The sequence below is a fragment of the Arachis ipaensis genome, chromosome B5 (assembly GCF_059453495.1).
Source record: "Arachis ipaensis isolate K30076 ecotype BB chromosome B5, ASM5945349v1, whole genome shotgun sequence".
Lineage (NCBI taxonomy): Eukaryota > Viridiplantae > Streptophyta > Magnoliopsida > Fabales > Fabaceae > Arachis > Arachis ipaensis.
Window position 1 is genome coordinate 36243571 of NC_142440.1, and position 72089 is coordinate 36315659.

Here is a 72089-nt window from a genome sequence, read left to right on the forward strand (position 1 = left end):
TTGTCAGCGTTGAAGATATAAACATGTGATAATCTTCATTGAGTCCATCAATAGTCGATCTAATCTTCTTCAAGTACTCAGTAGCAGAAGTACCACACATCTTTACATTTTTAAGTTAAGTTTTCAATTGTTTAACTTTTATCTTGGAAATCTTGGCAATATAATCTTGGATAGTAAACCAAACCTGATGAGCAAATTGACACTCTAACATCCTATTTTTGAAAGAAACATCGATGGAGTTTAAGAGCCATGTCATTAATTGATCGTCCTTCACCTTCCAATTTGTGTATGCTTTTGATTCAGTGCCTTCTAATCTTGTTTCATCAGAATCATACTGCTATGGAATCTTTTTTGTAAGAAGATTATTCCCCCCATTTGTTTTCATTGGTGACATGCAAAGCAACTTATTATCAAGTACGGAATGAATTTTCATCAAGTTTATCCAAAAGAGGAGCTGTGAAACCATAGCTGCTATTGAGATTGTTATTAAGATTAGACTGATGAGGGATGAAAGCACCATCTATGGATTTTCAACCTGAAGCTCTTGATAACAGAAAGGAAAACTGATAAAAATGATAAGAAAATATAGTAAAAGTGTAAAGAAACAGAGATGTTGAGTTTGAAAGACAAATCCAAGTGATGAACAAACATTATTATGCAATAACCAATTGTTTATTTAATGTATTTGGTTTAGTGTGCTAAAAAGGAATTAATTTTCAATTTGGCCCAAGGAACAGATGATTAAGCCCATACTAACACATACTTTGGTTAACCATAACTAAGCCAAGCCCCATCTCAAATCTGAACCAAATGAGAGAAAAGATAGATGGTCCACACACTTCAAGCCCATTCGGTAACCTACACTTCACACTTTCAGATACTTGAACCCCTAATTCATTTCAATTAATTTTCTTGAAGCTTCCACCAAAAGCCAAATTCTCTCTTCTATCTCCTCTCTCTTTCAGTCACGTCATTCAAAGAAGAGGAAAGAAGAAAATGAAAACAGCAGAAGCTAGGTTAAGAAGAAAGGCAAAAAGAATGTTCCCAAATCCAAGCAAGAAGAAAGGGTTACAACCAAGTAGCTAGTTTTTTACGGTTAGACCATATCAAAAAGTATATTCCCGCATCTGTGCTACACCGAGGAATCAAGAAGAAATCCACAAAGTCTCAAGCACAAATCAAGCAACCATGGAGAAAGTAAAGTCAACAATGGTCAGAAGCTCATCCACGGAACAAATCCAAACTTGGAGCGTAAAGAAGGCTCTACGGTCAAGATTGAAGAAACTTGAAGAAAAAGGATGAGAGAGAATGAGTAAATTGCATGTAACATATTTGAATTTCTCTCTCATCACTGACGAAGCCGCTACAATCTCTGGTGAATGAAGAAGAAGACAACATTAGGGTTGAACTTGATTCAACCTTGGAAGCTTCACTTTTCTATAATAAGGGTGAACGGGCAAGGGTTGAAGGTAAGAAAGTAAGAACTAAGCACAGAGTTCGGTTCTCACAGCTTCCTAATCTTGTTGAGTTCTTCTCCTTCATGTTGTTCATTTAGTACATCTTTTTCTCAGTTTAGTCTGTCTAAGTCTCATTGAAAAAGGCAAACATGGTGAGGTTTATAAGAAAAATTCAATGAGAGGTAAAAGGCAGTGAGTTAAACTTGGAGAAAAAGCCAAAAGATGTTTCAGATTTTCTTTGTACATCTTTCTGTTTTGTATCATGATCCTGTGGAGATTTCCTTGCAAGTTAGGTAGCACTTGGCTTAGGGGTGGCAACGGGGCGGGTAGGGGCGGGTTTTTCTCTACCCAACCCCGCCTCGCCCTACAATAACCCACATAAAACCCGCCCCGCTCCTATCGACGGGTAGTAAAAAGTTGAACCCTAATATGCCCCTGCGGGTACCCGCCCCACCCTTACCCGCCCCTATAATTATTAAAATCTAATAAATAAAATTAAATTTCAAAATTAATATAACCATCATCACATACATAATATAAACAAAAGTAAAATTTTAAATATGATACAATATTATCAATCATTTTACTAATTATTTTACATATATTACACATATTATATATTAAAATTATATATTATATATATACCGGGGCGGGAAGGAGCGGGTAGTACCTAAACCCGGCCCTGCCCCGCCCAAGAACCTGCCCTACTAAAAACCTGCCCCGCTCCTACCCACCCCAAGTGGGTAAGGGCAGGGTGGGTACCCGCAGGTTCGGGTAGTGTTGTCATCCCTGTCTTGGCTGTTGAAAGCTAGATAGAGGTCTAGTCAAATTCATATTGGGTTAGAATCTGGATTTGTCCCAGATAGGATTGGGTAGATCCTAGGGAAAGATTGGTGTTTGTACCTTGAGAAAAATAGTAAAATTCCATCATAATTGTGATGGAGACTGGATGTAGGCTACATTGCACTAAGTAGCTGAACTAGGATACTTCTGGGTGTCACTCTCTCTTCTCTGCTCTTTTACTATTTCTGTATTTCAGGAGACGAAAAGAAAAGTATCTTTTAACTCGACAGGAGACAAAAGCAAAATATCTCCTAAAGTTTTCTTGATAAAAGCCAAAGTTAAAATCAGCAGAAAAGAAGGCCAGATTCACCCCCTCTCTTATCCACTGATAACCATTAATTGGTATCAGGTATTGGTCTCAAAGAGATCAAGCTTTGCAGCTTGGAGGAAAGATCCTTATGGCAAACAACAATGGTTCCAATGTGGTGGCTTATACTCTAACAGAAGGGAAATCCAACAATTGACCTCCATTCTTTAATAGAAAAAACTACAGTTATTGAAAGGAAAGGATGAAGATCTTCGCTCAATTAGTAGATTACAACATATGGAAGATCATCATGAATGGACCTTAAATTCCAACCAAAACAGGAGCAAATGCTGCAGTTATTCCCAAGATAGAGGCCGAATGGACTGAAGACGACAAGAAGAAGATAGAGCTCAATGCTAAAGCTATCAACATGCTCAACTGTGCAATCAGCTTCGAAGAATACTGCAAGGTATCTAGATGCAAAAAGTAAAGGAGATCTGGGATAAGCTCTAAGTCACACACGAAGGCACCGTTCAAGTGAAACAGACCCAGATAGACATGTTGTGCAAAGAGTACAAAATAATCTCCATGAAAGAAGGAGAATCTATTGATGAAATGTTCGAAAGATTCACCGTCATTATCAACAGCTTAGATGCTATGGGGATGATCCACGCTGAACCTGTGTTAGTGAGAAAAGTTCTGAGAAGTCTCACGAAAGAGTGGGAAACAAAAGCTATTATCGTAGCTGAGAGTAGTTGTATTAGTCAAATGACTTACAATGAATTGAGGGGAAAACTTCTTGCTTTTGAAAACACTTACTTGAAAAATGACACAAAAGAGAAAGAAATTACTCTCAAATCATTCACTGAGTCTCTGGATGATGAATCTAGTGATAATTTATCTAATGATGAGTTTGTTCTTTTTGCCAAGAAATTCAAAAAAATGATGAAGCTCAAAGAAAGAGGCAAGGCTGGCGGTTCAAGGAGACCAAAGAAGGACTTAAGCAAAATAATCTGCCACAACTGCAAAAAAGTTGGACATTACAAGTTTGACTATCCAAAGCTGAAAAAAGAATATAAGACCAAGAAAGAAAAGAAAAAGGGGCTCATGGCCTCTTAAAAAGATCTGGAGAATGATTCGGACGAGGATGAAGAATCAAAAAGTAAATCTATAACCTGTTTCATGGCCGACTAAACTGATGAGGTAATTTTCATTGAACCTTCCACTGAAGATCTTCATCTTATGATCGATCATCTCACTGAGAAACTAAGATGCTTCTTAAATGAAAATCATGAACTTGAATCTCAAAGATAAATTAAGGGAAGCCGAAACTGATGTTGATCTTGTTGAAGAAAACAAGTGGCTTAAGAGAACTTAAGAGCTGTGAGAAATAGCATTCTGTAATTGCATATTTAAATTGTTTGAAGAAAATGATAGGTTGCACAAAGAGGTCAAAAGTTTAAAAGAAGATCTAGCTAAATTTGTTCATAGTTCTGAAAATCTAAATAAACTCTTGACTAGTCAAAAACCTCTTTATGAAAAGGCTGGATTGGATTTTCATAAAAAATCAAAAACTACTTTTGAAATATCACTTTTTTGCAAATATAGCTTCTACTTCTGATGACATAAAGTTCAAAAACCCAACCAATCTGAAAAAATAGAAACCGAAAAAATTTTGTCGTCTATGCAATCAAGATGGCCATTTTCCCATTCAATGTTTCATAAGTGAGAAAATCATTGGAGACAAAGTGTACAAAATAATTGATAACTACAATGGTCTTGGTCAAAAGAGATGGTTTAATATCAAAGGATCCAAAATGATTTGGATACCTAAGGTCACTTGAGAATTTTTGTAGGTTTGCTTAGCATCCAAGAGAAAGAACAACATGTGGTACTTGGACAGCGGATGCTCTAGGCATATGACCAGAAAGTCTACATTCTTCATCAAGCTAGACGAGTATGATGGAGGCTGATGAGCGGATATTTTATACGCTTTTTGGGGTTAATTTCATATAGTTTTTAGTGTGTTTTAGTTAGTTTTTAGTTTATTTTCAGTAGTTTCTAGGCAAAATTCATATTTCTGGACTTTACTATGAGTTTGTGTATTTTTCTATAATTTCAGGTATTTTCTGGCTGAAATTGAGGGAGCTGAGCAGAAATCTGATTCAGGCTGAAAAAGGACCGCTGATGTTGTTGGATTCTGACCTCCCTGCACTCGGAATAGATTTTCTGGAGCTACAGAATTTCAAATGGTGCGCTTCCAATTGCGTTGGAAAGTAGACATCCAGGGCTTTCCAGCAATATATAATAGTCTATACTTTGCTCAAGGATAGACGATGTAAACTGGCATTCAACGCCAGTTCCATGTTGCAGTCTGGCGTCCAGCGCCAGAAACAAGTTACAAGTTGGAGTTCAACGCCAGAAAAGGATCCAAAGCTGGCGTTGAATGCCCAAAAACAGCCGATGCACGTGAGAAGCTTAAGTCTCAGCCCCAGCACATACCAAGTGGGCCCCAGAAGTGGATTTCTGCACCATCTATAATAATTTACTCATTTTCTGTAAACCTAGGTTACTAGTTTAGTATTTAAACAACTTTTAGAGATTTATTTTGTATCTCATGACATTTTAGATCTGAACTTTGTATCTTTTGACGGCATGAGTCTCTAAACTCCATTGTTGGGGGTGAGGAGCTCTGCTGTGTCTCAATGAATTAATGCAAGTATTTCTGTTTTCCATTCAAACATGCGTGTTCCTATCTAAGATATCCATTCGCACTTCAATATGAATGTGATGAACGTGACAATCATCATCATTCCTCCACGAACGCGTGCCTGACAACCACTTACGTTCCACCGTAGAATGAATGAATATCTCTTAGATCTCTTAATCAGAATCTTCGTGGTATAAGCTAGATTGATGGCAGCATTCAAGAGAATCCGAAAAGTCTAAACATTGTCTGTGGTATTCCGAGTAGGATTCAGGGATTGAATAACTGTGACGAGCTTCAAACTCGCGAGTGCTGGGCGTAGTGACAGACACAAAAGGATAGTAAATCCTATTCCGGTATGATTGAGAACCTGCAGATGATTAGCCGTGCGGTGACAGCGCATCTGGACCCTTTTCACTGGAAGGATGGATGGTAGCCATTGACAACGGTGATCCACCAACACACAGCTTGCCATAGGAGGACGTGCGTGCGTGAATTAGAAAACAGAGGAAAGCAGAATTTCAGAAGACAAAGCATCTCCAAAACTCCAACATATTCTCCATCATTGCATACAAGTATAATTTGTGTTCTGCCCTTTTAATCCTTGCAATCAAATTTGATAAGTGAATTATTTTATTGTTTTCCTGACTAAGAGATACAAGATAACCATAAATTGCTTCAAACCAACAATCTCCGTGGGATCGACCCTTACTCACGTAAGGTATTACTTGGACGACCCAGTGCACTTGCTGGTTAGTGGTACGAGTTGTAAAAAGTGTGATTTACAATTTCGTGCACCATGTTTTTGGCGCCGTTGCCGGGGATTGTTTGAGTTTGAACAACTGACGGTGAATCTTGTTGCTTAGATTAGAAAATTTTTGTCTTTTGGGTCAGAGTCTTTTATTTTCTTTTCAAAAATTTTTCAAAAATAATTTTTCTATTAAATCTCGTGCCAAACTTTAAGTTTGGTGTTTTCTTGTTGATTTTCCTTTGTTTTTCGAAAATTTTATTTTGGTTTTCTAAAAATTTTAAGTTTGGTGTTCTTTCTTCATGTTCTTGTGTTCTTGTGAGTCTTCAAAGTGTTCTTGAGTTTTCCTTGTGTCTTGATCTAAAAATTTTTAAGTTTGGTGTTCCTTGGTGTTTTCCCTCCAAAATTTTCGAAAACAAGGAGCATTAGATCTAAAAATTTTAAATCTTGTGATATCTTATTGTTTCTCTCTTTCCTCTTTAAATTCAAAAATATCTTTTCTCTCTATTTGTAAAACAAATTTTCGAAATTTATTTTTAAAATTCAGATTTTTTTTTTCGAAATTTAAAATCTTTTTCAAATCATATCTTTTTCAAAACTTCCTGACCACTTTCTCCCTCCTCATTTTTTCGAAAATCTTCACCTATTTTTATTTATTTTATTTTAATTTATTTTATTTTCGAAATAATTAAATAAATAAATAAATAAATAAATAAATAAAATTTTTTTATTTTACATCATCTCCCTTTCTCCATCATGGATCTAAGTGGAAATAAACAGTCCAGGAGGACTCTGGGGTCATATGCTAACCCCTCTACTGCTTCATATGGGAGTAGTATCTGCATACCCTCCATTGGAGTCAGTAGCTTTGAGTTGAATCCTCAGCTAATTATCATGGTGCAGCAAAGCTGCCAGTATTCCGGTCTTCCACAGGAAGAACCTACAGAGTTTCTGGCACAGTTTTTACAAATTGCTGACACAGTACATGATAAGGAAGTAGATCAGGATGTCTACAGATTATTACTATTTCCATTTGCTGTAAAAGACCAAGCCAAGAGGTGGTTAAATAACCAACCTAAGGCTAGCATAAGGACATGGAAACAGCTGACAGAAAAATTCCTGAATCAATACTTTCCTCCAAAATGGATGACACAGCTAAGGCTGGACATCCAAGGCTTTAAACAAGGAGATAATGAATCTCTTTATGATGCCTGGGAGAGATACAGGGAGATGCTACGAAAATGCCCCTCTGAAATGTTTTCAGAGTAGGTTCAGTTAGACATCTTTTATTATGGGCTTACAAAAAGAGCTCAGATCTCTCTAGATTACTCAGCTGGTGGATCTATCCACATGAGAAAGACAATTGAAGAAGCTCAAGAGCTCATTGATACAGTTGCTAGAAATCAGCATCTGTACCTAAGCAGTGACCCTTCCATGAAAGAAGAGGCTAAAACAGTAACTGCTGAGCTCAGTCCTGCAGAGCAAGCTGCTGAATTCAATCAACAATTGGATTTTCTAACAAAGCAGTTAGCTGAATTCAAGAATAAACTACAAGAGACAAGGATGGCTAATATAAACATGGAAGTACAATTAAAGCAAACAAAGCAGCAGCTGTCAAAACAAATAACAGAAGAATGCCAAGCAGTTCAATTAAGAAGTGGGAAAGCACTAAATACCCCACTTCAAGGTAGCAGGAAACCAAGAAATGAGCAAACCACCCAAAATCCATCTGAGGACAGTAAGAGCCCAGGGAAAAATAATTCTGGCGCTAAAACACCAGAAGTTGGGTGGAAGGCTGGCGTTGAACGCCCAGACCATGCTCAGGACTGGCGCTCAACGCCAGAAACAAGCAAGGATCTGGCGTTGAATGCCCAAAAGAAGCACAGTTCTGGCGTTCAAACGCCAGGAACAGATGAGGAGCTGGCGTCTAACGTCACTCCAGCTTCTAACTCTGGCACTCAATTGCTAGTGAGGGATCAGACACACACAAGTGCTGATGACAACCCATCTAAAAAGGCTTCTTCAACCACTTCTGTAGGAAATAAACTTACAGCAACTAAGGTTGAGGAATATAAAGCTAAGATACCTTATCCTCAAAAACTCTGCCAAGAGGAGTAGGATAAGCAATTTGCTCGCTTTGCAGATTATCTCAGGACTCTTGAAATAAAGATTCCATTTACAGAGGCACTTGAGCAAATACCTTCTTATGCCAAGTTCATGAAAGAGATCTTGAGTCATAAGAAGGATTGGAGAGAAACTGAAAGAGTTCTCCTCACTGAAGAATGCAGTGCAGTCATTTTGAAAAGCTTTCCTGAAAAGCTTAAAGACCCTAGGAGTTTTCTGATACCATGCACATTAGAAGGTAATTGCACCAAGATAGCTTTATGTGATCTTGGGGCAAGCATCAACCTAATACCTGCATCCACTATCAGAAAGCTTGGTTTAACTGAAGAAGTTAAACCAACCCGGATATGTCTCCAACTTGCTGATGGCTCCATTAAATACCCATCAGGCGTGATTGAAGACATGATTGTCAGAGTTGGGCCATTCACCTTTCCCACTGACTTTGTAGTGCTGGAAATGGAGGAGCACAAGAGTGCTACTCTCATTCTAGGAAGACCCTTCCTAGCAACTGGACGAACTCTCATTGATGTCCAACAAGGGGAAATAACCCTGAGAGTCAATGAGGATGAGTTTAAGTTGAATGCTGTCAAATCCATGCAGCATCCAGACACATCAAAAGACTGCATGAAAGTTGATCTTATTGACTCTATGGTAGAAGATATCAACATGGCTGAGAGTCTCGAATCAGAGTTGGAAGACATCTTTAAAGATGTTCAGCCTGATTTGGAGGATTCAGAGGAAATGAAAGAGCCTCTGAAATTTCCTCTGGAAGAGGAAAAACCTCCTAAACCCGAGCTCAAACCATTACCACCATCCCTGAAATATGCATTTCTGGGAGAAGGTGACACTTTTCCAGTGATCATAAGCTCTGCTTTAAATCCACAGGAAGAGGAAGCACTTATTCAAGTGCTAAGGACACACAAGACAGCTCTTGGGTGGTCCATAGGTGACCTTAAGGGCATAAGCCCAGCTAGATGCATGCACAAAATCTTATTGGAGGATAATGCTAAACCAGTGGTTCAACCACAGAGGCGGCTAAATCCAGCCATGAAGGAAGTGGTGCAGAAAGAGGTCACCAAATTACTGGAGACTGGGATTATTTATCCTATTTCTGATAGCCACTGGGTGAGCCCTGTTCAAGTTGTCCCCAAAAAGGAAGTTATGACAGTGGTTCATAATGAAAAGAATGAACTGGTTCCTACAAGAACAGTTACAGGGTGGCGCATGTGTATTGACTACAGAAGGCTCAATACAGCCACCAGAAAGGATGATTTTCCTTTACCATTCATAGACCAGATGCTAGAAAGATTGACAGGTCATGATTATTACTGCTTTTTGGATGGCTACTCAGGCTATAACCAGATTGCAATAGATCCCCAAGATCAAGAGAAAATAGCATTCACATGTCCATCTGGAGTGTTTGCTTATAGAAGGATGCCATTTGGGCTGTGTAATGCGCCTGCAACCTTCCAGAGATGCATGCTCTCTATTTTCTCTAATATGGTGGAAAAATTTCTGGAAGTCTTCATGGATGACTTCTCAGTATATGGAGACTTATTCAGCTCCTGTCTTGATCACCTAAAACTAGTTCTGAAAAGATGCCAAGAGACCAACCTAGTTTTAAACTGGGAAAAATGTCACTTTATGGTGACTGAAGGGATTGTCCTTGGGCATAAAATTTCAAACAAGGGAATAGAGGTGGATCAAGCAAAAATAGAGGTAATTGAAAAATTACCACCACCTGCCAATGTTAAGGCAATTAGAAGCTTTCTGGGGCATGCAGGATTCTATAGGAGGTTTATAAAGGATTTTTCAAAAATCGGAAAACCTCTGAGCAATCATCTAGCTGCTGACACGCCATTTGTGTTTGACACAGAGTGTCTGCAGGCGTTTGAAACGCTGAAAGCCAAGCTGGTCACAACACCAGTTATTTCTACACCAGACTGGACATTACCATTTGAGCTAATGTGTGATGCCAGTGATCACGCCATTGGTGCAGTACTGGGGCAGAGGCATGACAAGCTTCTGCATGTCATTTATTATGCTAGCCGTGTTTTGAATGATGCCCAGAAAAATTACACAACCACAGAAAAAGAATTGCTTGCAGTGGTTTATGCCATTGACAAGTTTAGATCATACTTAGTAGGATCAAAAGTGATTGTATACACAGATCATGCTGCTCTTAAATATCTACTCACAAAGCAGGATTCAAAACCCGGACTCATAAGATGGGTGTTGCTTCTGCAAGAGTTTGATATAGAAATAAGAGACAGAAAAGGGATAGAGAACCAAGTGACTGACCATCTGTCCCGGATAGAGCCAATAGAAGGGACGTCATTCCCCTCTCTTGAAATCTCTGAGACCTTTCCTGATGAGCATTTATTTGCCATTCAGGAAACACCATGGTTTGCAGACATTGCAAACTACAAAGCTGCAAGGTTCATTCCCAAGGAGTACAGCAGGCAACAAAAGAAAAAATTAATTACTGATGCAAAGTACTACTTGTGGGATGAACCCTATCTCTTTAAGAGATGTGCAGATGGCATAATCCGTAGGTGTGTGCCTAAAGAAGAAGCACAAAGGATCTTATGGCATTGCCATGGGTCATAATATGGAGGTCATTTCGGAGGTGAGCGAACAGCCACCAAGGTCCTCCAATGTGGCTTCTACTGGCCTACACTCTACAGAGATTTCCAAGAGTTTGTACGTAACTGTGACAGTTGCCAGAGAGCTGGTAAATTGCCTCACAGTTACGCCATGCCTCAACAAGGAATCTTGGAGATTGAGTTGTTTGATGTATGGGGTATTGATTTCATGGGGCCTTTCCCACCATCATACTCAAACACTTATATTCTGGTGGCAGTTGACTATGTATCAAAATGGGTTGAGGCCATTGCCACACCCACCAATGATACTGAAACAGTGCTGAAGTTCCTCCAGAAATATATTTTCAGCAGGTTTGGGGTCCCTAGAGTACTAATCAGTGATGGAGGCACTCACTTCTGCAACAAATAGCTTTACTCTGCCATGGTCCGGTATGGGATTCGCCACAAGGTGGCAACTCCATATCATCCACAAACTAATGGGCAAGCTGAAGTCTCTAACAGAGAGCTAAAAAGAATCCTAGAACAGACTGTAAATACCCGTAGAAAGGATTGGGCAAGAAGCTTGGATGATGCTCTGTGGGCATACAGAACAGCATTCAAGACTCCTATAGGGACCTCTCCATACCAACTTGTATATGGTAAGGCATGTCACCTGCCCGTGGAACTGGAACATAAAGCCTACTGGGCAACCAGATTCCTGAACTTTGATGCCAAATTAGCTGGAGAAAAAAGATTGCTCCAGCTAAATGAGCTAGAGGAATTCAGATTCACTGCTTTCGAAAATGCCAAGCTTTATAAAGAGAAATAAAAAAAGTGGCATGACAGAAAGCTGTCATCTAGAATCTTTGAACCAGGACAAAAGGTTCTGTTGTTTAACTCTAGGCTCAGGCTATTCCCTGGGAAACTGAAGTCCCGGTGGAGGGGGACCTTATGTGATTACAAGTGTATCACCATATGGTTATGTGGAACTTCAAGATATTGATTCTGATAAGAAGTTCATTGTTAATGGACAGAGAATCAAGCACTATCTTGAAGGCAATGTTGAGCAAGAGTGCTCAAGGCTGAGGCTAGATTAAAAACTCAGCAAGGTCCAGCTAAAGACAATAAAGAAGCGCTTGCTGGGAGGCAACCCAGCCATAGGGCATCACTTCCTCTAAGCATTTTGCCCTATTCTTGATTTTATTTGTTTATATAAAGTTCATTGATACTAAGGTAAAGTGTCAATTGTATAAGTTTACAGGGTTACAGAAGGATTCTGCACACAAAATAGAGAAAAAGAGCTCACTGGCAAGAAAACGCCAGTAAGGATAGCCATCTGGGCGTTAAACGCCAGAAAGAAGCATCTTCTGGGCGTTGAACGCCAGAAAGAAGCTCCTTCTGGGCGTTTAACGCCAGATTTACAGCGTCCTGGGCGTTCAGAAAAACGCCCAGTGACAAAGGAGTTCCTGGCGTTCAATGCCAGAAAGAAGCAACAGCTGGGCGTTGAACGCCAGGATGGTGGGGAGGAGGTAAATTCGTTTTTTCTTCATATTTTTCATTTTAATCTTAATTTTCATGTTTCAATTCATGATTTCTTGCATAAACATGTTACAAACCCTGATTTCTAAAATCCCTAATTTCTAAAAACCCTTCTTTAAAAATATTAAATGTATCTTAATCCATAAGTACAAATCCTTTTTTTCAATCCAATTCAACTCTTTTTCAAAATTTTCAAAACAAATCTATCTCTTTTCATTCAAAAATCTTTTCAACTAATCAATATCTTTTTCAAATCTCCATATTATCTTTTTCAAAAATCCAATTTTATCTTTTTCAAATATCTTTCATATCTTTTCAATTTTAAATTATATCTTTTCTTATCATACTTATTTTTTTTAAAATCATATCTTCTATCTTATCTTTCTCCCTATTTTCGAAACCCCCCCTCCCTTTTAAAAACCCATTCGGCCTCCTTCCTCTCATCCACCATCCTACACTAGCTCTCCTTCTATCCCTCTTCTTTCTTTTCTTTTGCTTGAGGACAAGCAAACCTCTAAGTTTGGTGTGTTTATCCGTGATCACTAAACCATACCCACTAAGATCATGGCTCCTAAAGGAAAACAACCCACTCCAAGAGGCAAGAAAGAGAGTGTTCCAAAACCACTTTGGAATCAAGGGAATTTCTTAACTAAAGAACATTCAGACCATTATTACAAAATAATGGGTCTAAGATCAGTGATCCCGGAAGTTAGATTCGATTTGAAAGAAGATGAATATCCGGAGATCCAGGAGCAAATTCGAATCAGGAACTGGGAGGTCCTAGCTAATCCTGAAACGAAAGTGGGAAGGAATATGGTCCAGGAGTTCTATGCTAATATGTGGCAAACAGACAAGCAAAGACTATCTGGATCTTCTCTCTATGACTATCGAACCTTGGTCAGAGGAAAGATTGTTCATACCCACCCTGACAAGATCAGGGAGATCTTAAAGCTACCTCAGCTGAAAGATGATCCAGACTCCTTCAATAGGAGAATGATGAGAACAGACAATGGCCTGGATAAGATTCTAGAAGATATATGTATCCCTAGAGTCAGGTGGACCACCAGTACGAAAGGTGTCCCAATTCAACTCAAAAGAGAAGATCTCAAACCAGTCGCCAGAGGATGGCTGGACTTCATTGGGAATTCTCTGCTGCCCACTAGCAACCGTTCTGAAGTCACTATTAGAAGAGCAGTGATGATCCATTACATCATGATGGGAAAAGAAGTGGAAGTTCATCAACTGATTTCAATTGAATTTTACAAAATTGCAAACAAAAATTCCAAAGATGCCAGGTTGGCTTATCCAAGCTTGATTTCTGTGCTCTGCAAGGACGCTGGAGTAAGGATGGGAATAGCTAAGTATATCTCAGTTGAGCGGCCAATCACCAAAGCATCAATGGAAAAACAACAAGTACAGGATGACCCCATCAAGAAGAGAACACAGGAAATTCTCCCAGAAATCTCTCAATCTGAATACTGGGAGTATCTTGAAACATCTATTACCAAGATGCAAGAAGCTATGGAACAAATACAGAAAGAACAGAAGGAACAAAGTAGCATTCTTTGCTATTTGCTTAAAGAACAGGAGGAGCAAGGGCGTGATTTAAGGGAATTGAAGCGCCAGAAATTATCTCTTGAAGGACCAAGCACCCCGCAGATTAGAGGAACATCCACTTCCCAGAACAAAGGTTGTTAAATTCCAATCTTAGCCTTAATTCTGTGATAACTGTTTTTATTTTAGTTTTACCTTAGGAGTCATATAGTAGTAATTAGTATCCATATTTTTTATTTTATCTCCAATTAAGCTATAATTTAATTTTATCATCATCATTAAACATGAATAAAATAGAAGAATTTCTTTAGAATAAGAGGCAATATTTTTTGAGTTTTTTATAAGATAAATTCTAATTATTTACATGTGGTGGCAATGCTTTCTGTCTTCTGAATGAATGCTTGAACAGTGCATATGTCTTTTGAATTTGATGTTTAAGACTGTTAAATATGTTGGCTCTTGAAAGAATGATGAACATGAGACATGTTATTGATAATCTGAAAAATCATAAAAATGATTCTTGAAGCAAGAAAAAGCAGTGAATACAAAAGCTTGCAGAAAAAAAATAGAGAAAGAAAAAGAAAAAGCAAGCAGAAAAAGCCAAAACCCTTAAAACCAAAAGGCAAGGGTAATAAAAAGGACCCCAAGGCTTTGAGCATCAGTGGATAGAAGGGCCTAAAGGAATAAAATCATGGCCTAAGCGGCTAAACCAAGCTGTCCCTAACCATGTGCTTGTGGCGTGAAGGTGTCAATTGAAAACTTGAGACTAAGCGGTTAAAGTCAAGGTCCAAAGCAAAAAGAAGAGTGTGCTTAAGAACCCTGGACACCTCTAATTGGGGACTTTAGCAAAGCTGAGTCACAATCTGAAAAGGTTCACCCAATTATGTGTCTGTGGCATTTATGTATCCGGTGGTAATACTGGAAAATAAAGTGTTTAGGGCCATGGCCAAGACTCATAAAGTAGCTGTGTTCAAGAATCAACATACTGAACTAGGTGAATCAATATCACTATCTGAATTCTGAGCTCCTATAGATTCCAATCACTCTGAGCTTCAATGAATAAAGTGAGATGCCAAAACTATTCAAAAGCAAAAAGCTACTAGTCCCGCTCATCTAATTAGAATCTGAGCTTCACTCAAAAACTCTGAGATATTATTGCTTCTTAAATTATTTGTATTCTATTTTATTTATCTAGTTTCTTGAGGACAAGCAACAGTTTAAGTTTGGTGTTGTGATGAGCGGATATTTTATACACTTTTTGGGGTTAATTTCATATAGTTTTTAGTGTGTTTTAGTTAGTTTTTAGTTTATTTTCAGTAGTTTCTAGGCAAAATTCATATTTCTGGACTTTACTATGAGTTTGTGTGTTTTTCTATAATTTCAGGTATTTTCTGGCTGAAATTGAGGGAGCTGAGCAGAAATCTGATTCAGGCTGAAAAAGGACCGCTGATGTTGTTGGATTCTGACCTCCCTGCACTCGGAATGGATTTTCTGGAGCTACATGACTCCAAATGGCGCACTTCCAATTGCGTTGGAAAGTAGACATCCAGAGCTTTCCAGCAATATATAATAGTCCATACTTTGCTCAAGGATAGATGACGTAAACTGGTGTTCAACGCCAGTTCCATGTTGCAGTCTGGCGTCCAGCGCCAGAAACAAGTTACAAGTTGGAGTTCAACGCCAGAAAAGGATCCAAAGCTGGCGTTGAACGCCCAAAAACAGCCCATGAACATGAGAAGCTTAAGTCTCAGCCCCATCACACACCAAGTGGGCCCCAGAAGTGAATTTCTGCACCATCTATCATAGTTTACTCATTTTCTGTAAACCTAGGTTACTAGTTTAGTATTTAAACAACTTTTAGAGATTTATTTTGTATCTCATGACATTTTAGATCTGAACTTTGTACCTTTTGATGGCATGAGTCTTTAAACTCCATTGTTGGGGGTGAGGAGCTCTGCTGTGTCTCGATGAATTAATGCAAGTATTTCTGTTTTCCATTCAAACATGCGTGTTCCTATCTAAGATATCCATTCGCACTTCAATATGAATGTGATGAACGTGACAATCATCATCATTCCTCCACGAACGCGTACCTGACAACCACTTACGTTCTACCGTAGAATGAATGAATATCTCTTAGATCTCTTAATCAGAATCTTCGTGGTATAAGCTAGATTGATGGCAGCATTCAAGAGAATCCGGAAAGTCTAAACCTTGTCTGTGGTATTCCGAGTAGGATTCAGGGATTGAATGACTGTGACGAGCTTCAAACTCGCGAGTGCTGGGCGTAGTGATAGACGCAAAAGGATAGTAAATCCTATTCCGGTACGATTGAGAACCTACAGATGATTAGCCGTGCGGTGACAGCGCATCTGGACCCTTTTCACTGGAAGGATGGATGGTAGCCATTGACAACGGTGATCCACCAACACACATCTTGCCATAGGAGGACGTGCGTGTGTGAATCAGAAAACATAGGAAAGCAGAATTTCAGAAGACAAAGCATCTCCAAAACTCCAACATATTCTCCATCATTGCATACAAGTATAATTTGTGTTCTGCCCTTTTAATCCTTGCAATCAAATTTGATAAGTGAATTATTTTATTGTTTTCCTGACTAAGAGTTACAAGATAACCATAAATTACTTCAAACCAACAATCTCCGTGGGATCGACCCTTACTCACGTAAGGTATTACTTGGACGACCCAGTGCACTTGCTGGTTAGTGGTACGAGTTGTAAAAAGTGTGATTTACAATTTCGTGCACCAGAGGCTTTGTGACTCTCGGTGATAATGGTAAAGGAAAGATAGTGGCCATAGGTAAAGTAGGTAAAAAGTTCTCATCTTTCATAAATGATGTCTTTCTTGTTGACAGATTGAAACACAACTTACTAAGCATTAGTCAATTATGTGATCTTAGTTATTTTGTTATATTTAGAAAATTGGATTGCTTAGTTATTTGTGAAAAATCTGGTGTAGTTTTGTTTGAGGCAAAAAGGATGTAACAATGTGTATGGACTCACTCTAGAGGATATAAAAGATCAAAATCTGACTTGTTTTACCTCAATAGAATCCAAAAAATGACTTTGGCATAAGAAATTGGGACATGCTAGCATGTACCAAATTTCTAAGCTTGTTAAGAAAAATCTGGTTTAAGGCATCCCTAACATAAAGTTTGACAAGGACATCACTTGTGATGCTTGTCAATTGGGCAAACAAACAAAATCTTCTTTTAAACCCAAGGATAGAATCTCTACCAAAAGGCCATCAGAACTGTTACACATTGATCTTTTTGGTCCTACTAGAATTCAAAGTTTGGGAGAAAAATATTATGGCTTGCTAGTGGTTGATGACTACTCAAGATTCGGATGGGTTCTCTTCCTAGCTCAGGAAAATGATGCATTCTATGCCTTTTCTTCTCTTTGTAAAAAGATTCAAAATGAAAAGGATTTGAAAGTTGCCCATATAAGAAGTAATCATGGAAAGGAATTTAAAAATCAAGATTTTGAAAATTTTTGTGATGAATTTGGAATTTCTCATAATTTTTCATGTTCTAGAACACCTCAACATGGGGTTGTTGAAAGGAGAAATAGAAGTCTCTAAGAAATGACTAGGGTAATGCTTTGTAAGAAAGAAGTTTCAAAATTTTTATGGGCTGAAGCTATAAACATAGCTTGCTATATCCTAAATAGAACCATCATTAGAAAAGGATTAAAGAAAACCCCTTATGAGATATGGAAAGGAACTCCTCCAAATCTTAAGTACTTTTATATATTTGGATGCAAATGTTTTGTATTAAATAACAAAGATAATCTTGAAAAGTTTGATCCAAAATCATATAAAGGTTTATTTGTTGGATACTCAACCAATAACAAAGCTTATAGAGTTTACCTCTAAGAACATAGAACTATTGAGGAATACATACATGTATCTTTTTGCGATACTAACTTTATACCAAGTGTTGTCTTAGATGATGATGTAGGAAATGAAGCATAAGGGAGTCCACAAGTGAATCAAGAAGATGTCTAACATGTTCCTCCTATGGAGAATGCTAGTTCTAAACCTGCTCCTCAAAATGAAGGAGACTTTTCAATTTTGTCTCCTGATGAAGTCAGAAAATCCAGAACTGTGAATGCTATAGAACCAAGTCAAAGTCAAGCTGAAAGCTCATCTCAAAGGCCTCATGAGTGGAAGTTTTTGAAAAACTACCCACACGAGTTCATCATTGGAGATCCATCCCTTGGAGTCACTACTAGATCCTCAAGCAAGAAGAAAGCCAAAATCAACAATGTTGCTTTCTTATCCCAATTAGAGCCTCACAATGTGAAACAAGCACTTAAAGATCTCTCTTGGGTAAAGGCTATGGAAGAAGAGTTGAGACAATTCAAAAAGAATGAGGTTTGGACTCTTGAACCCTACCCAAATAGTAAGAAAGTAACCGATACCAAGTGGATTTTTAGAAATAAATTGGGTGAGAATGGTAGTGTGGTTCGTAACAAGGCTAGATTAGTGGCCCAAGGTTACGATCAAGAAGAGGGCATTGATTTTGATGAGTCATTTAATCTGGTAGCAAGAATGGAAGCAATTCGATTGCTACTTGCTTATACTTCCTACAAGGGTTTAAACATGTTTCAAATGGATGTCAAATGTGCCTTTTTGAATGAATTTATTGATAGAGAAGTATTTGTAGCTCAACCCCCCGGTTTTGAAAACAAAGATTTTTCTAATCATGTTTTAAAACTATCAAAGACTCTCTATGGCCTTAGGCAAGCTCCAAGAGCTTGGTACGAAAGGTTTAGTGCCTTCTTATTGCAAAATGATTTTCTAAGGGGTACTACTGATACTACTTTATTCACTAAAGAATCTAATGATGATTTCTTGCTTGTCCAAGTGTATGTGGATAATATTGTGTTTGGACAAATGAATCCTTGTGTAAAGAGTTTGGAAATCTAATGACTAGCGAGTTTGAAATGAGTTTGATAGGAGAACTAACATTCTTCCTTGGATTTCAAATCAAACAAACTCTTAGTGGCCTGGCATTTTTGTTCACCAAGAAAAATATGCCAAAGAGTTAATAAAAAAATTTGGTTTAGAAAACTCCAAACCAATGGGTACTCCTATGCATCCAAATACAAAATTTGACAAAGATGAAAATGGGAAAGATGTTGATGAAACCCCGTATAGAGGTATGATTAAAAGCGGATGGAGACTGGATGTAGGCTACATTGCACTGAGTACCTGAACCAAGATACTTCTAGGTGTCACTCTCTCTTCTCTGCTCTTTTACTATTTCTGTATTTCAGGAGACAAAAATAAAAGTATCTCCTAACTCGACAGGAGACAAAAGCAAAATATCTCCTAAAGTTCTCTTGATAAAAGCCAAAGTTAAAATCAGTAGAAAAGAAGGCCAAAATTCAACCCCCTTCTCTTAGCCACTGATAACCATCATGAGAAAATGTGTATTGAATTGTGAGCAACGTTTTACAAGTCAAAACTATCCCATGGTTTACACTCTGATGCTATATGTAACAAGTGGATGAGTAATAGAAACAGAAAATAACTGCATCTGTTATTAGTGTTAACTTCTTACAGTAAAAAATATTTTTTGAGACAGTAAAATAATCTTGTATTAATCTTAATCAATTTGTCTATTTACTCTATTAAGATTTTATAATATGATGTTTTGTGACAATTTACAAAAGAATGACATTTAGTTTTTTTTTCTATTTTTTCTATTTTAATCTTTGTATTATATATATATATATATATATATATATATATATATATATATATATATATATATATATATATATATATATATATTATAGAGAGAAAAAGAGAGATATCATATATTTTAATAATTGAATAAAAAAAATAAAAATATTAATTTTTTCTGCCAACATCAACTAGTTTTTTTTTTAATTATTTTAGTTATTTTAAATTTCAAATCATAATTTTTTAAGATTAAATTTTAAATTATAAATTTTAAATTTTTTAAAAAATAAATATTTTTAAAATAACAAATTAGTTAATATTAACTAATTAAAAAATTGTTTTTTTATATTTTAATAAATATATTTACAAGAAAATAAACAGAGGTAGAGGCGCATCAAATCTTGCCAACAAAATCTAATGGAGGGTGAGATCGCAACATATAAAGCTAGTAGTGTGCAGTGCTGCATTGTTTGACCATAGACCCAATATTAAATGTACAGGGAGTTAATCCTTCACCTTTCTATTTATAGCATGCTATCTTTTACATATAAAATATTAAAATCAACGATGCAAAGAGTTGCGCCCTCTGCTCTGTTCGCTTTATTCCTAGATTTGGTACAGTTTCCATTAACATAATTATTATTGTAATTAATCAATCCTACGTTAATAATAACAAAACCGATCCATGATATCTCTAGAAGCTAGCACACGCGTGGCAGCAGCATCACCCATCTAAACCTAAAGTTGCCCTACTCATCAGGGAATTGATAGGTTGAATAACATATAAGGTTACTTCACTCAAGACAAAACAGTTTTCAGAACATTTACACATGCCAGTATCTCATATTATGTCACTATAGTTTATTGCTGCATGTTTATTAACACTTTCGTGGTGTAGATACTGATAGCTCCTTATTTGGTCTCCTAATTAAAATATTAGATTTTTAAATTTCACTGTGTACTTTGGGTAAAAAAAGAAAAAAAAATTCAATAGTTAGTGTTTGCCTTCGGGGCAATGACTCTAAAAGAATTTTATAAAAAAAAAAATTGGTTCATGTATATTATTATTTTAGTTTAACAAGTCTTACAAAGCAATTGGTGGCAAAGTTTGAGGATCTAGCTACGAAAACAATGTGGCCACATATATATATGCGGAAATCAGATACGATATTTAATTACACATTTATTATATTTAATATTATGTAATTATTTCATCAGGAATTAAACCATATAAAATAAAATATTTTTTATTATTTTAAACCGATTTTTTATTATTTCTCAAACATTATATATAAAATTTTTGAGAAAACTAAAAATAAAATAATTTGAATGAAGTAAAAAAACTGAAGATGATAAAATAAACAAAACATGTTTAATTAATTTTATTTTAACATACATTAAAAAGTTATTTTATCTCTAACAAATTTTTCCATGCAAGATCTTTTTTAAGCATAAATTATATGTAAGGTTTTTTTTGTCTTATACCAAAATTTTTTTATTTAAAAGAATATAGGAAACAAATATTTAACTTTAAATATTTTTGCCATAAAAAATCTAATATCTTTGGATAAAATTAACAATTAATAATTATTATATAACAATTTAATTAAATATATTAAATTATTTAAGATTATTAATTATAAACTTCACATAAAAATAACTAAATACTAATCTTCGTTAACAGTATGTGTGCTCTCTTTGAGGGCCATGAACCTCTAAAAGTGAGTCACCATGTTGTCTTGTCATCAGGACATACCTAACCGTTGCCACAGTTTAGTGCATAACATTCACAAGCTAGCTAGTGACACCGCAAAGAGCCACAAATAATAAAAATCATTATTCAATCTGAAAAGCCAAAGATTTTTCATCACGATAACCTGATATTCATTTGATCCTATCCTTACTCATTGATTAGCAATTTTAAAATTCATTTAGATATATATAATATAATAACCTTTTAGGTTTATATTTCATTATCATTCAAACCTTAATTCGTGACCTTCAGTTTATTTTTAAGGTTGAAATTAAACAAATAATTAAATCCCACCCCCTATGCCGTGTTCATTCCTGCTATGCTACATTATTATATTATTATAGGTCACTATTTTACGTAATCTGTTTTCAGAAGTAACCTTCATTTAACGCCTAACAGTAGCATCGGTGGAAAAATTAAAATTTAATTATTTTATTAATCTATATAATTTTATTAAATTTTTAATTAAATTTTTATATTTTTTATTCAATTAAATTTTTATACTACTTTTAATTTTATATTTAAATCTTTTTTAGTATAAAAAATATTAAAATCAACTGAATATTTTTTCGTAAATTAAAAATATTCATAATTAAAAATTGAAGTAGATCTTTAATCGTATATATTTTGGGAGAAATATTCTACTAAAAATGATGTAATTAATTATAAAATTAAAAACAGTATAGAGATTGTTGAGTTAAGAAATTAATTAATAGAATTGATGATGACAAACATTTAATTAGTGGGTTAATCACCAAATTAGTTTTGATTATTTTTGATAAATGATGCAGGCTAAAAACAAGTGTTGCAGCAGCCCAACATCAAACAAAAGAAATATGCTATTGGGCTGAATGGTAAGTGAAAAATTAAGACAAGCCCAAGTCATTCATCCCAAGCAAAATTCTTCAAAGAAGCAAGGCAAGACACTAACGGGTTGCAAAATGGAAAACCAATCCAAGCCCGTATCCATCCCACAAAGCTTCTCTTGTAAGATTGAAGTCTTCACTCTTTCAATGTGCAACGTTCATCTCTCTCTGACCAAGTCAAATCAGCTTTAGAAAAGCAAGAAAGAGAAAGAGAGAAAGAGCTTCTTCACCAAAATAGTCACAAAAGAAGCAAGAAAGAGAAACTAAGCTTGAAAGGCAGAAGTCATCTCAACAAATTCAAACCAAATCAAGCTTAGATTATAGGTAAATCTTTTCCTCATACATGCAACTCGCTTACATCTCTTCTTCCCAACTCTCTGCTCTATCCGAAATGGGATACAAAGGAAAGAGGATTTCTGTTCTTCCCTGCTGTGTATCTACGGTGTTAAACAAGACTTGGGAACCAAGTTGGTTTTCAAGGGCTCAGATCAAGTTGACCTTGGAAGATTTCTATGGTTGTTGTTTTATGGCTTTCGGTCAAGATGAGGAAGTCAGAGGGAAAGTTTCTTCTCTAAGGATTAAGGTGAAAAAGTGAATCTGTGGGTTGGTGAAGCTCAAGGCTCAAGGTGTTGACCTTGGAAGAAGAACCCTGCAACATGCAAGGAGATAAAAAGAGGTTTGCTGTTCATTCAGAAACCAAGGAGAGAAAACCAGAGTGTGAGAACAGTGTTCTGTAAAGAAGTTCCTCTACTTGGATAATGCTTTCTTTCAAAGAAGCATTCGGCCAATACTGAAGAACTCAAACTGAGGTTTATGAATCTGGTTTTGAACATAGCAAAGAGGCTGCTGATGAAGTCAATCTCCTTCATGTTTTACTGATTGTAATGTGCTTTTCTAAGTTTATCTTTCTGTAATTTCTTGTGAGAAAAGGCATTGTGAGAAAGATTATGAAAAAGCCATGAGTGGAAAAAGGCTGAGAGAAACACTTGAGAGAGAAGCCTAGAGTTTATTTCAGATTTCTATAGGTTGATTAAGTGTCTTATATCTTGTACATGTTGGGTATCCCTTTCTTAGTTAGGTTAGCACTAAGAGTGAATAGTTAGGTATTAGCATAGCCAATGTCAAGTTAGGTTAGAACTTGAGTGTGGAAGGATTGGGTCAATCCTGTGAAATTGGTGTATGTAATACTGTTAACTATAGTGAAATTCTTCCATAGTTGTGGAGGAGACTGGACGTAGGTTGCATAGCACAAGGCAACCGAACCAGGATACATGCTGGTGTTAGCTTTTTTCTTCTCTGCTGTGTTCTGTTTTCTGATATTCATAAGACAAAAATAAATTGTCTCATAAATTTTTGCTGCTGAGTACAAATAGAATCAGAATTGAAAGTTTGTTTTAAAAGGATAAAAACAGCAACTTAAAAGGAAGGCATAGATTCAACCCCCCTTCTCTAAGCCTACCACAACCTTCAATTGGTATCAAGAGCTAAGGTCTCAAGAATCAAGCTTAACCGCTTGGAGCAAAGATCCAATGGCGAACAACTTGGGCACAACCACAGTTGCCTACACCCTCACTGAAGGCCAGTCAAACAACCGGCCACCTTTCTTCAACGGGGAGAACTACTCCTACTGGAAAGAAAGGATAAGGATTTTCATCCAATCCATTGACTACAACATATGGAAGATTGTTGTGAGCGGTCCCAAGATCCCAACAAAAACAAGTGTTGATGGAGTGGTGACTCCAAAAGAAGAAGCTAAATGGAATGAAGATGATAAGAAGAAGATAGAGATGAATGCCAAAGCAATCAACCTTCTTCACTGTGCTATCAGATTTGAAGAGTACCGGAAGGTGTCTAGATGCAAGACAGCCAAAGAAATCTAGGAAAAACTCCAGGTTACACACGAAGGCACCAAACAAGTAAAAGAAACGAGGATTGATATGCTGCGAAAAGAGTACGAGATGTTTAGCATGAAGGATGGAGAAAGCATTGATGAAGCGTTTGAGAGATTCTCAATCATAATCAACAACCTTGATGCTATGGGTACAAACTATGCAGAACAAAACTTGGTGAGAAAACTCCTTAGAAGCCTCACAAAAGAATGGAAAACCACTGCCACTGTCCTAACCGAAAGTAACAACCTAAGTCCCATAACCTATGATGAGCTGAGAGAAAAACTCCTTGCCTATGAAGCCACACACACAAACACAGACTCAAAGAAAAAGGGAATAGCCCTCAAGTCACAAATAGAACCGAAAGAGAGTGAGTCTAGTGATGGTATTTCAGATGACGAGCTTTTGTTTTTTGCTAGGAGATTTAGAAGGATGATGAAGAACAAGGGAAAATACAAAGGTTCAAGTTCAAAGAAGCACAAGATCGACTTGAGCAAAGTGACATGCCATCACTGCAAGGAGGTTGGACACTTCAAGCTAAACTGTCCAAAGCTCAAAAAGGAGGACAAAGGAAAGAAGGAAAGGAAGAGAGTACTCATGGCAGCTTGGGAGGATCTTGAGAATGACTCAAATGAAGAAGAAGAATCTGAAGGAGATGACAAAGACTGCTTCATGGTTGGAAACAACAATCTTGATGAGGTAAACTATTATGATTTGACCATTGAGGATTTGCATGCTATTATTGATGATCTCACTTTAAACACATCAAAACTGCTTGATAAATACAATGAATGCAGATCTGAAAGAGATGTGTTAAGAGCTGAAAATGATTTTTTAAAAGAAAAAGTGAAGGAAACTGAATGTTCTTTGGACATCATTGAAGAAAACAGATTTCTAAAATCTGAACTTGAAAAATTAAAAGGAAAGCACATTATGGATCCTTCTCATGAGTTAATCGCTGAAAATGAAAGATTAAATGATATGATTAAAAGACTGAATGGTGACTTAGCAAAATTTGCTCAAGGTTCTAGCAACTTGGACAAATTACTTGCAAGTCAAAGACCATTGTTTGAAAAATCTGGTTTAGGCTACATAGCTAAGGAAGATGCATTTTCTAATACTTCCTCTATAAAATTTGTGGCTTCTTCATCAAATACCAAATCCATACCAAGCAAATCAAGTATCGGATATGTTTCAACTTGTGAAGAAAAATTTGATGAAGCATACACAAGTGAAACTGAGCCTTCACCAAGAATTGGTCCGAGTTCAAACCGGCCAGGTTTGTGTTACATTTCGAAAAATGAGGCTGTTTTCAAGAAACCACCATTTTACAACAAAACCTCATATTCGAAAGGTAAAAATGTTCAAAGAAATTCTGGTGAAAATGCTTTTGCAAAGAGGAACAACTTTAATAAAAATCAGTTTGTCAAAAGAAATGCATTTCCTCCAAAAACTAGAAAATTTCAACACTTTAATCATTTCAAGCAATATAACTCACCTCAATTTCAGCGACACACATATGAAAATCATTGTGTCAATTGCAAGAAATTTGGTCACTCATATGAATAATGTTTCATTGAAAAAAGAGTTGTTGGAAACAAAGTTTACAATGTTGTTTGTGATTTCAATGCACTTGGGCAACCAAGATGGATTAACTTCAAAGGATCCAAATTAATTTGGATACCTAAAGCTACTTGAAAATCTTCATGCAGATTTGCCTAGCATCCAAGAACAAAAAGGACATGTGGTACATGGATAGTGGATGTTCAAGGCACATGACTGGGAGGTCAACTTACTTCATCAAACTAAATAAGTATGATGGAGGTTTTGTGACCTTTGGAGATGATGGTAAAGGTAAAATCATTGCTGTTGGAAAAGTAGGTAATGAGCAATCTACTTTCATTGATGATGTACTTTTGGTATGTGGTTTAGAGCACAATCTTTTGAGTATAAGTCAGCTGTGTGATTTAGGGTATTTAGTTGTTTTCAAAAGGCTTGAATGATGTGTTGTTAATGAAAAGACAAATGAAGTGATGTTTGTTGCCAAGCGTTTCAATAATATGTATGGACTTACTCTTGATGAACTAAAGGATCAAAATGTAGCTTGTCTTCACTCTAAAGAATCTGAAAAGTGGTTATGACACAAGAGATTGGGCCATGTAAGTATGTTTCAAATAAACAAACTTGTAAAGAAAGAATTAGTAAGAGGTCTTCCTTTGATAAAGTTTGACAAAGACATCACTTGTGATGCTTGCCAAATGAGAAAACAAACAAAAAGTTCTTTTAAACCAAAGGAAGACATCTCTACTAAAAGACCACTTGAGTTGCTACACATTGATTTATTTGGTCCAACAAGAACTCAAAGTCTAGGTGGTAAACTGACGTTAGGATTTTATGGTAGTAAAGAAGTTCATAAAAATAGTCGCGTTGTAGATATAGTCTCTTGATGAGCGGATGTTTTATACGCTTTTTGGGGTTAATTTCATATAGTTTTGAGTATGTTTTAGTTAGTTTTTAGTCTATTTTTATTAGTTTTTAGGAAAAATTCATATTTCTGGACTTTACTATGAGTTGTGTGTTTTTCTGTAATTTCAGGTATTTTTCTGGCTGAAATTGAAGGAGCTGAGCAAAAATCTGATTCAGGCTGAAAAAGGACTGCTGATGCTGTCGGATTCTGACCTCCCTGCACTCAAAGTGGATTTTCTGGAGCTACAGAACTCGAAATGGCATGCTTTCCAATTGCGTTGGAAAGTAGACATCCAGGGCTTTCCAGCAATATATAATAGTCCATACTTTGCACAAGGATAGACGACGTAAACTGGCGTTCAACACCAGTTCTCTGCCCAATTCTGGCGTCCAGCGCCAGAAAAGGATCAAAAGCTGGAGTTGAACGCCCAAACTGGCATAAAAACTGGCGTTCAACTCCACAAATGGCCTCTGCACGTGAATAGCTTAAGTCTCAGCCCAGCACACACCAAGTGGGCCCCAGAAGTGGATCTCTGCATCATCCATCATAGTCCACTCATATTTTGTAACCCTAGGCTACTAGTTTAGTATTTAAACAACTTTTAGAGACTTATTTTGTATCTCATGACATTTTAGATCTAAACTTTGTATTCTCTGACGGCATGAGTCTCTAAACCCCATTGTTGGGGGTGAGGAGCTTTGCTGTGTCTCGATGAATTAATGCAAGTATTTCTGTTTTCCATTCAAACACGCTTGTTCCTATCTAAGATGTTCATTCGCGCTTAACTGTGATGGAGGTGATGATCTGTGACACTCATCACCCTCCTCAAATCATGAACGTGTGCCTGACAACCACCTCCGTTCTATATACGATTGAATGAGTATCTCTTAGATTCCTTAATCAGAATCTCCGTGGTATAAGCTAGAATTGATGGCGGCATTCATGAGAATCCGGAAAGTCTAAACCTTGTCTGTGGTATTCCGAGTAGGATTCAAGGATTGAATGACTGTGACGAGCTTCAAACTCCTGAAGGCTGGGCGTTAGTGACAGACGCAAAAGGATAGTAAATCCTATTCCAACCGGATCGAGAACCAACCGGTGATTAGCCGTGCTGTGACAGAGCGCGTGAGCGTAGTTTTCACTGGAAGGATGGAAGGTAGCCATTGACAACGGTGATCCACCAACACACAGCTTGCCATAGGAGGACGTGCGTGCGTGAATCAGAAGACAGAGGAAAGCAGAGATTCAGAAGACAAAGCATCTCCAAAACTCCAACACATTCTCCATTACTGCATAACAAGTAACCTTTAATTCATGCTCTCTTGTTTATTCGCAATTCAACTGATAAATATAATTGACTTCCTGACTAAGATTTACAAGATAACCATAGATTGCTTCAAACCAACAATCTCCGTGGGATTCGACCCTTACTCACGTGAGGTATTACTTGGACGACCCAGTGCACTTGCTGGTCAGTGGTACGAGTTGTGAAAAGTGTGAATCACAATTCGTGCACCAAGTTTTTGGCGCCGTTGCCAGGGATTGTTCGTGTTTGAACAACTGACGGATTGTTTTGTTGCTTAGATTAGGAAAATTTTTCTTTTTGGTTTAGAGTCTCTTATTATTGTTCTTGGTTAAAAATATCTTTCTTTAAAACAAGTGTTACATTTACTGCCTAGTTGGCTAGAGCATTAGTCCAAGCCCGTGGCAGTTGGGTACACTCTTTTTAAAAATCTTTTTCATAAATAATATTTTCTCTATTAAATCCTGTGCCAAACTCTAAGTTTGGTATTTTCTTGTTGATTTTCCTTAAAATTTTCGAAAAATTATTCTGGTTTTCTAAAAATCTTAAGTTTGGTGTTCTTCCTTTGTGTTTTTGTGTCTTGATCTTAAAATTTTTAAGTTTGGTGTTCCTTGGTGTTTTCCCTCCAAAATTTTCGAAAATAAGGAACCCCAGATCTAAAAATTTTAAATCCTGCGTTATCTTATTGTTTTTCTCTCTCCTTCAAAAATTCAGATTTTTATTTCAAAATTTAAAACCTTTTTCAAAAATCATCATATCTTTTTCAAAATCTCCTAACTACGTTCTCTCTCCTCACTTTTTCGAAAATCTTTTACTCATTTTTATTTATTCTATTTTGATTTATTTTATTTTCGAAATAAATTAATAAATAAATAAATAAAAATATTTTTTCTATTTTACATCATCTCCCTTTCTCCATCATGGATCTAAGCGGAAATGAACAGTCCAGGAGGACTCTGGGGTCATATTCTAACCCCTCTACTGCTTCATATGGGAGTAGCATCTGCATACCCTCCATTGGAGTCAGTAGCTTTGAGTTGAATCCTCAGCTCATTATCATGGTGCAGCAAAGCTGCCAGTATTTCGGTCTTCCACAGGAAGAACCTACAGAGTTTCTGGCACAATTCTTACAAATTGCTGACACAGTACATGATAAAGAAATAGATCAGGATGTCTACAGACTATTACTGTTTCCATTTGCTGTAAAAGATCAAGCTAAGAGGTGGTTAAATAACCTACCTAAGGCCAGCATAAGGACATGAAAACAGCTGACATAAAAATTCCTGAATCAATATTTCCCTCCAAAAAGGATGACACAGCTAAGACTGGACATCCAAGGCTTTAAACAAGGAGATAATGAATCTCTTTATGATGCCTGGGAGAGATACAGAGAGATGCTACGAAAATGCCCCTCTGAAATATTTTCAGAGTGGGTTCAGTTAGACATCTTCTACTATGGACTTGCAGAAGGAGCTCAGATGTCTCTAGATTACTCAGCTGGTGGATCTATCCATATGAGAAAGACAATTGAAGAGGCTCAAGAGCTCATTGATACAGTTGCCAGGAATCAGCATCTGTACCTAAGCAGCAACCCTTCCATGAATGAAGAGGTTAAAACAGTAACTGCTGAATTCAGTACTGTAAAACAAGCTACTGAATTCAATCAGCAATTGGATTTTCTAACAAAGCAGCTAGCTGAATTCAAGGACAGGCTACAAGAGACAAGGATAGCTAATATACATATGGACGAACAGTTTAAGCAAACAAAGCAGCAGCTATCAAGGCAAATAGCAGAAGAATGCCAAGCAGTTCAATTAAGAAGTGGAAAAACATTAAATACCCCACCTCAAGGCATCAAAAAGTCAAGAAATGAGCAACCCACCAAAGATTCACCTGAGGACAGTAAGAGCCCAGGGAAAAATAATTCTGGCGCTAAAACGCCAGAGAATTGGTGGAAGGCTGGCGCTGAACGCCCAGACCATGCCCAAAACTGGCGTTCAACGCCAGAAACAAGGCAGGATTGGCGTTCAACGCCAGAAATGGGCAAGAATCTGGCGTTGAACGCCCAAATAGGGCAGAATCCAGCGTTGAACGCCCAAAATGGGCACAGTTCTGGCGTTCAGACGCCAGAAGCAAACAAGGAGCTGGCGTCCAGTTTCACTCCAGCTTCTGACTCTAGCACTCAATTGCCAGTTAGGGATCAGACACACACAAGTGCTGATAACAACCCCTCTAAAAAGGCTTCTTTAACCACTAAGGTTGAGGAATATAAAGCCAAGATACCTTATCCTCAAAAACTCCGGAAAGAGGAGCAGGATAAGCAATTTGCTCGCTTTGCAGATTATCTAAGGACTCTTGAAATAAAGATTCCATTTGCAGAGGCACTTGAGCAAATACCTTCTTATGCCAAGTTCATGAAAGAGATCTTGAGTCATAAAAAGGAGTGGAGAGAAACAGAAAGAGTTCTCCTCACTGAAGAATGCAGTGCAGTCATTCTGAAAAGCTTTCCTAAAAAGCTTAAAGACCCTGGGAGTTTTCTGATACTATGCATATTAGAAGGCGATTGCACCAAGACAGCTTTATGCGATCTCGGGGCAAGCATCAACCTAATACCTGCATCCACTATCAGAAAGCTTGGTTTAACTGAAGAAGTTAAACCAACCTGGATATGTCTTCAACTTGCTGATGGCTCCACCAAATACCCATCAGGCGTGATTGAAGACATGATTGTCAGGGTTGGGCCGTTCCCCTTTCCCACTGACTTTGTTGTGCTGGAAATGGAGGAGCACAAGAGTGCTACTCTCATTCTAGGAAGACCCTTCCTAGCAACTGGACGATCCCTTATTGACGTCCAACAGGGGGAAATAACCCTGAGAGTCAATGATGATGAGTTCAAGTTGAACGCTGTCAAAGTCATGCAGCATCCAGACACATCAACAGACTGCATGAAAGTTGATCTTATTGACTCCTTGGTAGAAGAGATCAACATGGCTGAGAGTCTCGAATCAGAGTTGGAAGACATCTCTAAAGATGTTCAGCCTGATTTGGAGGATTCAGAGGACATGAAAGAGCCTCTGAAATTTCTTCTAAAAGAGGAAAAACCTCCTAAACCCGAGCTCAAGCCACTACCACCATCCTTGAAATATGCATTTCTAGGAGAAGGTGATACTTTTCCAGTGATCATAAGCTCTGCTTTAAGTTCACAGGAAGAGGAAGCATTTATTCAAGTGCTAAGGACACACAAGACAGCTCTTGGGTGGTCCATAGGTGACCTTAAGGGCATAAGCCCAGCTAGATGCATGCACAAAATCCTATTGGAGGATAATGCCAAACCAGTGGTTCAACCACAGAGGCGGCTAAATCCAGCCATGAAGGAAGTGGTGCAGAAAGAGGTCACCAAATTACTAGAGGCTGGGATTATTTATCCCATTTCTGATAGCCCCTGGGTGAGCCCTGTTCAAGTCGTCCCAAAAAAGGGAGGCATGACAGTGATTCATAATGAAAAAAATGAACTGGTTCCTACAAGAACAGTTACAGGGTGGCGCATGTGTATTGACTACAGAAGGCTCAATACAGCCACCAGAAAGGATCATTTTCCTTTACCATTCATAGACCAGATGCTAGAAAGACTAGCAGGTCATGATTATTACTGCTTCTTGGATGGCTATTCAGGCTATAACCAGATTGCAGTGGATCCCCAGGATCAAGAGAAAACAGCATTCACATGTCCATCCGGAGTGTTTGCTTATAGAAGGATGCCCTTTGGGCTATGTAATGCGCCTGCAACCTTCCAGAGATGCATGCTCTCTATTTTCTTTGATATGGTGGAAAAATTTCTGGAAGTCTTCATGGATGACTTCTCAGTATATGGAGACTCATTCTGCTCCTGTCTTGATCACCTGAAACTTGTTCTGAAAAGATGCCAAGAAACCAACCTAGTTTTAAACTGGGAAAAGTGTCACTTCATGGTGACTGAAGGAATTGTTCTTGGGCATAAAATCTCAAACAAGGGAATAGAGGAGGATCAAGCAAAAATAGAGGTAATTGAAAAATTACCACCACCTGCCAATGTTAAGGCAATCAGAAGCTTTCTGGGGCATGCAGGATTCTATAGGAGGTTTATAAAGGATTTTTCAAAAATTCCAAAACCTCTAAGCAATCTGCTAGCTGCTGACACGCCATTTGTGTTTGACACAAAGTGCCTGCAGGCGTTTGAAACACTGAAGGCTAAGCTGGTCACAGCACCAGTCATTTCTGCACCAGACTGGACATTACCATTTGAGTTAATGTATGATGCCAGTGATCATGCCATTGGTGCAGTATTGGGACAGAGGCATGACAAGCTTCTGCATGTCATTTATTATGCCAGTCGCGTTCTAAATGATGCCCAGAAAAATTACACAACCACAGAAAAAGAATTACTTGCAGTGGTTTATGCCATTGACAAGTTCAGATCATACTTAGTAGGATCAAAAGTGATTGTGTATACTGATCATGCTGCTCTTAAATATCTACTCACAAAGCAGGATTCAAAACCCAGGCTCATCAGATGGGTATTGCTTCTGTAAGAGTTTGATATAGAAATAAGAGACAGAAAAGGGACAGAGAACCAAGTGGCTGATCATCTGTCCCGGATAGAGCCAGTGGAAGGGACGTCCCTCCCTTCTCTTGAGATCTCTGAGACGTTTCCTGATGAGCATTTATTCGCCATTCAGGAAGCACCATGGTTTGCCGATATTGCAAACTATAAAGCTGCAAGGTTCATACCCAAGGAGTACAACAGGATACAAAAGAAGAAATTAATTACTGATGCAAAGTACTACTTGTGGGATGAACCTTATCTCTTTAAGAGATGTGCAGACGGAATTATCCGTAGGTGTGTGCCTAGAGAAGAAGCACAGAGGATCCTGTGGCATTGCCACGGATCTCAATATGGAGGCCATTTCGGAGGTGAGCGAACAGCCACCAAGGTCCTCCAATGTGGCTTCTATTGGCCCACACTCTATAAAGATTCCCGAGAGTTTGTACGTAATTGTGACAGTTGCCAAAGAGCTGGTAACCTGCCTCATGGTTACACCATGCCTCAACAAGGAATCTTGGAAATTGAGTTGTTTGACGTATGGGGAATTGACTTCATGGGACCTTTCCCTCCATCATACGCAAACACTTATATTCTGGTGGCAGTTGATTATGTATCAAAATGGGTTGAGGCCATTGCCACACCCACCAATGATACTAAAACAGTGCTGAAGTTCCTCCAGAAACATATCTTTAGCAGATTTGGTGTCCCTAGAGTACTAATCAGTGATGGGGGCACTCACTTCTGCAATAAACAGCTTTACTCTGCCATGGTTCGGTATGGAATTCGCCACAAGGTGGCCACTCCATATCATCCACAAACCAATGGGCAAGCTGAAGTCTCTAACAGAGAATTAAAGAGAATTCTGGAACGGACAATAAATACCCGTAGAAAGGATTGGGCACGGAGCTTGGATGATGCTCTGTGGGCTTACAGAACAGCATTCAAGACCCCTATAGGGACCTCTCCATACCAACTCGTGTATGGTAAGGCATGTCACCTGCCCGTGGAACTGGAACATAAGGCCTACTGGGCAACCAGATTCCTAAACTTTGATGCCAAATTAGCAGGAGAAAAACGATTGCTCCAACTAAATGAGCTAGAGGAATTCAGATTTACAGCTTTCGAAAATGCCAAGCTTTATAAAGAAAAATAAAAAAAATGGCATGACAGAAAGCTTTCATCTAGAATCTTTGAACCAGGACAGAAGGTCCTGTTGTTTAACTTTAGACTCAGGCTATTCCCCGGGAAACTGAAATCCCGGTGGAGGGGACCATACGTGATTACAAGTGTGTCACCATATGGTTATGTGGAGCTTCAAGATATTGATTCTGATAAAAAGTTCATTGTCAATGGACAGAGAATCAAGCATTATCTTGAAGGCAACATCGAGCAAGAATGCTCAAGGCTGAAGCTAGATTAAAAGCTCATCAAGGTCCAGCTAAAGACAATAAAGAAGCGCTTGCTGGGAGGCAACCCAGCCATGGGGCAACAATCCTCTAAGCATTATTGCCCTATTTCTATTTTTATTTTTATTTGTTTATATAGAGTTCATTGGCAATAAGGTAAATAATCATTTACAGAAGACCTCGGCACATAAAACAGAGAAAAAGAGCTCACTGGGAAGAAAACGCTAGTAAAAGTACATTTTGGGCATTCAACGCCCAAAATGGGCATCCACTGGGCGTTGAACGCCAGTAATGGTAACAATCTGGGCGCTCAACGCCAGAAAGGGGCACCCACTGGGCGTTGAACGCCAGTAATGGCAGCAGCTGGGCGTTGAACGCCCAGGAGAGCAGCAATTGGGCGCTGAACGCCCAAAACAGGCAGCGTTTGGGCGTTCAAACGCCAGGAAGGCAGGGAGGAGCCAAATTCATTTTTTCCACACGTATTTCCATTTCAATTTCAAATTTTATGCTTCATTGCAGGATTTTTACATGAACATGTCAAGAACCCTGATTTCTAAATTCCATAATTTCTAAAAACCCTACCACAAAAAAAAAATATCAAATGTATTTTAATCCATAAGCACCAGGCATCTTTGCAAATTCAATCCAACTCTTTTCAAATCTTTTCTGAAAACAAATCTATCTTTTTCACTCAAAAAAAAAATCTTTTCAACTAATCCATATCTTTTTCAAATCTCCATATTATCTTTTTCAAAATTCAGATTTATCTTTTTCAAAAATCTATCATATCTTTTCAAAATTAAATTATATCTTCTATCTTATCTTTTTCAACTCAATCTTTTTATCTTATCTTTTCCAATTTTTCGAAAACCCACCCCCACATCCCTTTAAATTTGAGTTCGGCCTCCCCCCTCCTCCATCAACAATTGCACCTAGCTCTCCTTCTATCCCTCTCCTTTCTTTTCTTTTGCTTGAGGACAAGCAAACCTCTAAGTTTGGTGTATTTATCCGAGATCACTAAGATCATGGCTCCCAAAGGAAAACAACCCACTCCAAGAGGCAAGAAAGAGAGCGTTCCAAAACCACTTTGGAATCAAGGGAAGTTCTTATCTAAAGAACATTCAGACCATTATCTTAAAGTAATGGGTCTGAGATCAGTGATCCTGGAAGTTAGATTCGATCTGAAAGAAGATGAATATCCGGAGATCCAGGAGCAAATTCGAATCAGGAACTGGGAAGTCCTAGCTAATCCTGAAACGAAAGTAGGAAGGAACATGGTCCAGGAGTTCTATGCTAATATGTGGCAGACTGACAAGCAAAAACTATCTAGAACTGCCTTCTATGAATTTCGGACCATGGTCAGAGGGAAGATTGTTCATACCACCCCTGACAAGATCAGAGAGATCTTAAAGCTACCTCAACTAAAGAATGATCCAGACTCCTTCAACAGGAGGATGATGAGAGCAAACATTGACCTGGATAAGATTCTAGAGGACATATGTATCCCTGGAGCCAGGTGGACCACCAACACAAAGGGTGTCCCAAATCAACTCAAGAGAGAGGATCTCAAACCAGTCGCCAGAGGATGGCTGGACTTCATTGGGCGTTCTCTGTTGCCCACTAGCAACCGCTCTGAAGTCACAGTTAAAAGAGCAGTGATGATCCATTGCATCATGATGGGGAAGGAAGTGGAGGTTCATCAGCTGATTTCAACTGAACTCTACAAGATTCCTAACAAAAATTCAAAAGAGGCCAGGTTGGCTTATCCAAGCGTGATTTCTCTGCTCTGCAAGGACGCTGGAGTAAGGATGGGAATAACTGAATATATCCTAATTGAAAAGCCAGTCACCAAAGCATCAATGGAAAAACAACAAGCACAGGAGGATCCCATCAAAAAGAGAGCACAGGAATTCCTCCCAAAGATCCCTCAAGCTGAATACTGGGAGTATCTTGAGACGTCCGTTACCAAGATACGGGAAGCTATGGAGCAAATAATAAAAGAACAGAAGGAACACAGTCAAATGCTGACCTATATGTTTAAAGAACAAGAGGAGCAGGGGCGTGACTTAAGGGAACTGAAGCGCCAAAAGTCTTCTCTTGTAGGACCAAGCACCCCAAGGATCAGAGGAACCCCCGTGCCCCCAGAATAAAGGTTGTTAATTTCCAATTTCTGCCTTAACTCTGTGACAGTGTCCGTATAAAAGTTTACCTTAGAAGTCATATAGTAGTAATTAGTAGCTATTTTGATTTTATCTCCAATTAAGCTATAGTTTATTTTTCTCATCATCAGCAAACATGAATAAAGTAGTAGATCTTTTGAATAAGAGGCAATAAAATTTCGAGTTTAATAAAGAGAAATTCTAATTAGTTAAATGTGGTGGCAATGCTTTCTGTCTTCTGAATGAATGCTTAAACAGTGCATATGTCTTTTGAATTTGTTGTTTAAGACTGTTAAATATGTTGGCTCTTGAAAGAATGATGAACATGAGACATGTTATTGATAATCTGAAAAATCATAAAAATGATTCTTGAAGCAAGAAAAAGCAGCAAAGAACAAAGCTTGCAGAAAAAAAAGAGAGAGAAAGAGAAAAAGCAAGCAGAAAAAGTCAATAACCCTTAAAACCAAAAGGCAAGGGCAAATAAAAAGGATCCTAAGGCTTTGAGCATCAGTGGATAGGACGGCCTAAAGGAATAAAATCCTGGTCTAAGCGGCTAAACCAAGCTGTCCCTAACCATGTGCTTGTGGCGTGAAGGTGTCAAGTGAAAACTTGAGACTGAGCGGTTAAAGTCAAGGTCCAAAGCAAAAAGAAGAGTGTGCTTAAGAACTCTGGACACCTCTAATTGGGGACTTTAGCAAAGCTGAGTCACAATCTAAAAATGTTCACCCAATTATGTGTCTGTGGCATTTATGTATCCGGTGGTAATACTAGAAAACAAAGTGCTTAGGGCCACGGCCAAGACTCATAAAGAAGCTGTGTTCAAGAATCATCACACTGAACTAAGAAAATCAATAACACTATCTAAACTCTAAGTTCCTATAGATGCCAATCACTCTGAGCTTTAATGGATAAAGTGAGATGCCAAAACTGTTCAGAAGCAAAAAGCTACTAGTCCCGCTCATCTAATTAGAATCTGAGCTTCAATCAAAAACTCTGAGATATTATTGCTTCTCAACCTATTAGTCTTCTATTTTATTTGTCTAGTTGCTTGAGGACAAGCAACAGTTTAAGTTTGGTGTTGTGATGAGTGGATGTTTTATACGCTTTTTGGGGTTAATTTCATATAGTTTTGAGTATGTTTTAGTTAGTTTTTAGTCTATTTTTATTAGTTTTTAGGAAAAATTCATATTTTTGGACTTTACTATGAGTTGTGTATTTTTCTGTAATTTCAGGTATTTTTCTAGCTGAAATTGAAGGAGCTGAGCAAAAATCTGATTCAGGCTGAAAAAGGACTGCTGATGCTGTTGGATTCTGACCTCCCTGCACTCAAAGTGGATTTTCTGGAGCTACAGAACTCAAAATGGCATGCTTCCAATTGCGTTGGAAAGTAGACATCCAGGGATTTCCATCAATATATAATAGTCCATACTTTGCACAAGGATAGACGACGTAAACTGGCGTTCAACGCCAGTTCTCTGCCCAATTCTGGCGTCCAGCGCCAGAAAAGGATCAAAAGCTGGAGTTGAACGCCCAAACTGGCATAAAAACTGGCGTTCAACTCCACAAATGGCCTCTGCACGTGAATAGCTTAAGTCTCAGCCCAGCACACACCAAGTGGGCCCCAGAAGTGGATCTCTGCATCATCCATCATAGTCCACTCATATTTTGTAACCCTAGGCTACTAGTTTAGTATTTAAACAACTTTTAGAGACTTATTTTGTATCTCATGACATTTTAGATCTAAACTTTGTATTCTCTGACGGCATGAGTCTCTAAACCCCATTGTTGGGGGTGAGGAGCTCTGCTGTGTCTCGATGAATTAATGCAAGTATTTCTGTTTTCCATTCAAACACGCTTGTTCCTGTCTAAGATGTTCATTCACGCTTAACTGTGATGGAGGTGATGATCTGTGACACTCATCACCCTCCTCAAATCATGAACGTGTGCCTGACAACCACCTCCGTTCTATATACGATTGAATGAGTATCTCTTAGATTCCTTAATCAGAATCTCCGTGGTATAAGCTAGAATTGATGGAGGCATTCATGAGAATCCGAAAAGTCTAAACCTTGTCTGTGGTATTCCGAGTAGGGTTCAAGGATTGAATGACTGTGATGAGCTTCAAACTCCTGAAGGCTGGGCGTTAGTGACAGACGCAAAAGGATAGTAAATCCTATTCCAACCGGATCGAGAACCAACCGGTGATTAGCCGTGCTGTGACAGAGCGCGTGAGTGTAGTTTTCACTGGAAGGATGGAAGGTAGCCATTGACAACGGTGATCCACCAACACACAGCTTGCCATAGGAGGACGTGCGTGCGTGAATCAGAAGACAGAGGAAAGCAGAGATTCAGAAGACAAAGCATCTCCAAAACTCCAACACATTCTCCATTACTGCATAACAAGTAACCTTTAATTCATGCTCTCTTGTTTATTCGCAATTCAACTGATAAATATAATTGACTTCCTGACTAAGATTTACAAGATAACCATAGATTGCTTCAAACCAACAATCTCCGTGGGATTCGACCCTTACTCACGTGAGGTATTACTTGGACGACCCAGTGCACTTGCTGGTCAGTGGTACGAGTTGTGAAAAGTGTGAATCACAATTCGTGCACCATCTCTAAACCAACAAAAATCCCTTCGTACAAACGTTTTGGTTGTCACAAGTAACAAACCCCTTTTAAAATTGATAACCGAGTATTTAAACCTCGGGTCGTCTTCTCAAGGAATTGCAGGGAGGTATGTTCTTATTATTGGTTATGAGTTTGTAAATTGGGAAAATTTGGAGTTTGGGCAATGGGCACAGGTATATTTTCAAAGCAATAAAAATAAATAAATAATTGTAAAGCAAACTTTTGGCAAGGTATAAGAAATTGGAAGTCCAGACTTAGTTATTCTTATCAACAACAATGAAAGTTGAATCTCAATTCCACTTAGTCAACCTTTACTAAAGTAAAGGAAAGTCAAGGGACTAATTAGTTTGATCTTCGAATCCTATTTATTTCCTAAGAAAAGGTTGGGATTATTGAAGCTCAGTTCAATTAGCAAAGATAATAGTTATCAATTATGCTGTTGAGTTGGATAACTTCTGAGTTACTGATTTCTTAACCAAAACCAAAAATGTAAAAAGCTAAAATATAAATCACAAATATCTGGAATACCTCAAATAAAATACATTCAAAGCAGTAAAATCTAACATGGAAAAGTTCATAAACCAATTGGAAAAATAAAAATAAAGAACCTGGGATTGAGAGTTACTCCTATAACTAGGAGAAGTCCTAAATCCTAAGAGAGAGAGGAGAGAACCTCTCTCAAAACTAATCTAAATCATGAGAAGTGAATTATGAGAGCCTCCTTATGAATGGATGCATTCCTCCACTTTATAGCCTCTAATTTGTGTTTTCTGGGCCGAGAACTGGGTCAGAAACAGCCCAGAATTCGCTGGTCTCGAATTCAATCACGCTGGATTTCCGTCACTGCGACGCGGCCACATGGATCACATGGTCGCGTCGCCTAGAGTCAGGGGAACTATAGCATATTATATATCAAATCGAAGCCCCGGACGTTAGTTTTCCAACGCAACTAGAACCGCGTCGTTTGGACCTCTGTACCTAAAGTTATAGCCGTTTGAGTGTGAAGAGTTCAGGCTGGACAACTTAGCAACTTCTTCATCTTCTTGTATTCCTTCCATTTTTACATGCTTCCTTTCCATCCTCCAAGTCATTCCTACCCTATAATATCTGAAAACACTTAACACACATATCAAGACATCTAATGGTGATAAGAGAGGATTAATAATAAGCAAATATAAGATCAAAGAAGCATGTTTTCAATCAAAGCACATAATTAGGAAGGCAAATGTAAAACCATGCAAATAGTATGAATAAGTGGGTGAAGAGTAGATAAAAACCACTCAATTGAGCACAAGATAAACCATAAAATAGTGGTTTATCAACCTCCCCACACTTAAACACTAGCATGTCCTCATACTAAGCTCAAGAGAAACTATAAAGATGAAGAGGAATGGTAGGATGTATGAAATGCAACCTATAAATGCAACTACATGCAGAATGTTTCTACCTACTTAGTTAAAAGCAAACAAATCTTTTAAGAACATACATAAACTGGATTTCACTAATTCAAATCATAAAAATGAAGTACAAATAGACTTGAAAGAAGAAAATAGCTCATGAAAGCAGGGAACAAGGAATCGAGCATCGAACTCTCACTGGTAGTGTATACACTCTAATCACTCAAGTGTTTTAGGTTCGATTCTCTCAATTCTCTACTAACCTTGCTTTCTAAGGCTTGCTCTTCATCTAATCAATCAACATAAATTTAATGCACAGATACACATATCAAGAGGTCTTTTAAGGGTTGTAATGGGGTTAGGGTCAAGGTAGGATTGTATTTGGCCAAGTGGACTAAAATCTGAATCCTTAATTAACTTAAACTTTCCACCTAACTTAAACAATCCATGTAATCATAATACAACATCTAACTATCCATTAACCATGTTTTCTACATATTCATGCATCCTGATTTGAGTACAACTCATATGCATTGCTACCAACATTTACTTTGGGGCATTTTGTCCCCTTTTACTTATTTGCTCTTTTTTTCTTTTCTTTTTCTCTTTTTCATCGTCTTTCTTTTTTTTTATATATATTTTTTTCTTTTATTTTTCTCAATGCATATGATTAAATTATTGGATGCATGAATCATGTCCTAAACATTTTTTTTTCACATTTTCAGAAAATTCTTACATACTCAATTCTCAAACCAAATGTTTCCAAATTCACTTCCCCACACTTAATTTATGAGCACTCTCACTAGTCTAAGCTAACTAAGGATTCAAATTAAGGACATTATTGTTTTCCGCTTAGAGTTAATGATGTGCTAAAATAAGGAACAAAGGGGTATAATAGGCTCAACATTGGTTTGCAAAGAATAATGAAAAGGTAAGGCCATATGGGTATGTAAGCTCAGTGAAATAAGGCCTCAATCATGTAAGTATATGCATACATCAAATAATGAAAATATAGAATTAAGCAAGACAAAGATCACAATTTTAGAGAGAAAAATACACACTAAAACAGAATTTTGGTTGATAAAATGCAACCAATTCAAATAGGCTCAAAAATCTCACAGGTTTTGTGTGTTCGAGTTCTAAACCATGTTCCAGTATAATATCTCTTCAAACAAGTGTAACATTAAATTTTATTCAAATTAGTGAAATTCTCTAAAAATTTTCTTGAAAAAGAAAATATTACTTCAACCAAGTGGTAAAATATGCAAAAAATTAAACAAATATGCAATCAAACATGCAAATGCAACAATGAATAAGGAAAATAAATCATTGGTGTTGAGATAGAGGAGTAACTAACCCATGGAGATCGGTATCGACCTCCCCACACTTAAAGATTGCACCGTCCTCAGTGCATGCTGAGATTTGCAAGTGGACGGGGGTTGTGGTTCCTCAGCTGGGCTCTTATTGTTCCTTTCCTTGTCGGTAGTTTGGGAGTAGCTTTCTCTTTACCCTTCTTGGTGGCCATCCTGAAAAGGGAAAAAGAAAGTGACTTTTAAAGCTAAGGGTTAGAGCAAGGAAGAGAGCGGGAAAGGTGGTAATCAATGCACAATAAAGAAGAATGACGTTAACACATGCTCATGAGTATATGTGAAAAGTCATCAATGAAAAATAGCTAGTGCATATGATGACAAGTGAATGCAAGGTGTTTATTGGCATGCTGGCAAAGGCATGAGTAGCATAGATCAAGCATTCAATGTCCAAATTAGATTACCAAGTCTTTCAAACTAGCAACATGTTTGTAGTGACAATTATATTGAATGAATATGATATGAAAAAGGGTTTTGTGAAAAGCAGGCATTCAGAGTAGTAGGATAAAAGATACTGAAAAGCAGTGCACAATACCATACGGGCGTTTTCACAAACACATAGCATGCATGGTAAATAATCTAATGAAAATAATAAATTGAACATGCAAGCAACCCTTTAAAAATAAAAATATATATAATTGTCAAATAATTCCTCTAATAATCCACAAGTAAAATATAGAAATAATGACCCAAAGAAATTTCTAACACCAATGAAAATAATGCAATGAATGAAAGTATGCAAATAAATAAAATAGAATGAGAGGGAAAAAGGATGAGAAGAAGAAAAAGAAAGTGAGAAAGGAGAGAGAAGGAAGAAATTAGGATTAGAAAAGAAAAGATAAGAAAATTGGCACTAATCTGGATAGGTTGTGCGACGCTGGCGACGCGGTCGCGTGGGTAACGCGGTCGCGTGGTGCGCGATAAGGTTGAGTGACGCGAACGCGTGGGGCACGCGATCGCGTGACTTGATTTGTGCTAGTGGCGCGAGTGCAGCCTCGCGGTCGCACAACTCTCTGTTCAAAACTCAGTAGTGCCAAAATCCAGGGTGACGCGGTCGCATGGTCGACGCGATCGCGCGGGTGGCCTTATTTCCAATATGACGCGGATGCGTGGGTGACGCGTTTGCGTGGCAGGGCTTGTGCTACTAGCACGGGTCCAGCCCAACTCCAGCTCAACTTTCTGCCATACACCTTTTTTACGCCGATTTCAGGTCACGCAGCTGCATGGGTGACGCGGTCGCGTGGGAGGCCATTATTCCCATATGACGCGGTCACGTGGGGTGATTTGTGCCATTGGCACGCCTCAAGCGCTACTCCTGCGAAACTCTCTGTTCATATTAATATTGTCTCCCATCTCCTTGCGACGCAGACGCGTCGCTGATGCCGTCGCGTCGCGTGCTCGCTTTTTTTTTCTGAAAAGATGTAGAATGCAGTGTTAATATGAATGTGATGCAAAACTCCAGGTTCAATAAAATAAAATAAAACTTGAAAACAAATAAAACTAAATAAAAATGAAAAATGAACGATCATACCATGGTGGGTTGTCTCCCACCTAGCACTTTTAGTTAGAGTCCTTAAGTTGGACATTTGATGAGCTTCCTGTTATGGTGGCTTATGCTTGTATTCATCCAGGAATCTCCACCAATGTTTGTATCTCCAGTAACCTTTTCAAACTTGGCGCAGAAAGCCTTCAAGTAAGTTAAAGCAAGTGACCAGGCCCCAAGAGTGGTGATTGATAGAATGGATTCCGGGATCCCAGACCTTGCCCTTGCACCCGTCTTTTGGTTGAGCAATATTGTTCCATCCGGGTGGCAAGCAGTCTAAATTCTCACGTAAGCGGCCAAACAACTTCCTAGACCCATTCAGTTGAGCTTTACACCAACCTTTGCATTTAAACTTAAAGCTTCCAACCATGATGAACTTTGCAGGACAATTCTTACCACTGACCATCTTCCTCTTACTCTTAATGCCACAAAGAGCTCTAAGTTGACCATCTGTCTCCAGTAGCCCATATTCAAGTGGGATTAGAAAGCTAAGGGATATGAATTTTACCCACTTGAATGTTGTGAAGGATGATGGCAACTTAGGGGGAGGGGTTTCCAACAACTTTGGCAAGGTAATTTCAAGCTCCACTCCCTTGTGCTCTTCTTCGACATCTTCTACCTCTTGATCAACCTCTACAAAATCTTCAACCATGATCTGCCTTGGAGGTTGTACGCTCTTCTCAACATCAACATCAAACACCGTGGAAGGAGGCTCTGTGACTGGACTTTCCAATGGAGGTACAGCATCTCTTAAGTCTGCAACCACTTCTTCCTTTTTAATAATTGCTGCTTTGTCCAGTTGTTTAAGTATAAAATCGTACTCATCCTCGATGTTTTTCTTTCTATGACAACTCCTTTCAACTATTCTTTCATCTTCAAGGGTTTCTCCTACCTTTACCCGTAAGGCCTCCTCTAGCTCCTTATGAAGTATGGATTCGTGAAGATGATTCCTTCTTTCCTGTTCCATATCAATAGCATAATTGGGATCATCTTGCTCTTGGATTGATGGATGTGGGTGCTCTTCCATAGAGGGTGGTGATGGGATGAAAAGATCATTATGTGGTTGAAAAGGAAGTGCATTAGAGCTTGAGGGTTGAATATTGGAGGTAGAGGGTTGGTTCATGCGAGATATAAGATTTTGGAGTGTAGAGGTGAGACCAATGATGTTAGAGATGAGTGTATTGTTATCCAATGGAGGCTGGGGTGGATCTATGTATGGTTCATTTTGTTCATAGGGTGGTTGGTATGGTGGATGTAGGTTAGGGTCATATGGAGGTAGATGGTGTAAAGGGGCTTGTGAGTTTGGTGGTTCAAAGGTATGTTGAGGAAAGGGTTCATAGGCATATGGTGGTGGTTGTTGATAGTCCATTGGAGGTGGTTGTTGCCATGAGGGTTGATCAAATCCTTGTGGCTCCTCCCATCTTTGATTGTTCCAACCTTGATGCCTGTTCTCATTGTAATTTCTTCTTCCTGCAACATAGTTGTAACCAGACTCATAGCCAAAGGGGTGAGAGTTCATAGTAGCAATTAAAAATTAAAAATGAAAATAAAATAAATTTAAATTAAAAAGTTATTTAAATTTTGAATTTGAAAATTAAATTTTGAAATTTGAAATTTGAAATTTTTGAAATTTGAATTTTAAATTTTTGAAATTTGAATTTTGAAATTTGAGATTTGAAATTTGAAATTTTTTTTTTAATTGAATTTTGAAAATTTTTAAATTTGAATTTTGAAATTTGATTTTTAAATTTTGAACTTTTGAATTTAATAAGGAAAGAGAAAAACAATAAAATGACACCAAACTTAAAAATTTTTAGATCAAAACGAAGAAAACAACTAAGAACAACTTGAAGGTCAAGATGAACACGAAGAACAACTTGAAGATCAAGATGAACACCAAGAAAAAAAATTTGAAAAATTTTTTAAATAAAAACTAATAACCTCTTAATTTATAAAAAAAGCAAAAATAAAAATAAAAATAAAAACAAATAAACAAGTAAAATAAAAATATTTACAATAACCAATAATAAGGCACACGTTCGCAATTCCCCGGCAACGGCGCCATTTTGACATTAGGATTTTATGGTGGTAAAGAAGTTCATAAAAATAGTCGCGTTGTAGATATAGTCTCTAAACCAACAAAAATCCCTTCGTACAAACGTTTTGGTTGTCACAAGTAACAAACCCCTTTTAAAATTGACAACCGGGTATTTAAACCTCGGGTCGTCTTCTCAAGGAATTGCAGGGAGGTATGTTCTTATTATTGGTTATGAGTTTGTAAATTTGGGAAATTTGGAGTTTGGGCAATGGGCACAGGTATATTTTCAAGCAATAAAAATAAATAAATAACTGTAAAGCAAATTTTTGGCAAGGTATAAGAAATTGGAAGTCTAGACTTAGTTATTCTTATCAACAACAATGAAAGTTGAATCTTAATTCCACTTAGTCAACCTTTACTAAAGTAAAGGAAAGTCAAGGGACTAATTAGTTTGATCTTCGAATCCTATTTATTTCCTAAGAAAAGGTTGGGATTATTGAAGCTCAGTTCAATTAGCAAAGATAACAGTTATCAATTATGCTGTTGAGTTGGATAACTTCTGAGTTACTGATTTTTTAACCAAAACCAAAAATGTAAAAAGCTAAAATATAAATCACAAATATCTGGAATACCTCAAATAAAATACATTCAAAGCAGTAAAATCTAACATGGAAAAGTTCATAAACCAATTGGGAAAATAAAAATAAAGAACCTGGGATTGAGAGTTACTCCTACAACTAGGAGAAGTCCTAAATCCTAAGAGAGAGAGGAGAGAACCTCTTTCAAAACTAATCTAAATCATGAGAAGTGAATTATGAGAGCCTCCTTATGAATGGATGCATTCCTCCACTTTATAGCCTCTAATTTGTGTTTTTTGGGCCGAGAACTGGGTCAGAAACAGCCCATAATTCGCTGGTCTCGAATTCAATCACGCTGGATTTCCGTCACTGCGACACGGCCGCATGGATCACGCAATCGCGTCGCCTAGCGTCAGGGGAACTATAGCATATTATATATCAAATCGAAACCCCGGACGTTAGCTTTCCAACGCAACTGGAACCGCGTCGTTTGGACCTCTGTAGCTAAAGTTATAGCCGTTTGAGTGCGAAGAGGTCAGGCTGGACAGCTTAGCAACTTCTTCATCTTCTTGTATTCCTTCCATTTTTGCATGCTTCCTTTCCATCCTCCAAGTCATTCCTACCCTATAATATCTTAAAACACTTAACACACATATCAAGGCATCTAATGGTGATAAGAGAGGATTAATAATAAGCAAATATAAGATCAAAGAAGCATGTTTTCAATCAAAGCACATAATTAGGAAGGCAAATGTAAAACCATGCAAATAGTATGAATAAGTGGGTGAAGAGTAGATAAAAACCACTCAATTGAGCACAACATAAATCATAAAATAGTGGTTTATCATAAACATTATGGTTTAGTGATTGTGGATGACTATACTAGGTTTGGTTGGGTTTTATTTCTTGCACACAAAAATGAAGCCTTTTCGGCCTTTGAACTTTTTTGCAAGAAAATTCAAAATGAAAAGGATTTGAAAATCTCTTCTATAAGAAGCGATCATGGAACTGAATTTGAAAATAATTTGTTTGAATCTTTTTGTGAGGAATTTGGAATATCTCACAACTTCTCTTGTCCAAGAACACCACAACAAAATGGTGTTGTGGAAAGAAGAAATAGAAGCATACAAGAGATGACAAGAGCTATGCTTTGTGAGAGTAATGTTCCAAAATTTCTTTGGGCTGAAGCGGTAAACACAGCTTGCCACATTTTAAACAGAACAATCATAAGGAAATTTTTGAAGAAAACCCCTTATGAACTTTGGAAAGGCTACCCACCAAACTTAGATTACTTACACATCTTTGGATGCAAATGTTTTGTTTTAAATAATAAAGGAAATTTGGGAAAATTTGACCCAAAGGCTTATGAGTGTTTGTTTGTAGGATATTCCACAACTAGTAAAGCATATAGGGTTTATCATCAAGATGCTAGGATTATTGAGGAGTCTATACATGTTACATTCTGTGACACTAACTTGGTACAAAGCATTTTGGAAGATTGTGATGTAGGAAATCAAGCTCAAAAGGAAGTTAAAACTGTGCAAAATCAAGAGAAAGGACATTCTGGTCAAACTGAACCAGAAACTGCAACTACTGAAAATTCGAGAGACAATTCCATTTTGTCTCATGAATCTGAAGGAAATCCTGAAGCCAGTAGCACCCAGAATCCCTTGGTATCTCAATCTGCATCCAAGTCCACCAGACCTCGTGAATGGAGATTCTTGAAGAATTATCCTGAGGAATTTGTCATTGGGGACGTCTCTCATGGAGTGCAAACAAGGTCTTCCACTAGAAAAGAAAATGAAGAATCAAACATTGCCCTTCTTTCACAAATTGAGCCTCAAAACGTCAAGGAAGCACTCAGTGATCCCTCTTGGGTTAAAGCTATGAAGGATGAGCTTCTTGAGTTTGAAAAGAACCAAGTATAGACTTTGGTTCCAAGGCCAAGTGGAAAGAAAGTGACCGGCACCAAGTGGATTTTTCGGAATAAGTTGGGAGAAGATTGTAGCATTGCAAGAAACAAGGCAAGGCTAGTGGCACAAGGTTATGACCAAGAAGAAGGAATAGACTTTAATGAATCCTTTGCCCCTGTTGCCCGAATAGAAGCCATAAGACTTCTCTTAGCTTATGCTGCATATTGTGGTTTTAAATTATATCAAATGGATGTGAAATGTGTATTTTTGAATGGAGTGATAGATAGAGAAGTCTATGTGGAGCAGCCTCCTGGTTTTGAAAATAAAGAGCATTTTGATCATGTTTTCAAATTGTCTAAAGCTCTCTATGGTTTAAGACAAGCTCCTAGAGCTTGGTATGAGAGACTTAGTTCTTTTCTTTTGAAAAATGGCTTTCAAAGAGGCACCACTGACACAACTCTATTCATCAAGAACTCTAATTATTCTTTTATTCAAGTCCAAATATATGTTGATGACATTATTTTTGGATCAGCAAATGAATCCCTTTGTTCTAAATTTGGAAAACTCATAACAAGTGAATTTGACATGATTATGATGGGTGAACTTAATTTCTTCCTTGGGCTGCAAATTAAACAATCTGAAAAAGGTATTTTCATTCATCAGGAGAAGTATGTCAATGAATTAGTTAAGAAATTTGGTATGAAAAATGTCAAACACATGGGAACTCCCATGCATCCTAGTTCTAAATTAGATAAGGGAGAAACTGAGAAAGATGTTGATGAGACTAGGTATAGAGGAATGATTGATTCTCTAATGTACTTAACTTCCTCTAGACCCGATATTGTGCAAAGTGTTGGATTGTGTTCTAGGTTCCAATCCAAACCTAAAGAGTCACATCTTTCTGCAGTTAAAAGGATCATTAGATATGTTCATGGCACATCCAATTTTGGTCTATGGTATCCTAAGATTGATGATTTTTCTGCAGTTGGTTATTGTGATGCAGATTTTGCTGGTGATAGAGTTGATAGAAGGAGCACTTCTGGTTTATGTTGCTTCCTTGGGAAGTCCTTAAATGTATGGTCAAGTAAGAAGCAACCAACAATGGCCCTTTCCACTGCAGAGGCTGAGTATATAGCTGCTTCTTCTTGTTGTTTTCAGCTATTATGGTTAAAAACACAGCTTGCTGATTACAAATTAAATGCTGAAAATATTCCTTTGATGTGTGATAATATGAGTGCCATTAATATTTCTAAAAATCCAGTTTTGCACTCTAGGACTAAGCATATTGAAGTGAAATTTCACTCAATAAGAGAACATGTCCAAAAGGAAGATATTAGTATTCAATTTGTTAAATCAGAGGAGCAATTAGCAGATATTTTCACAAAACCATTAGCTGAGGATAGATTCTGCATGCTTAGGACTTGTCTAGGAATTTTGAGTTATGATTCTTTATATTGAAAAATGCTGATGCATTTGCTGGAGCTTTTTGTCTCATAAACAGGCATGAGACAATTCTGGGCAGGTGATGAACGTTTCCCTCAAGTCAGCGTGTTCTGGGCTTGTTTCAAATGAACATCAATCTGGGCCAACCTCAAAATTCAGATCATGAGTGGTCCAAACCTATTTCCTTAAGTCCAACATCTCTGGGCCCAAATATGAATGTTACAATTTTTGGTTAATTTTTGTTGACCTGTGTGTTTAATTTTTTTTTTAAAAAGTTTTCTTTTATTTTTTTTTTAAAAAGAAGGGATTTTTAGTTTAATATTTTTGGATTTCAAAATTTTAAAATTAAATTTTTAATCAAATCAAAACTTTCATTTATGAGGTCATGTCTTTTCAAGTCTTTTCAAATGGTGATGCAGTTGCATGGTTTTGGAAATTTGTTTTTGGGTACGGTTACCAACACTCCCTCTCTTCCCTCCATAACTCCTTCTTTATCCCTTCGGTTTTCACCACTACCCACATTACTCTCTTTCTTCTTAAATCAAAAACCATCAAATGAGGAAGAAAACCATAGCACACAAGCCTCCTCGAGAAAAGTTGTATAAACTTCCATCCAAGCCTTCCACTTGCTCACAAGACAAAACCATCACTCCATCTCCTTCTCCTCCTACCTATCCTCCACGCACGGTTCCCATGGCGCGAACCAAGACCACTCCAAGGTACCCTGCTCCTGCCAAACCGACGCCACCATCTAAGGCAACGCCATCCAAACCAAGTTCCACAAAACCTAGTTCATCCAAGGGTAAGCGTCCTGCTGTTGAAGAGCCTGTTCCTGAGCCAACAAAACCTAAGTCAAGGTCTGTTCCTGTGCGTTCACAAAGAGGTAACCCTCATCACCCTCTCAAATCTGTTAGTGAACCAGACATTGATCCCTTTGCTCACAAATCACACTTCATGACATCTCACTCAGACTTTAACCCCCATCATTTCAAATCTGCCATGAACCATGATTTCTATGAGGGAGTTATTAAGTATCGCACTCTTTGTCCATCTTTTCTTGCTGATTTACCTGATTTGAAAAAGAAAGGTTTTTCTTTTGTTGAAAATCTGGAATTTTTAGACTGGAATCACCTTTTCAAAATAAAAAAACCGGTATATCCTAAGTTAGTCAAAGAATTTTATGCAAACATGACTTACCATGAAGGAAGTGTGCATTCTTATGTTAAGGGCAGAGACATTATCTTGAATAATGAGACGATCAGTGATTCCTTGAAATACACTGACGTAGGGCCGTGTGCTTATACATCTGTGAAGTGGGATGAAGGTGTTAGTATCTCTTACCATGATGCTTTGGCTCACATTTGTGAACACGTTTCCTTAATTGATGGCATCACACCCACTCACAAAGCCCTAGGATATGAACGTGCTCAGTTGCACCGTATTGTCAACCACGTCTTAATTCCTCAAAGTGGTTCATATCAAAGGGTTTCTTATACTGACACACTTGTTTTGTATGCCCTAATCACTAAAACAGAAATCTCTTTTGCCTACTTGATGGCTAGATATATGTTTGATTCTGTTCGAAGTATAAAAGATAAAGCACTACCTTATGGCATGTTTTTAACTTGCATATTTGAAACTTTTGGTGTTGACCTGTCCAATGAGGATTATGAAAACCGACATTCATACCTAAAAGGAGGTGGTTCGGTGGAACAGCAAAAAAGACCAACTAGATCTGAGAGAGTGGTTCTAGATGATGATGATAAAGAGTTCATTCCAGATGACTCTCCTCCTCCTTCCACAGAAGGCACTTCCATCTCCACTGGGAAGAAATCTGCTTTGCTGAATGTGGTCAAGGATGTCGCTCAAGAGTTTGTTTCCCAATCCAATCACTTGATTGCCATGAGCAAGGAACAAAGGAAACTAGCTAGCAAGCATGAGAACTTTCTGAAGAAATCAAGGGACAGGGTGGCTGTGCTCATGACCTTCATTGATAACCTTCAAAATGATGAAGACATTGCCACTGATGTTGAAGAGGAAGCTGCTTCGGAGGGGAGTAGTTCTGATGCCTAAGATTTGTCTCATAAAAACTGCTGCCGCGGCTCATTTTTTGTCTCATGAACTCTATTTTATTTTATTCTGTTTGGCCTACTTTTGTTGTCTTGGATGACTGTAATAACTTTGGATACTGATGCACTTATGGTTGTTTGGTTAGTTATTTAGACTGTGCGCTAACCTTTCTTGCAGGATGGTGCACGAAATTGTGATCCCTGGTAATGGCTCCAAAAACTTGGTGCTCTAATCTTAATTCATAATTTGTCACAACTTCGATACAACTAACCAGCAAGTGCACTGGGTCGTCCAAGTAATAAAACCTTACGTGAGTAAGGGTCGATCCCACGGAGATTGTTGGTATGAAGCAAGCTATGGTCACCTTGTAAATCTCAGTCAGGCGGATATCAAATGGTTATGGAGTTTTTGAATAATAATAATAAATAAACAGAAAATAAAGATAGAAATACTTATGTAATTCATTGGTGAGAATTTTAGATAAGTGTATAGAGATGCTTTCGTTTCTCTGAACCTCTGCTTTCCTGCTGTCTTCATCCAATCCTTCCTACTCCTTTCCATGGCAAGCTTTATATAGGGCATCACCGTTGTCAATGAATACATCCCATCCTCTCTGTGAAAAAGGTCCAAATGCTCTGTCACGGCACGGCTAATCATCTGGAGGTTCTCGATCATACTGGAATAGGGTTCACCCTCCTTTTGCGTCTGTCACTACGCCCAGCACTCGCGAGTTTGAAGTTCGTCACAGCCATCCCTTCCCAGATCCTACTCGAAATACCACAGACAAGGTTTAGACTTTCCGAATCTTAGGAATGGCCATCCATGGGTTCTAACTTATACCACGAAGATTCTAATATCTCAGACTCGGTCCTCTGTATTAGATATCTAAGAGATACTCATTCTAGCTTGTTTGCATGTAGAACGGAAGTGTTTGTCAGGCACGCATTCATAAGTGAGAATGATGATGAGCGTCACATAATCATCACATTCATCATGTTCTTGGGTGCGAATGGATATCTTAGAAGCAGAATAAGTTGAATTGAATATAAAACAGTAGTACTTTGCATTAAATCATGAGGAACAGCAGAGCTTCACACCTTAATCTATGGAGTGTAGAAACTCTACCGTTGAAAATACATAAGTGATGAAGGTCTAGGCATGGCCGAATGGCCAACCCCCAAACGTGATCAATAGATCAAAAGATGGTTCAAAAGATGAAACTAAAGATGTTCCAAAGATGTAAATACAATAGTAAAAAAAGTCCTATTTATACTAAACTAGTTACTAGGGTTTACAGAAGTAAGTAATTGATGCACAAATCCACTTCCGGGGCCCACTTGGTGTGTGCTTGGGCTGAGCTTGAAGTTTACACGTGCAGAGGCTTCTTTTGGAGTTGAACGCCAAGTTGTAACGTGTTTTTGGCGTTCAACTCTGGTTTGTAACGTGTTTCTGGTGTTTAACTCCAGACTGCAGCGTAGAATTGGCGTTCAACGCCCTTTTGCATCGTTTAAACTTGGGCAAAGTATGGACTATTATATATTTCTAGAAAGCCCTGGATGTGTACTTTCCAACGCCGTTGAGGGCGCGCCATTTGGAGTTCTGTAGCTCCAGAAAATCCACTTTGAGTGCAGGGAGGTCAGAATCTAACAACATCAGCATTCCTTCTTCAACCTCTGAATCTGATTTTTGCTCAAGTCCCTCAATTTCAGCCAGAAAATACCTGAAATCACAGAAAAACACACAAACTCATAGTAAAGTCCAAAAATGTGAATTTAACATAAAAACTAATAAAAACATCCCTAAAAGTAACTAGATCCTACTAAAAACATACTAAAAACAATGCCAAAAAGCGTATAAATTATCCGCTCATCACAATACAAAACTTAAATTGTTGCTTGTCCCCAAGCAACTGAAAATCAAATAGGATAAAAAGAAGAGAATATACTATAAATTCCAAACTATCAATGAAACATAGCTCCAATCAGATGAGCGGGACTTGTAGCTTTTTGCCTCTTGAATAGTTTTGGCATCTCACTTTATCCATTGAAGTTCAGAATGATTGGCATCTATAGGAACTCAGAGTTCAGATAGTGTTATTGATTCTCCTAGTTCAGTATGTTGGATCTTGAACACAGCTACTTTATGAGTCTTGGCCGTGGCCCTAAGCACTTTGTTTTTCAGTACTACCACCGGATACATAAATGCCACAGACACATAATTGGGTGAACCTTTTTAGATTGTGACTCAACGTTGCTAAAGTCCCCAATTAGAGATGTCCAGGGTTCTTAAGCACACTCTTTTTTTTTGCTTTGGACCTTGACTTTAACCGCTCAGTCTCAAGTTTTCACTTGACACCTTCACGCCACAAGCACATGGTTAGGGACAGCTTGGTTTAGCCGCTTAGGCCAGGATTTTATTCCTTTAGGCCCTCCTATCCACTGATGCTCAAAGCCTTGGGATCCTTTTTATTTACCCTTGCCTTTTGGTTTTAAGGGTTATTGGCTTTTTGCTCTTGCCTTTTGGTTTTAAGAGCTTTTGGCTTTTTCTGCTTGCTTTTTTTTTTCTATTTTTTTTTTGCCATTTTTTTCTGCAAGCTTTGTATTCACAGCTTTTTCTTGCTTCAAGAATCATTTTTATGATTTTTCAGATTATCAAATAACATATCTCCTTGTCATCATTCTTTCAAGAGCCAACATATTTAACATTCATAAATAACAACTTCAAAAGACATATGCACTGTTCAAGCATTCATTCAGAAAACAAAAAGTATTGTCACCATATCAATATAATTAAACTAAGTTCAAGGATAAATTCAAAACTCATGTACTTCTTGTTCTTTTGAATTAAAAATATTTTTCCCTTAAGAGAGGTGATGGATTCATAGGACATTCATAACTTTAAGACAAAGTTACTAAATACTAATGATCATATAATAAGACACTAACATAGATAAGCACTTAACATAAAGAAAACGAAAAACAGAAAATTTGAGAACAAGGAATGAGTCCACCTTAGTGATGGTGGCGTTTCCTTCTTGAGGAACCAATGATGTCTTTGAGCTCTTCTATGTCTCTTCCTTGTCTTTGTTGCTCCTCCCTCATAGCTCTTTGATCTTCTCTAATTTTGTGAAGGATGATGGAGTGCTCTTGATGTTCCACCCTTAATTGTCCCATGTTGGAACTTAATTCTCCTAGGGAGGTGTTGATTTGCTCCCAAAAATTCTGTGGAGGAAAGTGCATCCCTTGAGGCATCTCAGGGATTTCTTGGTGATGAGCTTCTTCATGCGTCTCTTGAGATCCATGAATAGGCTCTCTTGTTTCCTCCATCCTTTTCTTAGTGATGGGCTTGTCCTCATCAATGAGGATATCTCCCTCTATGTCAATCCCAGCCGAATTGCATAGATGGCAAATGAGGTGAGGAAAAGCTAACCTTGCCATAGTGGAGGACTTGTCAGCCACCTTGTAGAGTTCTTGAGGTATAATCTCATGAACCTCCACCTCTTCTCCAATCATGATGCTATGGATCATGATGGCCCGGTCTACAGTAACTTCAGACCGGTTGCTAGTGGAAATGATTGAGCGTTGAATGAACTCCAACCATCCTCTAGCTACAGGCCTAAGGTCCAATCTTCTTAGTTGAACCGGTTTGCCTTTTGAGTCAATCTTCCATTGAGCTCCTTCCACACATATGTCCATGAGGACTTGGTCCAACCTTTGATCAAAGTTGACTCTTCTTGTGTAGGGGCATGCGTTCTCTTCCATCATTGGCAAGTTGAACGCCAACCTCACATTTTTCAGACTGAAATCTAAGTAGTTCCCCCGGACCATGGTAAGATAATTCTTTGGGTTCGGGTTCTTACTTTGATCATGGTTCCTGGTGATCCATGCATTAGCATAGAACTCTTGAATCATTAGAATTCCGACTTGTTGGATAAGTTTTGTTAGAACTTCCCAACCTCTTCTTTGGATTTCATATCGGATTTTCGGATACTCATTTCTCTTGAGTTTGAAAGGGACCTCGGGGATCACCTTCTTCTTGGCCACAACATCATAGAAGTGGTCTTGATGGGCTTTGGAGATGAATCTTTCCATCTCCCATGACTCGGAGGTGGAAGCTTTTGTCTTCCCTTTCCCTTTTCTAGAGGATTCTCTGGTCTTAGGTGCCATCAATGGTAATGGAAAAACAAAAAGATTTATTCTTTTACCACACCAAACTTAGAATATTGCTCGCCCTCGAGCAAGAGAAGAAAGAAAAGAAGAAGAAGAAGAAGAAATGGAAGAGAGGGAGAGAGGGTTGTGTCTCGGCTAAGAAGGGGATGAGAGGGTTTTGTTGTGTGAAAAATGAAGAAGAATGGAGTGGTTTATATAGTGGAGGGAGAGGGGTTAGGTTCGGCCATTTAGGGTAGGTTTGGGCGGAAAAGTGATTTTGAATTTTGAAGGTAGGTGGGGTTTATGAGGTAGGTTTATGGGGAAGAGTGGATGGATGTGAGTGGTGAAGGGGTAGTAGGGAAGAGGGCTTGATGTGATTGGTGAAGGGTTTTGGGGAAAGGTGTTTATTGGGAAGAGAGGATGAACATTGAGAAGAGGGAAGAGTATGAGTGGAGGTAGGTGAGGATCCTGTGGGGTCCACAGATGCTGAGATGATCCTGTGGGGTCCACAGATCCTGAGGTGTCAAGGAATTGCATCCCTGCACCAATTAGGCATGTAAAATGCCTTTGCATGCAATTCTGGCGTTTAAACGCCGAATTGGTGCTTGTTCTGGGCGTTCAGCGCCCAGATGCAGCATGTTTCTGGCGTTGAACGCCAGTTCTATGCTTGTTTCTGGCGTTCAGCGCCAGCTTTCCTCAGTGTGCATTCCTGGTGTCTGAATGCCAGGATGCTGCTTGTTTTGGGCGTTCAATACCAGATCCATGCTCTGTTCTGGCGTTGAACACCAGCCAGATGCTCCTTACTGGCGTTTAAACGCCAGTAAGCCCTTCCTCTAGGGTGTGATTTTTCTTCTGCTGTTTTTGATTTTTCTATTTATTTTGTGACTCCACATGATCATGAACCTAATAAAACATGAAAGAACAATAAAATAAAAATAAAATTAGATGAATAAAAATTGGGTTGCCTCCCAACAAGTGCTTCTTTAATGTCAATAGCTTGACAGTGGGCTCTCATGGAGCCACACAGGTGATCAGGTCAATTTTATAGACTCCCAACACCAAACTTAGAGTTTGACTGTGGGGGCTTTAGTTGACTCTGTACTGAGAGAAGCTTACTGTGCCTCTTTTCCATGTTTACAGAAGGATGTCCTTGAGTTTTAAACACAAGGGAGTCCTCATTCAATTGAAAGACTAGTTCACCTCTGTCAACATCAATCACAGCTCTTGCTGTGGCTAGGAAGGGTCTTCCAAGGATGATGGATTCATCCTTATCCTTCCCAGTATCTAGGATTATGAAATCAGCAGGGATGTAAAAGCCTTCAACCTTTACTAATATGTCCTCTACTTGTCCAAAGCCTGTTTTCTGGAATTGTCTGCCATCTCTAATGAGATTTTAGCAGCTTGTACCTCAAAGATTTCCAATTTCTCCATTACAGAGAGTGGCATGAGGTTTATCCCTGACCCAAGGTCACATAGAGCCTTCTCAAAGGTCATGGTGCCTATGGTGCAAGGTATTAGGAACTTTCCAGGATCCTGCTTCTTCTGAGGCAATCTCAGTTGATCCAATGCATTTAGTTCATTGGTGAACAGGGGAGGTTCATCTCCTCAAGTCTCACTACCAAATAAATTGGTAAGCTTCATGATTGCACCAAGGAACTTGGCAACTTGCTCTTCAGTAACATCCTCATTCTCTTCAGAAGAAGAATACTTATCAGAGCTCATGAAGGGCGTAAGGAGGTTTAATGGAATCTCTATGGTCTCTAGATGAGCCTCAGAGTCCTTTGGTTCCTCAAAGGGAAACTCCTTGTTGATCACTAGACGTCCCAGGAGGTCTTCCTCCTTGGGATTCACGTCCTCCCCTTCCTTCTTGGATTCGGCCATGATGGTTATATCAATGGCCTTGCACTCTCCTTTTGGATTTTCTTCTATATTGCTTGGGAGAGCATTAGGACAGGTTTCAGTGATCTTCTTACTCAGCTGGCCCACTTGTGCCTCCAAATTTCTAATGGAGGACCTTGTTTCATTCATGAAACTCAGGGTGGCCTTAGATAGATCAGAGACTAAGTTTGCTAAATTAGAGGTATTTTGTTCAGAGTTCTCTATCTGTTGCTGAGTGGATGATGGAAAAGGCTTGCTATTGCTAAACCTGTTTCTTCCACCATTATTAAAGCCTTGTTGAGGCTTTTGTTGATCCTTCCATGAGAGATTTGGGTGATTTTTCCATGAGGGATTATAGGTGTTTCCATAGGGTTCACCCATATAATTCACCTATGCAATTGCAGGATTCTCAGGATCATAAGCTTCTTCTTCAGAAGATGCCTCTTGAGTACTGTTGGATGCAGCTTGCATTCCATTCAGACTCTGAGAAATCATATTGACTTGCTGAGTCAATATTTTATTCTGAGCCAATATGGCATTCAGAGTATCAATTTCAAGAACTCCCTTCTTCTGAGGCGTCCCATTACTCACAGGATTCCTCTCAGAAGTGTACATGAACTGGTTATTAGCAACCATGTCAATGAGTTCTTGAGCTTCTGCAGGCGTTTTCTTTAGGTGAATGGATCCACCTGCAGAAGTATCCAATGACATCTTAGCTAATTCAGACAGACCATCATAGAATATATCCAGGATGGTCCATTCTGAAAGCATGTTAGAAGGACATTTTTTGGTCAGTTCCTTGTATCTCTCTCAAGCTTCATAGAGGGATTCACCTTCTTTCTGTCTGAAGGTTTGAACATCCACTCTAAGCTTACTCAGCTTTTGAGGAGGAAAGAACTTGGCTAAGAAAGCCTTGACCAGCTTATCCCAAGAGTTCAGGCTATCCTTAGGTTGAGAGTCCAACCATATTCTAGCTCTGTCTCTTACAGCAAACGGGAAAAGCATGAGCCTGTAGACTTCAGGATCTACTCCCTTAGTCTTAACAGTGTCATATATCTGCAAGAATTCAGTTAAGAACTGAAAGGGATCTTCAGATGGAAGTCCATGAAACTTGCAGTTTTGTTGCATAAGAGAAACTAATTGAGGTTTAAGCTCAAAATTGTTTGCTCCAATGGTAGGGATGGAGATGCTTCTTCCATGTAAATTGGAATTAGGTGCAGTAAAGTCACCAAGCATCCTCCTTGCATTATTATTATTTTCGGCTGCCATCTCCTCTTCCTGTTCGAAAATTCCTGTAAGATTTTCTCTGGATTTTGTATTTTAGCTTCTCTTAGTTTCCTTTTCAGAGTCCTTTCAGGTTCAGGATCTGCTTCAACAAGAATGTTCTTGTCCTTGCTCCTGCTCATATGATAAAGAAGGGAATAATAAAGAAAATATAGAATCCTCTATGTCACAGTATAGAGATTCCTTTGTGTGAGTAGAAGAAGAAAAGAATGTAATGTAAGAAAGAGAAGGGAGGAGAATCCAAACACAAGGGTGAGGAGAGCAGAGATATGGGATGAAGAGAAGTGTTAGTAAGTAATTAAATAAATAGAAGGAGATGAGAGGAAGAAGTTTTCGAAAATAACTTTTGAAAAGGGGTTAGTTATTTTCGAAAATTAGATAAGAAATAAAGTTAGAATTAAAAATTGAAACAATTAATTAATTAAAAATAATTTTTGAAAAAGAGGGAGGCATTTTCGAAAATTAGAGAGGGATAGTTAGTTAGGTAGTTTTGAAAGAGATAAGAAACAAACAAAAAGTTAATTAGTTAGTTGAAACAAATTTTGAAAATCTATTTTTAGAAGATAAGAAGATAAGAAGTTAGAAAAGATATTTGAAAAAGATAAGATAAAAAGATATTTTTGAAAAGATATGATTGAAATTAGTTTTGAAAAAGATTTGATTTTTAAAATCACAATTAATGACTTGATTCACAAGAAATCACAAGATATGATTCTAGAACTTAAAGTTTCAATCTTTCTTAACAAGTAAGTAACAAACTTGAAATTTTTGAATCAAAACATTAATTGTTGATGATATTTTCGAAAATTATGAGATAAAATTAAGAAAAAGATTTTTTTTTTGAAAAATATTTTTAAAATTTTCGAAAATAAATAAGAAAAATGAAAAAAGATTTTATTTTTGAAAATGATTTTGAAAAAGATAAGATTTTCAAATTGAAAATTTGATTTGACTCATAAGAAATAATTGAATTTTAAAAAGTTTTGAAAAAGTCAACTCAAATTTTCAAATTTATGAGAAGAAAAAGGGGAAGATATTTTTTTTATTTTTGAATTTTTAATGATGAGAGAGAAAAACATGAAAAATGATGCAATGCATGAAAATTTTGGATCAAAACATGTGATGCATGCAAGAACATTATGAATGTCAAGATGAACACCAAGAACACTATGAATGTCAAGATGAACATCAAGAACTTATTTTTGAAAAATTTTCAAGAAAAAAAAACATGCAAGACACCAAACTTAGAAATTTTTCATGTATAGACACTATGAATGCGAGAATGTATATGAAAAACAAGAAAAGACACAAAACAAGAAAATATGAAGATCAAACAAGAAGACTGGCTAAAACAACTTGAAGATCATGAAGAACACTATGAATGCATGAATTTTCGAAAAAAATGCATAAAGAATTTTTAGAAAAAATGCAATTGACACCAAACTTAAAAATTGACTCAAGACTCAAACAAACAACATAAAATATTTTTGATTTTATGATTTTATGAATTTTTTGTATTTTCTTTTAAATTTTTTTTGAAAAGCATATAGGAAAAAAAATAAGAAATTCAAAATTTTTAATAAGAATTCTATGAATCTTTCAATGTTAGCCTAAAGCTCCAATCCAAGGGTTAGACATGGCTCACTAGCCAGCCAAGCTTTAGAAGATACAAATCAGGCATATAACAGCTGATACTTCATCCAACTTCATATACATGCCTTTTATGTTGACAAGTGGAAGCCTCAATCCAAAAGAATTTGGATATGGCTTTACAGCCAGCCAGGCTTCAACATGTTACCATGAAACTCTAGAATTCATTCTTAAAAATTTTGAATAATTTTTGAAAACAAAAGAAAAAAAAAATTTGAAAGATTTTTGAAGAAATATTTTTGAAAATAAAACAAAAAGAAAATTACCTAATCTGAGCAACAAGATGGACCGTCAGTTGTCCAAACTCGAACAATCCCCGGCAACGGCGCCAAAAACTTGGTGCACGAAATTGTGATCCCTGGTAATGGCTCCAAAAAATTGGTGCTCTAATCTTAATTCATAATTTGTCACAACTTCGATACAACTAACCAGCAAGTGCACCGGGTCGTCCAAGTAATAAAACCTTACATGAGTAAGGATCGATCCCACTGAGATTGTTGGTATGAAGCAAGCTATGGTCACCTTATAAATCCCAGTCAGGCGGATATCAAATGGTTATGGAGTTTTCGAATAATAATAATAATAAATAAACAGAAAATAAAGATAGAAATACTTATGTAATTCATTGGTGAGAATTTCAGATAAGTGTATAGAAATGCTTTCGTTCCTCTGAACCTCTGCTTTCCTGCTGTCTTCATCCAATCCTTCCTACTCCTTTCCATGGAAAGCTTTATATAGGGCATCACCGTTGTCAATGGCTACATCCCATCCTCTCTGTGAAAAAGGTCCAAATGCTCTATCACGGCACGGCTAATCATCTGGAGGTTCTCGATCATACTGGAATAGGGTTCACCCTCCTTTTGCGTCTGTCACTACGCCCAGCACTCGCGAGTTTGAAGTTCATCACAGCCATCCCTTCCCAGATCCTACTCGGAATACCACAGACAAGGTTTAGACTTTTCGGATCTCAGGAATGGCAATCCATGGGTTCTAACTTATACCACGAAGATTCTAATATCTCGGACTCGGTCCTCTGTATTAGATATCTAAGAGATACTCATTCTAGCTTGTTTGCATGTAGAACGGAAGTGTTTGTCAAGCACGCGTTCATAAGTGAGAATGATGATGAGCGTCACATAATTATCACATTCATCATGTTCTTGGGTGCGAATGGATATCTTAGAAGCAGAATAAGTTGAATTGAATATAAAACAGTAGTACTTTGCATTAAATCATGAGGAACAGCAGAGCTCCACACCTTAATCTATGGAGTGTACTCTACCGTTGAAAATACATAAGTGATGAAGGTCTAGGCATGGCCGAATGGCCAGCCCCCAAACGTGATCAATAGATCAAAAGATGGTTCAGAAGATGAAACTAAAGATGTTCCAAAGATGTAAATACAATAGTAAAAAGTCTTATTTATACTAAACTAGTTACTAGGGTTTACAGAAGTAAGTAATTGATGCACAAATCCACTTCCGGGGCCCACTTGGTGTGTGCTTGGGCTGAGCTTGAAGTTTACACGTGCAGAGGCTTCTTTTGGAGTTGAACGCAAAGTTGTAACGTGTTTTTGGCGTTCAACTCTGGTTTGTAACGTGTTTCTGGCGTTTAACTCCAGACTGCAGCGTAGAACTGGCGTTCAACGCCCTTTTGCGTCATCTAAACTTGAGCAAAGTATGGACTATTATATATTGCTGGAAAGCCCTGGATGTCTACTTTCCAACGCCGTTGAGAGCGCGCCATTTAGAGTTCTGTAGCTCCAGAAAATCCACTTTGAGTGCAGAGAGGTCAGAATTCAACAGCATCAGCAGTCCTTCTTCAACCTCTGAATCTGATTTTTGCTCAAGTCCCTCAATTTCAGCCAGAAAATACCTGAAATCACAGAAAAACACACAAACTCATAGTAAAGTCCAGAAATGTGAATTTAACATAAAAACTAATAAAAACATCCCTAAAAGTAACTAGATCCTACTAAAAATATACTAAAAACAATGCCAAAAAGCGTATAAATTATCCGCTCATCACAGGATTTATAGTGGTGCTTTTATTGTTCATGCTTGTTGTCCACCCTTGATGACAAAAGGGGGAGTAAAAGCAATAGGATGATGTTTTTACTGTTTGAGTTTTAGCTGTTTTAGCTGATGATTTCAATTGCTGATGATAATAGCTTAATGTTGGGCTGATTATATAGTGTTGCTTGCTTGATATCCCTTAGCCAAGAAAATTGTGTACAGCTCTCTATTGTGTTATCTTTAAGTACTATGTAAAACAGGAGTAAAGAAGAAAGCATAAATTCAGGGGGAGCTAATCTTGAAGAGGAAAGGGGGAGCAACACTAAAGCAAGAAACATCAAAGGGAAGTTTTCTAACTTTATCAAAAATTTTAATTCCCTTGATCATTACTTGATTATGTTTTCCATCAAGGGGGAGATTGTTGAGTTAAGAAATTAATTAATAGAATTGATGATAACAAACATTTAATTAGTAGGCTAATCACCAAATTAGTTTTGATTATTTTTTATAAATGATGCAGGCTAAAAACAAGTGTTGCAGTAGCCCAACATCAAACAAAAGAAATATGCTATTGGGCTGAATGGTAAGTGAAAAATTAAGACAAGCCCAAGTCATTCATCCCAAGCAAAATTCTTCAAAGAAGCAAGGCAAGACACCAACGGGTTGCTAAATGGAAAACCAATCCAAGCCCGTATCCATCCCACAAAGCTTCTCTTGTAAGATTGAAGTCTTCACTCTTTCAATGTGCAACGTTCATCTCTCTCTGACCAAGTCAAATCAGCATCAGAAAAGCAAGAAAGAGAAAGAGAGAAAGAGCTTCTTCACCAAGATAGTCACAAAAGAAGCAAGAAAGAGAAACTAAGCTTGAAAGGCAGAAGTCATCTCAACAAATTCAAACCAAATCAAGCTTAGGTTATAGGTAAATCTTTTCCTCATACATGCAACTCGCTTACATCTCTTCTTCCCAACTCTCTGCTCTATCCGAAATGGGATACAAAGGAAAGAGGATTTCTGTTCTTCCCTGCTGTGTATCTACGGTGTTAAACAAGACTTGGAAACCAAGTTGGTTTTCAAGGGCTCAGATCAAGTTGACCTTGGAAGATTTCTATGGTTGTTGTTTTATGGCTTTCGGTCAAGATGAGGAAGTCAGAGGGAAAGTTTCTTCTCTAAGGATTAAGGTGAAAAAGTGAATCTGTGGGTTGGTGAAGCTCAAGGCTCAAGGTGTTGACCTTGGAAGAAGAACCCAACAACATGCAAGGAGATAAAAAGAGGTTTGCTATTCATTCAGAAACCAAGGAGAGAAAACCAGAGTGTGAGAACAGTGTTCTGTAAAGAAGTTCCTCTACTTGGATAATGCTTTCTTTCAAAGAAGTATTCGGCCAATACTAAAGAACTCAAACTGAGGTTTGTGAATCTGGTTTTGAACATAGCAAAGAGGCTGCTGATGAAGTCAATCTCCGTCATGTTTTACTGATTGTAATGTGCTTTTCTAAGTTTATCTTTCTGTAATTTCTTGTGAGAAAAGGCATTGTGAGAAAGATTATGAAAAAGCCATGAGTGGAAAAAGGCTGAGAGAAACACTTGAGAGAGAAGCCTAGAGTTTATTTCAGATTTCTATAGGTTGATTAAGTGTCTTGTATCTTGTACCTGTTGGGTATCCCTTTCTTAGTTGGGTTAGCACTAAGAGTGAATAGTTAGGTATTAGTATAGCCAATGTCAAGTTAGGTTAGAACTTGAGTGTGGAAGGATTGGGTCAATCCTGTGAAATTGGTGTATGTAATACTGTTAACTATAGTGAAATTCTTCCATAGTTGTGGAGGAGACTGGACGTAGGTTGCATAGCACAAGGCAACTGAATCAGGATACATGCTGGTGTTAGCTTTTTTCTTCTCTGCTGTGTTCTGTTTTCTGATATTCATGAGACAAAAATAAATTGTCTCATAAATTTTCGCTGCTGAGTACAAACAGAATCAGAATTGAAAGTTTGTTTTAAAAGGATAAAAACAGCAACTTAAAAGGAAGGCATAGATTCAACTCCCCTTCTCTAAGCCTACCACAACCTTCAGATATCCAATTGAAAAAATATATAAAAATTTAACTAAAAATTTGATGAAACTATAAAGACTAATAGAATAATTAAACCAAAAAATAATAACAAATTATAAAACAAACTATTCCCATAATCAATGATCAATTATAAATTGAAATCGATCAACAAATTTCCTTTAAATAAAGTAATTTTCAACTTTACCTTCTTCATACAATTCTAAACACTATAAAGAACAATGCATTATCAGAATAAATTAGCTAATTTTAAGAAAAAAATTACCGGGGAAAGTTATACTATTATAAAAAATAAATAAATTAAATCGTTGCATTTAGTTAATCTTCATCAAGTTATCCTAGTTTTCATTAAATAATATTTTGGAAATAATTATGGTAAGAAATATATCATAAGCAAAATAAAGAGAGAGATGTTTTCTTAACTTCTTTCCTTTTGTAATTGAGTTCTTAATTGTTGCACACAATTTGTAAATTTTGTATTAACATGTTGTTGAGTTCTTCTTCATATATTATGTTTTATGTATGTACTTCATAAAGTTAAAATTGTCATAAAATTTATTGACTTGTAGTGTGGTATAAACTATTTAATGAGTATTAAGTCTGATATAAAATTATATATATATTAAAAGATTTAACAGTGAAAAAATAGTAAAATAAATAAAAGTAAAAGTATTAAAAATTTTAAAAAATATATATCTATATAGAAAACAAATAATCTAATGAATAGAAATACTTAAATATCATTAAAAAAAACACATAAATTAAAAGACTCTGTAGACTATATAATAGGCCGCATGGGGTTTTTCCAAGCATTCCGTAACTTGAAAGAGCATCCAAGGAGTGATACATACTTAGCAACTTTCATTTCAGGTTGTCTTGAACTCTGAATTGACATAAAAGCATATCATTCAATGAACTTCAATTACCCCTCTCATCTCTTTAAACTTGTACACACATGTGTACGTAGAAAAAATATCACGTGTTTGTGGTCCATAGTTATAGTAACTACTACCTTTCAAGGCATGCATATTTAATTTTTTTCTAATTATTATTTCGGTTCTCTAGTCAACCTAGCTATATTATGTAGAGAGAAATTATTCCATACAAATTATGAGGAGAAATTTGATGAAACGAAAGTAGATATTAATATGAATAATAGTAGAGAACAAAATCCCTCCTATCCTAAGTCCCGAATGTCAAAACTGTGAAAGTTTGTCTCTTTGGAATTGAAGTGTTTCTTAAACGGAAAATAAGATATTCTAGGCCTACCTTATCTCTTGTGACAAAGACAATAAGGCAAATCAATGCATGCCACATTCTAAACAAACGAAACTATAAGCCACTAATCTTCCACCATAAATTACACGGATTTATCTATCTCTATGTATTATTTGATTTAGATAGATAGCTATATTATGGGTTACATATGTATTTGATATATAATTAACAACTTGTAATTGGTCGCCAAAATTAAAGCAATAAAGTCATCGATAGTCACATCATGATCACCGGTGGAAGGTATATATATATGTATAACCGTTTTATTGAAAGGATAAAATTCAGGACAAATTTCAAGATTTAATTTGGTAATTATCTACCTCTAGTGTAAAATTAATTATTGTCAGGATTTATTCCTGTGTGGAATATTTTGTTCAAGAAAGCAATCAAGCATGGCCATTCAAAACTATTCTATATGTACTACTTCATTTTGGTAAAACTTTTTACGTTGTTTTACCATGTGTCACGCACTGAACCAAAAACATTAATTCTTGTGATTATGATTGATAACAATGTATTGCTAAACTAGAGATGCTATCCATTTAGGACATTTGTGCTAAAATAGCTTAGTATCTAGTATGTATTTGTAAGCTTTTGTACTATGGCAATGGAAAATAAATCGACTTAATATTGAAATAAAAAAAAGTCCACTTCAGTTTTTGACATTTACCTCGACAAACAAAGTGATCTCTAAAAAATTAAAAATCTTGAATCGGTCATTTTTTTCTAAATTTTCGAATAATGTAATTTTTTTCGTCGGGTCAAATGTTAAAGACTAAAAAAAAATGTCTACGTGAATCTTTAATTGGGCAAGTTATCTGTTATGTATTGTGTTGGTAATTTCGAATTAAATGGAGACCGACACGAATCACAATAAAATTAGATAAGAATTTATTTGTCTAAAATTATTTAAAAAATCGGCTAAACTTACACCACCAAATTCGCGAGTTCTAATAGCGCAAGACAAACCGATTCCCCGGACCAAAAATTATTTTATTCTTTTTATTAAATAAAAGAGTAATTAATCTTACAAAAGTTAACAATTATATTATTTTTAAACATATTTTTTCTTTTTTTAATTCCTTTTATAGTTATAAACTTTATTTATTTTAGAATTAACTATTAAACTATTATCCAAAAATTTTTAACGCCGACAAAAACATCCTTAAAAAACGTAAAAGATAAATTAACCCCCAAAAGATTTAAAAGTTTGACAAAAACGTTCAAACATTAATTCATCTCGTCTCCATTAACGAAAAATATTTACGTGGCTAATAAAATTGATGACTTGGCTAATTTCACAGTTATATGGAATTATTGATTATTTTAATATTATAATTATATACCTAACAGAGTTGATGACTTGTCTTATGTAATTATTATTTTAAAGTTTTAATTATTCTGTCGATTTTTGCAGTTTCACCGAATTTTCAATTAAGTTTTTATATTTTTTTTCTTTTGAATTAAGTCTTTATACCATATCAAATTTTGTAACTAAATCCCTATCATGACAAAAGTATTGAAATTAATAGAATATTCTGTTAAATTATACAGAATATTCAATCAAGTATTAAACTTATTCATTTTGTTTAACGAAATATTATGTTAATTCCAGTATTTTTGTCACAGGCAGAGATTTAATTATAAAATTTAGTATGGTATAAAGACACAATTGAAAAAAATATATATAGACCTAATTAAAAATTCAGTAAAACTATAAGGACCGACAAAGTAATTAAATTTATTTTAAAATAATCAATAATGTTATGTAACTATGAAATAAGCCAAATCATCAACTCTGTTAGTCACGTAAATGTTTACCGTTAACGGAGACCGTGATCAATTAATGTTTAGATATTTTTGTCAAATTTTTAAATTTTTTGAGGGGTTAATATGTCTCACGCTTTTTAAAAGTGTGTCAGTATCAAAAACTTTCATATATTAATTCAATAGTTAACTTTAAAATAAATAAAGTTAATAATTAGCTATAAAAGAAATAAAAAAATGAAAAATATATTTTAAAAATGATGTAATTGTTAATTTTTGTAGTACTACTAATGAATATTTTATTTAATAAAAAAATAAAATAAAATAATTTTTGACCCAGCAGGTGGCCCCTCCTACTCCTCTAAAACCTATGAATTATAATATTATATAGTGCAAATTTAGCTGTTTTTTCTTAATAACTTTACACAAATAAGTATGTAACTAATTTTATTGTGCCTTGTGTTATTTGCCATCTAATTTGGAGTTGCCAATACAATCCATAACGGACAGCTCACCCGCATAACAAATAACAATCCACGTAAGCATTCTCCATTAGCCTTTAACATTAGTTTTGACGGAAGAATCGCGTTGTTCTAAAACTTGCAAAGACAAAAACCGATTTGGAATTTTTAATTTTTCAAGGATCAATTTGTTCGTGGAGATAAAAGTCAGGAGTGGAAGTGGATATTTACTCAAATAAAAATTTCATTTTGATAATAATATAAGTTGAATTTTTTATTATAAAAATTTTAATATTATAAAATATTAAAAAAATATTTTTTTCAGTTAATATTATCTAATGCTTTTAAAATTTTACTTATCTTAAATTTTATATGTTAAATTATAAGCTCTTGATTCTAAATTTTATATTATAAACTTGAATTTTAAAGTTATCTAAAAAATTAGTTTTTTTATAATTTTTATAAAATTATTTTTGTAAAACAACTGAATAATTATGGAGTTAAGTACGATTTTAGTCTCTAATATAGAGATTGAAAATTTATTTCATTTTCGACCTTTTTTTTCCGCTACAAAATGGTCCCAAAAATTTCAGTTTATTTTAAAATCGTTATTTTTACCAATTTTTTTATTTTTATTATCAAATTACTCCTCATTAAAAAAAATTATAAAATAAAAAAAATAGGGCCGAAAGGCCACGAGAGGAAGAGGGGGAAAAGAAAGAGAATCTGGGGGGAGAGAGAGAGGAGAGGAAAGAAGGGGGAAGGGACCACCGCCTGTGATCGGAAGGGAGAACAGACAGCAAGAGAGGAGAAAGCTAAGGGAGAAGAATGAGATCGGAAGGAATCGGAAGGAGAAACTGCGTTCAGCGCCACCGCCACTCACACGCCGCTCGCCGTTTCTGCTCCTCTTCCATCTCCGTCACTGCTCCGCTGCTACCGTCGTCTTCTACTTTTGCTTCGACTTTTGCTTCTGCTTCTGCATCTGCATTTGGATCTGTTCCTTCTTCTACATCTGCATCTGCATCTACATCTGCTTCTTCTGCATCTGGATCTTCTTCTTCTTCTTCTTCTTCTGTTTTTCTTTTTTTATTTTATTGTTGTCGTGTGTTGATTTTATTGTTGAATTTGATATTGTTAGTTTTTGCATTTGAATAATCTTGAATTTGATTATTGGTATTTGGTGGGAGTAAGTGAGGTGGTGGTGGTGGTTCTGCTTCTGGTTGATTTTGGAGAAGATCAGAAGGGGAAAGGGTGGTGATTATGCTTCTGGTTGATTTTGGAGAAGAAGGGGGAAGGATATTTTCGTCCGAATGACGACTTTTAAATAAACTAAAACCTTGGGATGGGAACCATTTTGTAGTGAAAAAGATGTCGGAAACGAAATAAACTTTCGCTTTCTATATTAGAGAATAAAATTGTACTTAACCCATAATTATATTTTTAATAAAATGAAAATCGTAATGATGACCTGGCCAACGACAAACACTTGGACAAGGACAAGTCTTAGACAAAAAATTATATAATTCAACAAATTATATCTGTTCCACATATTTAAGCTGGATAATAAAATAGTTAGAGAATTGACGCCCACACATAAATTAGCTGTTTTTGTAGAACTACCTTATATTTTATTTTGTTTTACTTTTTTTCTTTTTGGTTCAAGCGTCGGCATTTTCCTTTGTTTATTTTGCTTCTTTCTTTTTTCGTTCTCTGATTGGCTCCATATGAGTTTGACTCAAAATTTTGAAGGGGGACGACAAATCATTGATTAGAAAGCCTAACATTTTCAATACGTGTCTGTTTCATAATGAATGGTATGTTTGACACTGGAATTGGGTGCATTAATGCACATGTTCTTCTATCTAAAAAAATGAATAAATTAATTAAATAAATAAACATTTAAACTTCTGGTAACTAATAAGATTGAAAAATAATAATTAAAAAAAACAGAGAATAAAAAAGAGAGATCAAGAGGATGCATTATTTTTCTTAGAGAGAAGATAAAACAGGTTAGAGATATAACACTATTTTATGTCTTTTTTTATTAATTTAAACTTAAAAAAATAGTTTTATGATTGTGATTTGTGAGAGACTTACATGAGAATATGACTTTTCTGTTTTAATTAAGATTTTTTAAACAGTAATTATGTTAAAACTAACTTTTTAAAAACAATTTTGCAGAAGTAAGTTGATATAAACTTACTTTTTTATTTTTAGCCAGAATTAATATTAAAAAAATTATTACAGACATAAATTATTTATCTCCAAAAATAGTTCTAATTAATAAATTTTAACAAAATTAACTTCACCAAAAAAATTTATTTTTTCAAAACCAGAACTAAACACACGCTAAATTAAATAAGTGGAAGTCATGCAATATTTTACATAGTACACTGATATATCAAACTATATATATATGACATCTAAACTTATCACAAACATTTTTTCTTTTAGATCACGGGATTGATTACATTTGGTATACTTTTCCTTTAATTAATTAACAATCCATACATTGAATTCACAAGTCTTCACCCCATGTGAAAATTAAATTTATTTTAGTCCTCGGATCCATTATTAAGGGTTGGAAAGCTTGGGTTACTTTAAACTATATTGTTTCTCTTAAAAAAAGTAATACTCCATATAATTCTGCTCTTAACAAAGTCAAGTAAATTTCAAGTCAATCGATTTTATTTTCCCTTGTTGGATGACTATATATAATTTAACAATTAGATTGATTAAGGGTATAAATATTATAACAATGTATGAAGATGGTCTTAGGGCGGCTCCTAATAAAGCGCAATGCAAGGACCCGGGCGCTTCCAAAATACTAGTCTAATAATTATTCGAATTTATTATTTTTTATTATTATTATTTAATTATTAATATTTAAAAATATAAATTAAAATATATTATTAAATTATTAAATTAAAAAATTAAATTTATAATTAAAACTAATTATCAAAAAATTAAATTTTGATTCTTTTTTAATAATTTTTATATTAATATTTTATTATTTTTATTTTTTATAATATTTTAATATTTAAAAATATTATGTATATATTAAAATTAATCACCAAATAAAACATAAAGATAGATAAATTTACGGTAGTCATTTGGAACTGAAAATTAGACAATTTTTTTTTTTTTTATGTTTTGGAGACTTACACTAAGGATCTAAATGTTGGCCTCAAACAACACATGACACATTATCAAAGGTTGTATGGGATACTTAAGATTGGAGGTTGTCAAATTTATTGACAAAAAAAAAAAAAAAAAACAACACATGACACATTATCAACACTTAAATGTACTCATGGGTTGGCATAGCAATTGATAAATTTTAAACAATTAATTTTTAAATTTGAAAATACGTTACCAATGTCTTAAACGACGGTAATAGAATTTGACAATTTTTGTTTATTAAAATAAAATAAACTGCCGATAATTATACCATCTGTAAATGTTAATTAATAAAAAATCATTTTTAATTAATATATATTATTAAGGTGTGTAGCGGGACAAAAAAAAATTACCGATGGCGATGAAACTTGATAATTAGATTTAGTAATAGAAAATTTTAAAGTTTTTAATATATTTAATTCATTGAAAATACAAAAATGTATTCTTTTAATAACTTTTAGTCACTTATTTTTTTATAGTATTATTAAAATATATTTTTAAAACATATATTAGCAAGACTCCAAAGTTATTACTAAATTAATAAAAAATTTTAAATTTAATAAATAAATGTAGATTTTTTAACTTTAGCTAAAAGAATCTCGTTTGATCCTCGTTGTAAGCAGCAATAATTGCTTAACACATTGATTAGAGAAATTTAATAATTATTCATCAGTAGTTCTTAATTAATCAGCTATATGTGAATGTCAACGTTGAGAAAACAAAGTTTCAATTGGGGTTGTGCACGAGTAGGCGTGCATTCGGGTCTTGTTGCCTTTGATCATTCTTAAAGGAAACAAAAACACTTTGTAGTTAGCGCTAACCGCTAAGTAATGGATTCAAAATTTGCAAAGGATTTGATGAAGAGGTTTGCACCATTAAATGGTTTTATAATAAAATATATTTTTTAAGTTTTTTCATAATTATTAAATAGTTTATTTTTAATTTTAATTATAAATTAATTTTATATATTTTATTAAATTATAAATTTTTTTTTTATTTTATAAATTATTATTTTATCATTTATTTATTATGTTTATTAATAATAAAAAACAAAAACAATAACGAATTAGATTTTTCATTGATCGTAATAACTTTTTGACAATCCCAATCGATTAAAAGTTTATCTTTGATCTATTATATCCGTCGAGAATTTTAAAATCGTGTTTCTTAAAATATCAATCAATTGGATTAACAAAACAATTGATTGAATTTCAGGTTTCCATAACTCAATCGATTAGACTTCAGGTTACCACAAAACAATCGATTGGTCATATTACCCAATCGATTGAACGATGACAAGAATGTGTGTTTTTTTATAATTCAATCTATTGTTTATATTACCCAATCGATTGAAGGCTGCTATTAAAATGATATATGAAGGTTTAATCGATTAGTATGATAATACAATCGATTGAATTTTGTACGTGACTAATG

At 36.5% G+C, this 72089-nt stretch overlaps 1 protein-coding gene and 1 non-coding gene across 2 annotated transcripts; both read left to right on the forward strand.

The window, feature by feature from the left end:
* Positions 1 to 23667: 23667 nt before the first annotated feature.
* Positions 23668 to 48989, forward strand: LOC148563850 (uncharacterized). The gene is made up of 3 exons (XM_088486964.1): positions 23668 to 24726; positions 25740 to 25791; positions 48919 to 48989. The coding sequence occupies exons 1-3, from the start codon at positions 24076 to 24078 to the stop codon at positions 48987 to 48989; spliced, it is 774 nt and encodes a 257-aa protein (XP_088343090.1). The 5' UTR covers positions 23668 to 24075.
* Positions 48990 to 57721: 8732 nt separating this feature from the next.
* Positions 57722 to 57829, forward strand: LOC148563851 (small nucleolar RNA R71). The gene has a single exon (XR_015884810.1). It is a non-coding gene; the product is annotated as a small nucleolar RNA R71 (small nucleolar RNA).
* The last annotated feature ends 14260 nt before the right edge of the window (positions 57830 to 72089 follow it).

Bases quoted from the DNA above. Each gene is read 5' to 3' on its own strand.
- LOC148563850 (XM_088486964.1), top strand. From the start codon at position 24,076: ATGCTGCGAAAAGAGTACGAGATGTTTAGCATGAAGGATGGAGAAAGC. The intron at 24,727-25,739 runs GTAAACTATTAT...ATCTTCATGCAG, and splicing joins GAAACAACAATCTTGATGAG to ATTTGCCTAGCATCCAAGAA. The intron at 25,792-48,918 runs GTTCAAGGCACA...TCTCATAAACAG, and splicing joins GTGGTACATGGATAGTGGAT to GCATGAGACAATTCTGGGCA.